General features: G+C 34.5%; 2 protein-coding genes across 2 annotated transcripts in view; both read left to right on the top strand.

Annotated features, from left to right (window-relative positions):
- CLMN (calmin) overlaps positions 1–4,146 on the top strand; it is a 78,191-nt gene extending 74,045 nt beyond the window's left edge. Inside the window, exons 12-13 of the mRNA XM_015819068.1 lie at positions 929–993; positions 3,215–4,146. Of these exons, the coding sequence (XP_015674554.1) occupies positions 929–993; positions 3,215–3,377 (228 nt within the window). The 3' untranslated portion in view covers positions 3,378–4,146. The remainder of the gene's footprint in view (positions 1–928; positions 994–3,214) is intronic.
- A 4,325-nt stretch (positions 4,147–8,471) lies between these two features.
- Positions 8,472–59,954, top strand: DICER1 (dicer 1, ribonuclease III). Its single transcript, XM_015819066.1, has 28 exons — positions 8,472–8,766; positions 16,393–16,497; positions 20,378–20,566; positions 23,609–23,771; positions 24,315–24,445; positions 25,593–25,727; positions 28,184–28,344; positions 28,620–28,788; positions 29,860–30,332; positions 32,134–32,266; positions 34,734–34,976; positions 36,110–36,264; positions 39,232–39,364; positions 40,467–40,542; positions 42,245–42,384; positions 43,909–44,088; positions 45,429–45,642; positions 46,116–46,269; positions 47,268–47,450; positions 48,194–48,299; positions 48,400–48,575; positions 49,385–50,162; positions 51,745–51,900; positions 56,288–57,164; positions 57,296–57,564; positions 58,152–58,314; positions 58,400–58,475; positions 59,783–59,954. The coding sequence occupies exons 3-28, from the start codon at positions 20,423–20,425 to the stop codon at positions 59,946–59,948; spliced, it is 5,754 nt and encodes a 1,917-aa protein (XP_015674552.1). The 5' UTR covers positions 8,472–8,766; positions 16,393–16,497; positions 20,378–20,422; the 3' UTR covers positions 59,949–59,954.
- The last annotated feature ends 7,922 nt before the right edge of the window (positions 59,955–67,876 follow it).

Raw genomic sequence — 67,876 nt, 5'->3', positions numbered from 1 at the left:
AATTATAGATACTTACAATGGAAGACTGGAGATTGAAGTTTCGTACTTTGCTGAAATGGCAAAGATTTCGGCTTACTTGAAGAACTACTTGAATGATAATTTTTATTAATATGGAGAAGATGGATTGTTTATATTTAAAATAAGCATAGAGTGGTGGAATATAATTTAGGTTTTTAGTAAATTTGTTCTTTTTTTTAAATATTTTACCTACTCATGTAGAATAATATACTTTGTGGAGTTAGAGATATTAATACTTGTTTACTTATATTTGAATATTATCCTGGGATTAGGTTTGGGAAGTCCGGGCGGGTGGGGGGTGGGGGGTTTTTTCATATAGCATTGTGTAACACTTGTGATGTTTTTTTTATGATGAAAAATAATAAAAATCTTTAAAAAAAAAAATAGATACCAAGAAAAATCAAAACATTTCCAACACTATTGATATATAAATTTCACTGTTATAAAAAACTATTGTATGGGGAGTGCTTGTTTAGCGACTGCCTTGTTTAATGACTTACAGCAGTGATGAAAAAAGTAACTTTGTGACCAAATCTCACATTTACAACATTTGCAGGTAAGATGAAGCAAGATTATAAGCACAGTGGTGGTTTCACTTAGTGGTCATTTCACTTAATAATCAAGTTGCCAATCCCAATTGGGATTGCTAAACAAGGACTACTTGTATTAAGAGTTGACTTCCAAGACAGTTGGCTTCTTAAGGCCCAGTCTGAAGTGGTATAAACAGACTGATATTAAAGTTATAAATGTACTTGTATTAGCAAATACCCATGCCATTCTCAGATTCATCTAGAAAGGATAAATGATATGATTTGATGCACAAAAAAAGTTTAGTTGCTATTATCACCTATTTTAAAGTTTAGCCTATATAGTTATAATATGGCTACATTTCTGGATTATATATTTTTAGGAAAGTGGCAGGCCTGATGTACAAAAGAGCACAACCACAAGTGAATATGCAAGTCCTGTTATCAGGTAGGTATATTCTTTCATTTTTGTACATTGAGCCTTAAGATAAGAACAAAGATAACATTTGGTGCCTGAAAAGTACCTTTAATCATATTGGCGTTCCTCGCTAAGGTAAACCTCCTTACCAAAATTATAATTGTGGGTAGTCCTTGACTTATGACTGTTCACTTAACAATGGTTAAACGAATGATGTCCTTGGAAAAAGTGACTTATGATGTGTTCTGAAAGTTTTGACCATCACACCACCTCATAGTCATGTGATCATAATTCGGGCATTTGGCAACTGACCTGCATATACAACAGTTGCAACAACTTGCAGCACATGATCACAATTTGCAATCTTTCCAGCTGGCTTCTAACAAGCAAAGTCAACAGGGGAAGCTATATTTGCTTAACAACCACATGATTCATTTAACAACCATGCGATTTGCTTAATAACTATTGTGATTCACTTGAAGCCTGAGATAAAAATGGTCATAAAATCAGATCTGGTCATGTGATGGCTTACTTAATAACCACATCACTTAGCAGCCAAAATTCCAGTCCCAATTATGGCCATTAGTCAAAGACTGCCTGTATGATATATCATATAAAATATAATAAAACTGGGTACTTAGCAATCATAACTTTGAAAACATATCCTTGTTTTTGTTAAATATGAGCTTACCCATAGAAAAAACATAATTGTGATGCTCTTCCAATAATAAAGCTGAAAGTCAGATTTGAAGGATGAGGTGAGGTGAGGCTGATGGATGGCAGAACCAGATTTTTAACACTTTATAAGGTATGTCAGCTAGGCTGAAATCAGATTTGCATTGTGGATGAAGAATCTACTACAATGTTGATTAAATATTAACCAATTATTAATCACTAATCTTTCCCATTTTGCCATACTGAGAAACTTAGTACTGAGGGAAATACAGTTAAGTGATGCAGCAAAATGTAACCTTGTGATTATTTTTGTTTTTCCTGATTTGATACTGCTGGCTCAGAGTAGGCTCAGCAGGACTTTCGATTTTTCCACTCTATTGGCAGTTGGTTTCAGAAATGTGTGGCAGCATCTTTTCCCAGACTTGGCACCCCCCAAATGTACGGACTTCAGCTTCTTGAATTTACAAAACAGCCATGCTGACTGCAGAATTCCTGGAGCTGAAAGTACATTTCTGAAAGGCATCCAAGATTGTAAGGATGATCTATATTCCCTGTTTCTGCACGTGTTCAAAAATTATGCTAAGCCATGGTTTGCTTAACTACAACTCCTCAGTTTTTTAAAAAAAATAATCTAGCTATGCTTGCCTCCATAATCTGAACATTGGGTATAGATTTTAAAATATAAAGTAATTATGTGAAAGTGATATTTACTATTTCAGACATAATGCAGTTACAGTCTCTAAAGAGTCAGTACTTGCAGCCCTTCTTTGGTTATTCAGTGATGTGTAGAATACTCATCATTGTTGAAGACAGGATTTCTTCAGATCCCTCACAAGCTGTAGCAATATTTACCATTTTCCCTCTCCCTCTGTCGTTTCTATAAGTCTCAGTCTAAACTCATCCGAGTGAAAGGGTGGTTTGTGGTCTTTCCTTCCTTTCCTCTTTTGCCTGTCCCCTCATCAGCCTGTTCATTGATAGCATGCTCTATCCAGAAAGCACAACTTATTTGTTCACATTGATGATGTCTATTGTAGAGCATCCTTGAAGGTCTTGTTTTAAAAGTCTTAACAATTTAAAGTGCAACAGAACAGTGGGTGCATAGGTAAAGAGAGGATGAAATAGAGTGTAGAAATAAGTGGTTGCCTTGGATTTTATAATTATTCTTGCCTTTCTTAACTACTGTTATGATTTAAATCTTGAATTAAGTTTTGGGGATCCATGCCCATGGTCTGTGGTCACAAAAGGTATTTAAAAGGGGTCCGTGGTGAAGAAAAGATTGGGAACCACTGCAATATTACAAAAGCAAATCAAGTGGTGTACAGGAATAAATTAAATTGGACCACCAGAATTAACAAATCAAAAAACCAAATTTGGAGTACAAAGTTCTTTGCTTAGAATTTAATGGATAATAGTTGAAGTGCCTGGCAGATTCTTGGGTGAGAAGATGGGGATTAAAAGACCTTATCTTTAATAGTCATCCTTCTAATGTCTGTTAGACAAGGCCATTTGGAAAAGGGCCACCACTGATCATGTAGCTCATGGGCATTTGTAATTTAACTTTCTCTACTCTTTCCAGGAAGAGAAAAGACCTTGAAGAGGAAGACACCCTAGAGAAGGAATTGTTATGTAGGAGCTCTTCACGGACAGACCAGCCTGAGCTGTTTTACTTCATTATTTTCCTTTGGGCAATAGTTTATTGCTTACTACTCCTTCCACAGCTTGTCAGCAGCCCACTTTGATCTCTGTCAATGCATCAGAGTAATAAAAGATAGCTGCTTGAGGTTTATGTTTATGTGCCCATAATCCTTTCTTCAGGATGTAGTAATGCCTGCCAAAATAAACAGGTCAGGATTAGGAAGGAAGGGATTAAAGCCTATTTGGGCTGATTTTGTTCCTGTAAAGACCAACCAGAAGCCCATTAACAAAATAATAAGGCAAAAGCATCTCCTTCCTCATAATATCTTAGCAATGGATACTCACATACATATATATCTCTGTGATAATTTGTAGCCATTTTGATTAGTAGTTACTGGTAACTTTACTCTTTGTGAATTGATCTAATCCTCTTTTAAAACTGTCCAAGTTGGGGCATTACTACATACTGTGGCAGCAAATTTTATAGACCTCTTGAAGGAAATATTTCTGTTTATTCTGTCCTGATCATCTATCATTCAATTGCATTGAAAACCATAGTTTTAGTATGAGAGAAAAGATATTCTGTCTACTTTGTTCATGTTGCATAACTTTAACATTGACATCTCCTTCCTCATCTTTTTCTAAATCAACAAGCTCAGATCTTGTAGTCTTTTCTTATTGGGCTCAGAGCTGGTTCCATGGGTATTCTTATTTTACTGTTGCATTATAAGACTTTTGTGTACATAATATATATTTGTATAGAGAGATCTACACAGAGTGAAGACATTCGGTTAATGAATTAATTCAGGATTTTTGTACATTTATGCCTTGCTTTATAGGATGCAAAATAAAATGAACAATCTTGTAGGGAAATCTGTACTGAGAGTGTTTTGATTTTCAAAATTTGTTCCTTTATTTCTAGCTTATTTGCACAGCCTTGAAATCTGATACATACAGATAGAATCAGTGTAGGATAGTGGCTGAGATAATGGACAAGGATTGGAGGGACCCAGATTTTAATCCTCCCTCAGGCACAGAAATAACTGGGTAACTTTTATTCAGTCATTCTCTCTCAGTCCTAGATTGAGAACTTGAAAAACAATTATCTACCAAAGCACACTGGACAAATGTGATGGATTATGCTCCATAACCTTCAGTGCTGAGGTCTTGGGCTAATATTCATACACACATACCCAAGCATTTTGAATTGGCTCCAAAATTTGTTTCAAAACCATATGTTGTTTAGGATTGGCCTCTCTGTATATTTATATATTAATATATATTTATTCCATGAAGTTGGGGATACATAAATTCCAGCAACTTATTTTTACTGAAACCAATATTGGAATAAAGTTTTTAATTGCTCTTGAGTATTTCACCAATATTGGAGCAAAGGAGCTTGCTGGTGGTTGTTGACATAACAATCCTCTAATCTTTATGACATGACTATATCCAATAAGAACAATGTCATTTACCAGCTCCTTTATTTGGCAGAATACGGATGGGGATGCCAGCATACTTTTTGCCACTTCAAGGAGACAGATAGCACTTTCACTCAGCCATGGGGAAAAGTCTGTGACTCTCATATTAGAAAAAGTTGGGAAGCAGTTGTGCTATTTTTAAGATAATTTATACATTACCACTGCTGAAGCTGGCTGGGGAATTTTGAAAGTTGAAGTCCACATGTTAAAGTTGCCGAGATTGAAAAACACTGGACTAGATACTGGATTATAGATTGTTTATCATATATGCCACTTAGACTTATTATATAAGTTACATTACATTACACAAGCATGTTTCCTGTATTGTAATTTGAGAAACCACTGAAAAATCACATTTATATAATAGAAAAAAAATATGTGGACAGAGTTTACTTAGAGTATAACTTTTATATTCTATCAGTATTCTTGATGCTGGTGCTTGCCTGAAAGAAAATAAAGGTAAGCTTAATTCAGGAAACAACATATAGATAATCCTTGTTTACTGACCACTTGTTCAGTGACCATTTGAAATTACAACAGTGCTGAAAAAGAAGACTTATGAATGGTCCTCAAAGTTGCTGCCTTGCAGCATCCCTGCAATCATGGGATCACAATTCAGGCACTTGGCAAGTGGCACAGTTCAAAGTCAGAAGAGAAAAAGAATAGTTGAGGGAGGGAGAAAGGAGGAGTCCTGAGAATATCAGACTAATATTTAGGAGGCATGTTCCATACAGAACGTAGAGGCTCATACTCCATTAATTCTCCTAAAATTCTCTTTAAAATTTTTTTATAATGAAACAAGAATTTATCCATAATGAAACAAGGTTAGTACACATTGTTATTCACTTGTTTGTACAATGAATTCATTGGTTGATTTAAAAAAATTCTTAAGATGTCATACTGAGTTAATAGTCACCGTGTTATTCAAGGGTATTATCCATACTCCAATAAAAATTGTCCAAGAGTGGTATCTTAGCAAGAGCTACTCTCTTCCATCACATTCTTGCCAATTGCCTGGTCATCATGATTAATACACTCATTGGACTGAGGCCTGTGCTTCCAAATCTCAATTATATTCCCTGATTTTCTAATTCCAGTGTTTCTGGAAACTCCCATCAATATCACACAAATATTGAAGTAGGATCTGTGGATCTTTAACTTCATGTGAAGATTTATCACCTGTGGACTCGCTGTTACTATGCTCTCTGATTTCTTAAGATTCCAACTATGGTTACTGAGTTTGGGAGTAGAATCTGAAACCAAGTTGCACAATAGGCACAATAAGCACAGATGATATTGGTGGGGTTGACAGCTTTATTGATGGAGAAATGCTTCAGATGTAAAAAAAAGCATTTATACAAAGCTTTTAAAATTTGCTTTTCATCCCCCCCCAAAAGCCTACAGACCAATTTTAAAAATATGAAATGAAATAATAATTGAGATTATATTTTTACATAACGTTGCGTGGATATCCATTTTGTTGCTGCAATGTTTGGGCTCATCTGAATAAGAGAAGCTGCGTAAAGACTTTATACAAAATGGATATCCATGCAACTTTATCAACCCAATACAGCACAACCAACACAAATCCTAAAGAGAGTTACGCTACCATACATCAAGAATATCTCAGAAACCACCAACAGATTACAACAACCACATGGAATCAGTGTAGCACACAAACCAACTAAAGCCCTTCAAAACATCCGCAAACCAAAAGTGTATTTTTTACTTTGATATAAAATTAAATTTAATATTTTAAAAAATAGAAATGCAATCACATTCTATCCTTTCTTATTTTTTCCTGCTTCAATGTATGTTTGCAATTACGCTTTAAAACTCAGAGGAAATATTAGATGCACAATTGGAACAGCAAATGGGATATCTGTTTGCAATGCAAAACAATTCATCTGTAGTCATACTTTTAAAAAGAGGATGCAATAATGAACAGCTTAAAATATTTTTGTGTCCCAAGTCTTCAAATAAAAGAGATGGATTTTCTATGCAAAATTGTTTTTATCTGCTTATTTTCTTTTGAATATACAATGTTTAGCTTTATACTAAGGAAAAGAAAAATCACATGAAAGAGACTAGGAACAGTGATAAAGAGATAAATCTGAAGCCAGGAATATATAATGAAAGCTTCCACCCAACAATTACATTCCTTGAATCAATCAGTCAATCAAGCTAGCTGGCTCATCTAGCTAATGTATTCTTTTCTTCTAGCATTTATACTTAGATGCATTGTTATCATTTTTGTAAAACTTTCTGAAACAGGCAACTAGTGTGAACATTCTCTCCATTTAACATTCTACATCTTATTTTCCCCTTGACCATCTACTATTACCTTTCTAGGATAAGCCAGGTATGTACAACAGAATAACTCTGATTTTGAACCACCAGTCTTTTACTTAAATGAAAAACAAATTGTACTACACTGTCCATCTTGATTTAGTCTTGAGCCTTAGAAAACCGTTACTTCAACAGCTGTAAGCTCACTGAGCATGTAGACTGACATGGCTTTAAAAGAAGCAAAACAAATTCAGCTGAATTGGGTTATACTCAGCTATTCTTTATGTCTATATGAATACATAGGATCACAGATTTCTAACTCAATTCGAATTACTGAAAATCTGTTGAGTGGATCAGAGAGTGACACATCACTGGAGAAATGAATTCTCGAGAGATACTTGTTTTCTCTGCCTGTCATGCTGTTGTAAACACAGAACTATGTTGAAATAAAGCTACTGGTGGCAATTTTCAGTTTGACAGTAGCAATGCAAGACCTGTAAAATGGGATGTTGGGAATCTGCTGGATCCCAAAACCTACAAATCCTTCCGATGGACTCCAAAAACTGTACCTTTGAGTCATACCAACATACCTATGTAATGAAAGTGCATTTTCTCCTGTATTCTGGTTTCCTTTTCTATTTTTGGACACAGAAAAATATTAGGATATTCTTTTCCCTAAGAAAAAGGGAGCTTAATTTTGTACATACATCAGTCATTTTTCAACTGAGTAAGCTCTCAAAGCGATTTAACATTGCCTTTCAGAAAAGCACCTTTGCGACCACCATGATCTGGATGACTGATAATCTCCATAGACGCTTAAATTCAAGTATCTTATCTATTTCTTTGGCTTATTTATACTGTTTTTCCATGTTCCGTATGTTGTTGCTTACCCTGAAAGAAGAATGAGTACATAAATACACTGTTAATTTTATTAATTTCTAACAAATAAGGATACCCAAATTTTGCTTCTTAAAATAATGCATGGGCTTTTTTTGTAGCACTCTTTGTGATCACGAGTTACATGTAGAAAGACTGCAGTTTCATACATTTGATGGGCACCACCTCGCCTCCGTCGAGAAGACCCAACTCTACACAGTTGGCGCGAATACAGCCTGAGAATATAAACTTTCTGGCTTCTGCAATAAAGAAGGGCTAGAAAGCACTTTAGGAACTAAACTCCGGCCATACGCGCACGTGAATTTCTCTTGCAAACTCCTCCTCCTTCTCCCGGCAGCTTTCCAAACCGTTGGCCGTCTCCGGCATTCCGATTGGCTAATATCTCCACCTTTGACCTCTAACCCGGCTTTCCTCTCCAATCGCGCCGGTTCTTTTATTTATTGAGCAAACGGTGAGGAGGCGGACTGGGGAGAAAAGGGCACGCGGTGAGAGGGAGAGCGAGGCGCACGCCGCGATGCTAGGTGAGTTCGTCGCGTGGGTGCCGCGAGCTGGGACGCGCTGCTGGACAAGCAAGAGACTCTGACTTTTCAGACTGTTTCGCGCCGACGGCGCGGAATTGGGCCTGCTCGACGAAAGCGGGGGTGGAACCCTTTTTTTCGCGTAGGCAGGGGCGGGGAGGAAGCTTGTCGCAGCCGCCCCCAGGTAAATGGAGGAACCTGACAGTTGAGAGGAGGCGACCAAGGTGAAATGGCGGCGGCAGTATCAATGGCGGCACAATGAGGCGACGCCTGTAACCGGGTAAACTCCGGACTGTCCCACCTGGCAGGTAGGAGGCGCCGTTGGTCCTTCTCTGTTGCTCCCCGCCTCTGCTTTCGCTTCCTTGAGTCGAGTTGGAGCTTTCCAGGTTTTGCTCCCCGGCTGAGGGCCGGGAGCCCAGCACCTGATGCTGGGACTCGCCTTTCTTTCCTCCCGGAGCAGCAGCTGGGCGCCACTTGGGAACGCCGGGTCGAAAAAAACGTGCGGAAGAAGAATCAGCCTTTGTCTTCCACCCAAGCGGTGCGCGCTCGAGGCCTCTCCTCAAGTTACCCGCCGTCCTCTCTTTTTCCGGAGGTGGCGCGGTTTGGGCAGCGCTTCCGTGATTTTCTCCTATTCTCCCGACGACCCCCCCCCTTTTTTTTAACTCTTTTTTTTAAATTAACAAAACAGGTTAATCCAGGTACCTATGTCTTTGTGTATAAAAATTTGGCATCGAGTATTCTTTAAGGAAATTTGGGATAGGAATTTATGAATTTTTCCAATAACGTCTTGCCAGTTTATACCTGCCTTTCGTATCGATCTCGCACAACTGGGTGCGGTGAAATGGGGTTGACAACGCGACAATTACCGCCGTTTTCTTTCAAGTTCGAGGTGGTATTGTTAACTCCTCTTAGTTAGGAGTAAATAGCCTTGTTAGATTTAACCCTGAGTTCTGAAAAAGCTGTATGAGGACCTGTTTGCAATGTAAAGTTATCCTTTTGTAGTGGATTGAGAAGAGGAACACTCGACATCGAATTTAGAGATATCCTTTCATTCAGAGTGATTAGCTACCGTTTTTCAGATTCTTTCCTGCAATATCTGGGCCAGAACATAGGAAAATTCTACATTTATCCCTCTTTCTCCCAGCCATCCTTTCCCCCCCCCCCCCAGTTTTCTCCCCTGGTTATTTTTTGATGCTCTTAGTGTAGTTTCCAAGAAATAAGAATGCCTCAATATAACCTGGGACTACAGAGATTTTATTAAAGCAATCCCCAACCATTTATGTCTAGATAGCTGTGAAATAGATATAGTAAACTCATCTGTTTGTTTTTAAAATCTGTCCAGGTCTAGGACATTGTTGCAAGTATTGTTTTTTCCCCCACCACATTTCTTAAACTAACTTTCCTCTATCCTCTATATCCTTCCCAACTTGCCACTGAACAGAATATGCCTATCTGTGTAACTGTTTTGTTATTTCTGATTTCTAGTTGCTTTTTGTCTGTTTGGCAAATGGGAAACAAGACCCCTTAACACAATGGAAATAATCTGTTGTAGATTTTTTTTTAAATTTCTTTATCTCTTGAAATGCTATATGTAAATATATATTGAATTAATGCTTCAAATTGTGTTTTTAAAATGTGGGAAATCCTAGGAGATTGAATTTGATTGTGATGTTTTTAACGTATAAATCAAGCTTCAAGTAGTGTCAATTCATATATTCTGAATTTGATTTGTAAAGAAAGTTCCATAAATGCTCTGTGATGGTTGTATTTTGTTATAGATGAGCATATTTTTAAAGTTGAATTCAGTTGATTTTCAAGTACTGTAGGAAGAATTCCTTTTAGAGAGGTTGTATTAATGCAAATGCAATGCACAGTTTGTGTTATCTTATCTGCAGTTGCTTTGGGCCTCAGTAGTTTTCTACTGAGTTTTCTCATATTAGACTACAGGTTAAATTGACTTGGCATTGTTGTGACATCTATTAATCTGTACACTATGAGATACAGACCAGCATGACCAGATTACACTTTGCTCTAAGCCAGGAACATATAATATAACTGAATGCAATACTATAAATCCTTGCTTTGTTTTTTCATTACAAAGCCAAGAAATTTAGACATATCAGTGGCTTAGGAAAGCAGGTAGAGAATTGCAAAACAAGATACTGCAGAGCATGTGCTTAGCACAAGCATTTGTGTTCAAGATAAAAACTGGACCTGCTACAGATTTGCAGAGAAATGAATGTGATAGTCCTATTAAACGATGGAGAGGGACAAAACATTGATTAACATCTAATAATATGAATGTACTCTTTGTATGATTAGATCCTTCCCAAACTGAAGGAGGTTCTTAATATTTAATAGTGAAAATGTTTTACAGAATGGAAAAGTCATTAGTAATTCAAAGAGATATAATCAGTGCCACGTAAATATGCTTCTGTTCATTCCTACATTTCTATTCTCTGGAATGGGTTTTGAGAAAAAGAGAAATGTACACTGAATGAAGGCAAATGTACACCATTCAATTAAACCCAAATTCTAAAAATTATCTGCTATAAAACTGCTTAATTGTTGGGGTGCTAAATGAATAATTTCAGATGTAGCAACATAATCAGAAACAGCCATTTTGATTATCACTTAAATAGAAGGTTAGGATGGCATCTTTTTAAATTCTCTATTGTATTGTCTGAGGAGAAAGTAGAGATGATGTGCAGCATAATGACAACTTCTAATATACTTATAGCACAAGATTATTTAAGATGGGTATGAAACATTGTACTACCATCTTTTGCTGTAGTGAAAAGATTAATTCTTGTTTCTGATTAGTCTTACAGACGTTCCTCTGCTTCATCCTATTTTGGATTTTTGAACAGAGAGACTGAAACTACTAAAAGAAGGCTAAAGATTTATTTTGGCTTTTTAATATCAAAGAGAATTCAAACACCACATTTTTCTGCATTTAAATTCTCTTCCTCCTAGTTTTAATAGCTAAACTGTAAAGATTGATATTGCTTTATAGCATAATCTGAATATGGTTTTCTGCTGTTAATTAGGAGTACATTATAATTGGAAGTGCTATAACTTATTTTTGGTGTTAACAATGAAATTTCATGTCAGCATATAAGAGCGGAGATGAAAATTCAAGATAAGGTGGAAAAAATGTGCAAGCTGACTGTATTCTATCAATCCACTCGTTATTTAAAAAATCCTTTTGTAAAGTTGCTAGTACCCTTCACACTGAAGAATCATATGTCCAATACACCAAAAGTTAGTTTTTCACATGTATATAATAATAATAATAAAGTTGGAAGGGACCTTGGAGGTCATCTAGTCCAACCTCTGCTCAGGCAGGAAACCCTATACCATTTCAGACAAATGGCATACAAGTTTCTTCTTAAAAACTTCCAGTGTTGGAGCATTCAACGCTTCTGGAGGCAGGTTGTTCCACTGGTTAATTGTTCTAACTGTCAGGAAGTTTCTCCTTAGTTCTAGGTTGCTTCTCTCCTTGATTAGTTTCCATCCGTTGCTTTCTTGTCCTGCTTTATTTATACAGTATTTCTCTATAGGGCAAAAACTTGAGAATGTAGACATTAATTTTGATCAAATTACCACAAGAAAATTATTAGTGTTCTTAATGCAACACAGGTAATCTCTTAAACAGTTTTATCACATGTAGAACAGCCATTTTTTAATGTGAGAAGTGTGTTCAAAGAATCTGTTACAGCTTTTCAGGGCTGCATAATTTATTGGCAAGTTACGTAACTAGTGCAGTTTTCCAGTATTCACATGATATAACTATTTTTAATTCATACTGAACAATTCAAATATTGTTTAACAGATTTTGTCTAGCAGAACAAACCTGGAGAATTGATACATTTTTGAGCACTGTGTTGAACAGTGGCAAAATTGTAGAAAATATACAGCAGATACAATTTGGAAAACTGTTGAGGGCTCTGTCATTATATCATTTCTATATTATTTGCTTTGAATAAAGTATTGGAAATCTACATTGATCTCAATTGGGTTTTCATAATATGGCAGTCTTATTCATAGCTTAGTGCCAGGTTGGAAAACAGTTTTGCCCCTCAATTTGCATAAAGCAGTCAGGCACTATGTCAGTCTTTCTGTAAATATATAGACATATAAATAGACATTCTTTCTTTCCAGGTTTTGAACACAATTGCAGGGAAGAAGCTTTGTCTCTCTTTGTGATGTTTCTGTGGGTTATTTTTGGAACAATGATCTGCAGAAGATTGGCTGGGAGATGGTGAATGAAATGTGCAATTCCAAAAGTCTGCCAAACATGTTGGAATATGCTTTTTTTCAGTGCTGTAGAGTGCTTTTTCACAGTATCTTTGTCCATTCAGCAGGCTGGGAAAAACTGATAGTTCATCCTTGCAATCTACCATATAAGGTTGCTAAGAAATTTTGAGAATTGCAGTATGTGTTGCAGAGTGCTGTACATTGTTAATATCTACCTTGATGGATGGATGACAAGAGTGATATTTCACTGTTGCTCCGTCCTGCTTGTAATAATTAAGAAATATGATTAAATTATTCTTAATCTAAGATGAGAAGTGAAGAAAAAGTATTGGGATACTTTCTTCATCTAAAATGAACTCTGCCAGTGTAAATATTGCAAGAAAAAATGCTTTTAATTCCCAATTATTGGGATATGAGAGACGGGTGGAAGCCAGAAGGAGGTAATGTGGTAGCCCCACATTATAGAACAGCTTCCCCATGGAAATTTGATTTTATATGTACTTTATTATTGTTGTTTTATGCATACACTGTTGAGTGCTGCACAGTTGTAGCAACATAAAAATCTAATCATTAAATATTTCTTATCAGGATTTAGCAGTGGAGTGTTCTTCAGAATGATCTGCATATACAGTTAACCTTTGTTCTTTATTTTCCATTATCATCATCATGGTCAAATTGTTAAAATACTAAGATTTTTTTAGATCAGCTGATTGAGATTATTAAATTCTTCAAAATACAAGCTTCTACACTTCTCTATCTTTGTGTATACATAAACACACACACACACACACGCACACACTTAAGCTGTCTTGGTTTTGGGTTGTTCTGATGCTGGAAAAGTTTCAATCAGTTGAAAGAGTATTTCTGTAGGAAAAAAACACAAATGCCACAAATTTTTAGTATGCAGAAATAATTTAAATATCAGTGTTAGGATTGATCATCCTTCAATTCAAACAAATATAGACATCTCCTAAATTTCACTGAAGATGTTACCTAGCCTGGAAAACCAACCCACAAGCTTGGAGAATGAACCACCAAACATTACTCTAATAACTACAAATTTTAAGATTTATTTAGATCTGGACTTGACAAATGTACTATCTAATGTATTTAGAAATTGAACATACTGTATGCTTGGATTATACTTGAGATTTTCTATTTTTACTTAGGGCAAAATTAATTGTCAAATTTAAATGAATTTACCAAGGATTTGTTTATATTTTAAAATAACATATTTATCCTGCCTTTATTATTTTTATAAATAAGATGGCAAACACTATACTCCAAATTTATTCACAACCCTACGAGATGGCTTGGGCTGAGAGAGTGCAACTGGCTCAAAGTTGGTCAGTCAGCTTTCATGACTAAGGCTGGACTAGCTTTCTGGCTTCTGGTCTGGTGCCTGAACCACTAGACCAAACTAATTTTCTTAGATACCATATTAAGATAGGCAAAAAAGAAATATCAGTGAGATTTCTATTCAGAAATCAAGAAAAGACAATATTGCAATTATTATTGATCTTTCATGGCCATGGTTGGTTGTTGTTGTTTTCTCTCCATTCAGTGAAATATTAGACAAATAGTAACTATGTGTCTGAAATGCAAGGAAGTGCTTTATACAAATGTCTGTGAAAAGTAGCTGAGTTTCACATTTTTTTTCACTTCATATGACACAAATTATAATGCTGATACTTGTCTGTGGAGATTCTTAATCATCCAGGTCCCAAAGGTGTTTTTTTTCAAAAAGCAACTGGACTTTCTTGGGTTTTTTTTTCTTTGAAAACATTTCAGTTCTTATTCAAGATGCTTCTTCAGTACTAACTCCGAACTCGGTTTTAACAATTAGAATTGAAGAAGCTTCCTAGTTGAGAAGCGAAAGGTTTCCAAAGGGGAAAAAAAAAGAAAATCCAGTTGCCTTTTGGAAAAAAAGTACTTGTGAGATAATGCTGATATTTGTTACAGATACAAAAGTAGAATTTTATGCTTTCTAACTTTATCTCATTTATTGTAGAAGCTATTGGTAGACTTATTTGACAGCCACACACGTTATCTGCTCCCTTTTTTTGTGTGATGGTACATTTTTCAAGATTTTCTGTCTTTCCACAAATTATGTGGTAAAATTAATTCAAAACATCTAAAGTATTCCTTCAACAGCTTCCAGAATGCCAGCAAAGAGGGAGCTAAGCTGATCTCTTCTGGGAGGCTGTTCTATAGCATTATCACTTGAAAATGGGATTTGTAGCAATTCCTCGTTAGATGTTCTATTCAGCCTAGCTAATACTAGCTGGAGTTGGTGACTTTGCAGGAATCCATGCACCGAGCCATAAAGGACATTATAAGTCAAAATCAGTATCTTAAACTGTACCCAGAGATCAATCGGAAACCAGTGCAGTCTTTGCAAAAATAATGTTGTATTGTATCAGAACTAGGAGCCAGAAAGAATGCAGGCAACTGCATTTTTGATCAACTGTGGTTTCTGAATAATTTTTAAGGGCATCCCTAACTGGCATATATTATACTAATGGTAATAATGAGACTGAATTTGTGCAGGCAGGTTCTCTTGCCTCATATATGGTTACAACTGGTACAGTAGCGGAAGCTGTTATAGATCCCTGTGTCCATAGCTTTCATCTTCTATTCAAGAAGGTGGTGTGAATCCAGAAAGACCCTCAAACATGCACAGCAACGATCGTTGTATCCACAGCAGCTCTTGAGTTCTGTTCTCTCCCATTCAGACCTTGACAACCTTTAGATCAGATATGGGCCGCATGCAGCAGTAGACAGTAATGCAGCCCCCCACAAAATAATTTAAAAAAATTAAAAGGAAGCTATTTGTGTATATTAACTATATTATATATTTTATATTTGGCCCAAGAGAATTTATTTTCACTCAGTGTGACCCAGGCAAGCCAAAAGATTGGACAACTATGCTTTAAATACTGGAAAGAATGTTGACAGCATCTCCTTCAGGTCAAGGGCAGTGATGTATAGTTACGTATCAGCAGCATATTGAGATATCAAACTCCAAACTGTCAAATGACCTTTCACAGGGGCTTCCAACCGGGAAGATTGGATTGACTCATGGTACCCCCTCATATCAAGAGCTACAGGCCAAACTTTGTTCCTCTACAAGAAGTGATTTAACATTCCACCTTGAGCAAAGAGTGAAACCACTAGAAAACAATCTCTCCTACCCCAATGCTTATAGGGAGTTCATTGTGCTCAATGATATCATGCTGAATGATATCAAAAATATGAAGAGGCTCAGTAAGACAAATAGGAACACACTACTCCTGTAATTGATCAAGAAAAAGCATATATACATATATAAAACAATCTGCTAAATTAGTTTTCTTGTTTTGAAATTCAGGTTTATTATGTAGAATATATTCCACTTACTTTGTTAATTTACTTCCTCTTTGGGGTTTTGTTAGAACAAAAATACTTGGAAACATTGATTGTATTTGAATGCATTTAAATGTGCTTGTAATCAACTCTTGAGCCTTTATTCCTTTTAAAATCAAATCTTAGTTTTAAATTAATATTTCATACAAATTTACTCTGATTAAATCTTAGTCAAAGAAGAAATCACAATTGCAGTTGAATTTTTTATTTATGTTTTTAAAAAATGTTTAGAGTCTTTTAACAAGAGTTTTCTTCTGTTAAATGAACAGGAGCTTGGCAGTGATGTGATTACCATACACACCATACATGCAGATATAATGGTGTCAGAATGCAGTTCAGAAAACATATACGCAGAGATCTCAGAAATTAATACAGTAAGTTGATAATAGTTAATCTGCACAAAATTAATAATCTATTATTTATTTGGAAAAAATAGATCATAGAGAAAATTATAAGTAATGAATATATAAATTAATTAGTAACTATTTCAAAATTGCCTTCTTAAAGTGAGATATTTTGTGATGCTGAAAGGTTTATTGCTGTCTGTATTGTGTGTTTTGAAATTTTATATGCCATATATCCATATTAAATTGTGTATAATTTATTGTAAAAAAGTGGATTAATCACCTTGAATATTTATAAAAAATTAACATTTTATATTTTAAACTGAAATAACAGTAATATTTTTTCCTATGTGTGCTTCTTTTAAATTAAGTCAAGTACCTGCTTTAAGGAACAGGCTTTTGCAAAGGTGTTAAACAATTTTAAATCAAATCATTTAAAATATTTACAGTAGAAATGCTAGCAGAATTTTAATTCTAGTATCCTCAAGGTTGAAAATGTTTGACCATCCTTATAATGACTGAATTGGCAGGGAAAGCCATAAAGTTCAAGTGATTTTAAGTTTCTATGGTGCCAATGTAACTTAAAATCACAATATGCAAGTATATGAGGTTAATATCCTTATGGAAATTACTCTATCTCTGAAAAGAAGTAATAGCTTATTTTCAATGATAAAATCGTCCTAAAGCCGTTTCTTGATATAATTGTAAGCTTTCCTCTCTCTACTTGCGTCATGGTGTCAACTACGTTTCTATGGGCTGAGCAGTCAGTTCCAAGTCACAATCAACATAACAGGGCATGATTCTGCCTAGACCCTCACACTTAGTTCCCTCGCCTCTTTTTACCTTTGATAAAACTTTGTGTGCCTGGAGCATCACAGTATTGTAAGAAAACTAAAGTGTCTAATTCCAGCTGTTAGCAACTGAATCATACTATTTATTTCTACAACTATTTATTGAAGTATCAATTATAATATAAGTTAGTAATAGTGCAGTCCCATTTATGTCTACCGAGAAGTAAATTCCATTTAGTTTAGTGGGGTCTCTGCTCAGTTATGTATAAGATTGCAAAGTGAAAATATTTTCATGAGGCTTTATTAGATAGTAGAAATAGCTTTTGATTTTCAGTATGCACATAACTGTACAGAATTTTGAAATATTTTTATTCATTCATAGTTTTCTAGCACATACACTGCCCAGTAACCGTGTATGAGTTGGATGGCCATATATTTTGTTTAATAAATAAATGAGGATCATCTTTGTACAAAAATAGGTAAATTCCTTGTGTGTCCAATCACACGCCAATAAAGAATATTCTCTATTCCTAAAAATAGAAACAATATGATTAAGAATTTACAGCATGTTTGCTTTGGACTTTATCCTCATTCGAAAAAATGAAAATGTAACATTTCTATAGGGGTATTTCATAAACATTGAATTGAGCCAAAGAATAGAAAGTTTGTAGCTGTTTGTATAAAATGAATGTTGCTTTTGATAGCAATTAATATGCCTATTGGAAAATGTTTGTATCACTTGTGTATTAATCATGAATAGGAGATCAGATTGAGCTCTGTAATTGCATGTTTTCACAGTATTTGCGCTCTTAAGCATGAATCCCTTACACATTTTTCCCATGTAAGACCTTGACTTAAGCTTTTTTGCCATTTAAATATTATTAGTGCTGCACACTATTTTGTTGTTGTTTTGCCCCTGAATTAAATTAGTATCGAAAGGTTAAATGGAATTTGCATTCTGAAGAGATTGCTTGGAAGATGAAAAGTAATGCAGTACATCACAAGTTCTTATTATCTCCCAATTTCATGAAGAATCTTACTGGTGATATGTATTCATTTACATTCTCCTTTTTCCATTCAAATTAAATTCTCGTTGTTAGAATAATGTTCTGAATATTGTCACTTAGTATTTAAATATTCATTCTTTATAGATTTATTAGAATCTTTTAAGTAGCAGAAAATTAAAGATTCTCTCTTGTCAAGGAATATTTAGAACAAAATCTATTAAGGCTGGAAAGTCAATGTAGCATAGGTGAATGAGCAGTACCGTAGTCATTGCTTTAAACCTCATCCTGGTCACTAGCTTACTAAGGCTGCAATTTTGTTGTTCATTGGAGAGCATCCTATGCATAATACTTTTTCAATCTTTTTCTTGAAAGGCAGATACGACCATGTGGGGCAGAATAGACTTTTGACAGCCTGGAAATATTTGTGTCCAGATTAAAGTTAGTGGTATTTCCTAGCTGTGCCATATAATATACTCCGTATATCTTGAATGCTCCTGGACATTGAGACCTAATAGTGTACTTCTTCTTTCCCCATTATTACTAATCCAAAAGAAAGAGTTCAGTGCAGAGTAAGAATAAAAAGGTGTTCAGTGATATCTTTCTTCTACTCAGCGGAATTTAGTTTTCTAAGAGACAACTATGAATCCCAAAATATAAGATTACAGATAGTAAGTTAGAAAAAAAATTCTAGATATACATCCATTGAATTTGCTTGGATGTACTTTTAAGTTTGTACATAAAATGAAAATCGGTCCTCTATTTTGTAAATGTTTTTAGAGATTTTATCACATACTCTTTACTGAAATAAAAAAAATATTTTTTTTGAAATACGAAATAAACAAGAATTCTCTTGTTTAATTTCAAATTCAATGTGAAGGTGATTCATATTTTTCTTGTCATGTGAAATGTTCAGAAATGTTTAGAATGCTAATATAAGAAAAGTTATAATTTGCCCTGCTGAATGGTAGGGATTTTTCCTTTTCCTGCTGACGATCTGCTCATTTTGCTGCCAAAACTGATTCTCTGGTAGTGCTGCTTCCTGAATTTGAATGGGAGCACTTAGGAATGACCCAAAACAGCTTGTGAACAGCCGTGGACCCATTTGGGAAGGGGAGTCGTGAAGATTGTGCAAGCAGTCGGAAAGTCATAGGGCAAATCCATCTTCCTTTCAGCAATTCGTTTTCTAAGTATGCCTTCATTTTAATTGTTTTCTGTTTTACAATCCACGCTATTTATTTTCCAGTAGTTTTAATATTTCTACATCAGTCAAAATTTGTTTCACCTCTTTATCCTGTAAATCTCAAAATATTCCCTTTTACGTCTGTCATTTCATAACAACTTTTAGAAATAATCTAACCATAGCAGCAGACATTGCTGATATTGTGGCTGATAATTTCTGACCCTGTTCTTCAGCAATCTGGAGTATATGTCATAATATTTTGTGTCATTCTGTAAATTAAACACTAACCAAAATCAAAGGGCAAACTTTCTTTTTCTTTTCTACCTGGAATCTTTAATCCCCTCTAATGTCCAGTTTCTGAAATGAATTTCTGTTATTGCTTAGGATAGACAAAAGAGATTTTTAGAACCAGTCTATCCTGGTTCTGTTTTTGCCATGGTCATCATCTCAACTCATTCAGAGACGTGCTAGTTCACAATTGCTTCCCCTGAAGTCACTGAATTGTTAATTTTAATCTGACAGATAGGAATTTGACTAATTCCAGTATAGTCATAATTATTGTAATATACTGTAATCTAGTTTAAATCAATTCAGGTTTTATTTTTTGTCCGAGGTGTGCCTGTTTCTTTATCCTGCTCCGACATGCTTTTTGAAGTATAGACTTAGTATGCTACTAAAAGCCCTTTTGCTTTTCTTTCCTTTTTTGTTTTTGACCTAAATAAAGGTGGTACCCTTCTTTTTTACTTCCTGGAAGAATGCTACCCAGTTAGGGTGGTATTATAATATTTTCACTATTTGGATTGTTTCTTGGGATTCTATGCTTGTGTCAGTTTCTATTTTAAAATGTTTTTAAACTTTTAAATATTTTTCTGTCTATGTGCATAAATGATTAGTAAATAGTTGTAATGTTGTTGTACTCTCTTCCACAATAGTAAGCTGTGCAGAAAAATGCTATGAACGAAACACTGGATGAATGAATGAAAAGCTCTGCTTTTCAACCCCTCAACATGGCAGGACTACAACTCATGACCCCAGCTTCCTCTCCAATGGGTCCTTTTTTTGGACTACCATGGCAACAAGAAGCAATTCATGATAACATTTACACACCAAGAAAATATCAGGTACTAATTGTAATGCTAATATTGTTTACAATGAAAATATGTTTGTGTCTTAGAGTATATTTCTGTTAGGTTATGTGTTCATTACAGATATTTTTGTCTCTAGTTGCTAACACTAGAAGTAGAAAAGATACAGTCATCTCTGTTACCATTTTGTGTCCAGGAATTTCAAAATTGAAGTACTGTACTATAGTATCTAGAAAGCAATACTATTACATTAACCTATTTGACTTAATCGAAGAACAATGCATAAAATATAATGTTTCTATTGGGCTTTCCCATTTCCCTCTTGATGCACCAGAGAGCCAGAGCCCATTCCTAATAGATTATTATTGTAATGAGAATGGTAGAGAGAGAGAAAAAAAGAAAATCAACAGTTTTTCTTATCCGAGTGTAAAAATGATTCTTTGCCTTTTGTTTGATTTGCATAATTTAGGATACATTGTCTATTTTACTTTTATCATAAATGCTGCTCCATTCTAATTGTCAGAATTGGTAGATTGCTTGTTTGCAGCCTTCGTCAAATCTATGTGCTCCTTTAAGAAGAGATGCTTAACTTGTTTTTCTTATAGAAAATCCAAGGCATTTCTCAACCTTGGCAATTTGCTGGCTAGGGAATTCAGTCCATACATCTTAAAATTGCCAATGCTGAGAAGAACAAAGTATGGGGAATTCCAGTGGATGCTGGAATTCTAGAGCGCAAGAAGTGGATATGGAAACTCTAGATTTGCTTGACAGGGAGACATACCTGTGGAAAATGTATTGAGTTGCTCAGGCAAATTCTGTGAGAGACAGCAGTTGTAAGGGACGATAACTCAAGTACTGTTCTGATATTGGGTCATTCTCTCTGATTAATCATTAGGGGCCAGATAATTCAAGGATGGCAAATTAATCAGAATATCTAATTACTGAAAGAGGCCTTCCAAAACTTTGTTGTAAACTGAGAACTCAGATTATATGATTCACTAACACATAAATACTCTGATATCTAAAACCATGATCTATAACAATGTTTCTTAAAGTATGGTCCTAGGACTCCTGGAGATCCCCAGACCCTCTCAGAGATCTGCAAAATCAAAATTATTTTCCAACCTATGTTGAAAAATAATACAGTGTTAAAATCCTATCAAACAATTGTGACAAGTGGTAGTGGCAGCAAACGTATCAACTGTAATTTTCAATACAATAAATATTGGTTAATACAAACCATATAAACAAAAGTTATTTTGGATTATCAATAATTTTTAAAACTGAGAAGAGGTCTGAGAAAAATGTTTTAAAAAACAGATTTGGAAGTGGCTGGCTGGGAGTGCTGAAAAGTGCTGTGCTTTGTTATAGCAAATAGGTAGAGTCTTGTAGACTGCGGAGAATACCTTGTTGTATCAGTTGCGTGATTATGGCCTTGTTGAGCCTGCTCTTGAATGGTGCTCTTAAGGCTGGCTTGTTCCAGTCGAGATCTGCAAGGAGCTTGAAGATTTCAACCTATGTTCTCATGCAGTTGTTGCTCTGGCGGAGCTGGTAGATGTGTTGTTTGGCAGTTTCCATCTGAATAGGGTTTCCAAAATGGTTTCTGAATCTGGTGAGGAAGTTTGAGAATTATCCAGAATAGGCTCATTGCAGAATCCCTTGTTGAGTCAGAATCTGTACTTGCTATATCAGTTATTGAAGATTTGCTGCAAAATTCCTCATTTTATTTTCTATGCCAGAGGTCCCCAAAATTATGGGCACCAGGGACCTGTTCCATGGAGAGAGGTTTTTCTACGGACCGGAGGGTGTATGGTTTTGTATGCTGCCTGTATCCCGCGGATGGGGCTTTGCTTGTTTGTGTGGACTGGTTGCTGGCATGCCACGGCCCGGTACTGGTCCACAGACCGGGGGCTGGGGACCCCTGTTCTATACCATCTTATAGATAGAACGTATGTCTAGTTCGTCCACTGTTGCGGTATCTCTGGGATCTGAAGCTATAGCTTGGATATTCCAGAGTCTGTGAAAATGTTGCTGAAGAGGAGTAGTTAAGATTAATGTCAAGCACCAGAGAAATCAGGAAATTCAGTCAGGTCAAATGAATATAAAGGTTTATTGCAAGCTTAAGCTCACTACAAGAATCTGAACTACTAATGGTCAAAGCAAGTTGGTGGTAGATAAGAGTAAATGAAATTCAAAGTGAACTGGACTTAGATTACTCGTGGGCGTGAAGGGACTTGACACTAATTATGCGTTTGACCTCTCCCTCAGGCTGTTCCTGGTCATCTCCTATACATGGTCTGGTAACAAACATGACATCTACTCTCATCTTGAACCAATAATAATCTTTGTGAAACAAGTGTTCATTCATAGAGAAAGTCTTGTGGTTCCCTGGTGGCCACATATTGAACCCTGAAATAGGCATCCTGTTGTAGTCTAATCTGACTGCGAGATCTGTCTTTGGCAGAAGTTAACTGACAGCCAATGCAAATCCCACAGGATTGGTACTGCATTAATAAACCAAAATATTCCCATATCTACATGAGCCAGTTTAAATTCCCCAGTGGTTTTTAAGGGCAGCTCTATGTAGAACAAATTGCATTAGTCCCTTTATAAGGTGACAGGCCCATACAGTCTAGAGCAGGGGTAGTCAACCTTGGCTCTGTTATGACTCGTGGACTTCAACTCCCAGAATTCCCGAGCCAGCATAGCTGGCTCAGGAATTCTGGGAGTTGAAGTCCACGAGTCATAAAAGAGCCAAGGTTGACTACCCCTGCTCTAGAGCAAAGCTTCCTATCCCAGAAAGGGCTGGAAATAGAGCACAAGGTGTAATTGTTTTAAAGCTTTCTCAGTCACAGCCTGCAATCGTTTTTCAAGCAGTACTGTGAATCCAAAAAAATCCCCATAATACTGAGCCATTGTATTTCAATGACTTCAAAATGTTCTTTAGAAGCAAGAGACAATGTTTGATTTGGCTCTCTCTGGCCTATTAAGTATTTTTTTTAAAAGATATTTGATTGATTAGTCTGAAATCTAACTTATTCAAGGATTTTTCAAAAAATAAAAGTGTGTTTGTTTTAGGTGGAACTCCTGGAAGCAGCTCTGGATCACAATACTATTGTCTGTTTGAACACTGGCTCAGGGAAGACTTTTATTGCAGTACTACTCATTAAAGAACTCTCTTATCAGATCCGGGAAGACTTCAAAAAAAAAGGAAAAAGAACAGTATTTTTGGTTAATTCCGGTATGGATTTAATGTAATTTAATCAAAAGGATGAGATCATTTTTAATTTTACAATACAATTAGACTGGGTTTTTAAAATAAGAAAATGAAATAATGTTTTGTTAACAGGAAAGATGAAATTGAAATTGTATGGCTGTACATGTTAAAAATTGAATATAATCATTCTGTGAGAAATAAACTTAACTGAGAAGTGTCTACTTTTCGTAGACCTAATATGGATGATTCTAATTTGTGCAACAGAGCCAGTTTGATGTAGTGGTTAAACTATCAGGCTAGAAACCAGGAGACTGGGAATTCTAGTCCCACCTTAGGCACAAAGCCAGCTGGGTGATTTGGGGCCAATCATTTTCTTTCAGCCCTAGGAAGGAAAAAAAAGAAAGAAAGAAAGAAACCTTGGCAAAAAAACCAGCAGGGACTTGTCCAGTTAGTCTCCAAGAATCAGACGATTGAACAGAAGAGAGATAAAAAGTTGCGTGTGTACTTGAGAATACATGTCAAAGTGTTCATTTTACTATCCCTAATTGTCTTTTCTTTCCTATAAAGCAAACCAAGTTGCTCAGCAAGTATCAACTGTTAAGACACATTCAGATCTCAAAGTAGGAGACTATTCAAGTGTGGAAATAACAGAAGCATGGACAAAAGAAAGATGGAACCAGGAATTTGCAAAGTATCAGGTGAGGTATCTTTATATTTTTTAAACTATAAATTTGACATCATGATTAATTTTCTCTGGTAAAGAATTGTGTGTTATTTCAATAAACATAACATAAATGTCATAAATGTTCATTGAATATAGGCAGAATAGAATTAGGAAAGGTGTGAGAACTGGAATATTAAATATAGTCTTACCCATTTATGTGGGATATACAGTCAAAGTGTGTAGCTTACTCTATTACTTGTGTAATGTTATATGAAAAATATTAATATCTAAATAACAATTACTTTGCTAAACTTCCTAGTGGTTCTCTAGATTGCTCTTGCTGTATAAACAGAAGCAAGGGTCTGGATATGAAGGATGATGATAAGAAGCCCTGAAATCTGGTAGAAAGCCAGCGTAATGAAGTCCTTAAGGCACCAGGCTAGAAATCAGGAGACTGTAGTTCTAGTCCCACCTTAGGCTCAAAGTCAGCTGGGTAACCTTGACTGGTCATTGTCTCTCAGCTTAGGCAGAAGCATGACAAACCACTTCCAAAAGTGTTGTCAAGAAAGCTATAGTGACGAATCTAGGCAGTTGTCAGGAGTCGATACAGCACACCCCCCCCCCCCAAATATTTATCTTATTAATCTTTTCTTATCTCAAACCAGAGGTTGGTATACTAATGATGTTCTGAGCTACTTTGCTTCATGTAGATACAGAGATGCAAAATGTTGTGTTTCTTTTAAAGAAGAGGAAAGTTGGCTCATAGGCACAACTTTAAGGGATTTTTACCCTTAATTGGTATTTCTCTGAATCTGTGTCAATTAGATATTACAGTAAAAATGTCTTTAGAGGTTTTTTTTAATCTAATATCTAATTTTCTTCATAACAGAATTTTAAAATTGTAGAATGGCAATCTCTTTGTTTAATAGGAATATTATAGAACAGCACTACAAATATTGTCTAATTTGAAAAAGTAAGATGTTATTCAATTTGAGCAGCCTTTGAATAGGATTCAGATGTGTTCACCCCATGCCTGAAGTTTAAATAAAAGGGCAACTTCTGTGTTACAGACTGTTTTTATGTAAAAATAAACAAGTGTTTATTTTTAATATTGATTAAATTAAGAAACCTTTAGCTTTTTCCATAGCAGTAATGCTATTTTTCTCTTGCGTTTTTTTCAGGTTCTGGTTATGACCTGTCAGATGGCTTTGAATGTTTTAAAAAATGAACATTTAGCCCTCTCAAACATTAATCTCCTTATTTTTGATGAGTGTCATCTTGCAATCCAGGATCATCCTTATAGAGAAATTATGAAGGTATATTACTCAGCGAGGGACTTACTCTTCAATTTTCACTGCACATCAGTTAGGAAAAGTATTTATAAAATGTGCAGCACTACAAAGAAGCTGAAAAGCTCTTTTGAAGCAGGTAGCGAATACAGGTATCCTTGACTCAGTCGCCGTTGGGACCAGATTTCTAGTCATAAGTCGTTACGATCATAAGTCCAAGCACCCACATGAGCAAACCAGATTTTCTGACTTTTTTTTGCAGTGGTTATTAAGAAAATGACTGTAGTTGTTAAGTCAATCCACAGTTGTTAAGCGAACATAAGAGCAAGCCTATTCTTCTGAAAGGTGTATTTTTTTGCCAGAAACCGCACCAAGTGCCTAAAATGCAATCTGACCGGGGGGGGGGCATTTTACAATAGCCAGAAGTACTTTATTAGCTCATTTTAACTTTAAATAGTTGCTTTGTGACTGGTTGTAAGTCAAAGACTACCTTTGGTGGTGTTTCTTTACCTCAAGTATGTTCTCTCCTGGAATCTTGCAGCTATTACATAAGCTTTGAGAAAGTTCCAGTTTCTTTATAGAAGTAATGACATGTGTTGCAAGAATATCTTTGTCTATGCTGAAGGACCTTTTTGACTTCAGGTCTGAAGGATTGTACATTCCTAACTTAGTTATATATAAAAGTTCATATCCTTCCCTTCCATTGTTTATGTACCACTCATGGGATATAAATTTTGGAAGAAGTACCTTTCCAGTGCAGAAATTGCAGGGGCTAGCAAATATGGTTTACTATCATATTACAGGTAGTCCTTGACTTACAACTTTAATGGAGACTGCCTATTATGGTCGCAAGTTGCAAGAGTTGTAAACCAGGTCATCACATGCAGGGCTGTGGAGTCGGAGTCGAGGAGTCGGAGTCGGAGGAAATTTTGGGTACCTGGAGTCGGAGTCGGCAAACAATGCACCGACTCCGACTCCTACTAAATTTAGATTGGAATTAAAAAAAAAAGCAAGTTTAAATGTCCCAATTCACAAAAAGTTATAATTAATGACTTCTCTACTGTAAGAATAAAGACCAATGCATGCAGTGCCTCACATAACTGCAAAACGAACACGTTAAGTGACCGTGAAGAAGCATGCTTTTCATGTGCATGGAATGTATAAAATACATTTGCATATTAATACAGAGGAGTCGGAGTCGGGGAGTCGGAGTCGGAAGTACAAAAAACTGAGGAGTCGGAGTCGGAACATTTATCTACCGACTCCACAGCCCTGATCACATGACCAACCTGATTTTATGATTGTTTTTACAGTGGTCATTAAGCAATTACCATGGTCATTAGGTGAATCTGGTAATTAAATGAATGTTGTGGTCATTAAGGAAACCATTGTTCACTATGGGACATTTTTGCAGAAAACTGGAAGTAAACACCAATTTTAGTCAAAAAGCATAATAAATTGCAGTCACATGACTATAGGATGCTACAAATGGCCATAAATGTAGGCCAATTGTCAAGAGCCCAAAATGTGGTCACATGACCATGAGGGGCATGCCTTCAGAACTGGGTTGTAAGTACCTTTGGTGAGGGTGATTTTAACTTTGAATGGTTGTTGACAACCAGTTATAAGTCATTCTCGATTTACCTTTATATAATTAGATAGTGTTATAGTTAAAATATGTTGTTCATTCTGATAGCAGCTTTTCCGTTGAAGAGATTAACAGTCTGTCCCCTGTTAAGATTCACAAGTGAATAGAGCATATGCATTTACTCAGCAAATTCTGCTGAAGTGAGTGAAAGAAGAATTGGGTCTATCTGAGCTGAATGGCCAGTGGCAAGGTATTTTTTACAAGTATGCAAAGTTATTTTTGTATTAATTCAGAGTAAAAAAAATGCTCAGGAGTATTCTTTACTCTGGGTTTTGAGGGTAGTATAAGATGGAAAGGAGCTTGGCATAAACATTTTTTTGTCAAGGAGATTTATTGATTATACTTAGTAACTGATGTTTGCAAACTGTATTAAAATGATCTGTTTGGAGAATATCTCATTGCCAAATGTTAAATAAAAAGATGTAGGGAATTTACTTAAATAACCAAGTTACTGTCAATCTGTGGAATTTTAAAATTCCAGCACCATAAGAATTGGACTTCCTCCTTTGGGACTATATATGGGAATAAAACAGCTGTATTATAACGAAGGCTGGGGTAAGTTCCCCTTGGAATGGATTCAAAGCCATTGCAAAATTCTAACTTCAGATTTATTGTGTATGGCCAGAGTTACTATGTTCTAATATCAGCACAGTATCAAAAATAAAATATCTATGTGTAAACAGTAAATCAATTTTTTGTTTTTCTCACATTGTTCTGGCATTCTTTTTCCATACTGAAAAAGAGCTATAGAATTTCACAATTTATTATTGAATTCTTTCTTATCCTATCCTTGTATTTGAATGCACCCTTGGATTTCTTTCCAATTTATTTTCAGCTTTGTGAGAGTTGTCCATCCTGTCCTCGAATCTTGGGATTAACCGCTTCCATTTTAAATGGAAAATGTGATCCGGCAGAGTTAGAGGAGAAGATTCAAAAATTGGAGAAAATTTTAAAGAGCAGTGCTGAAACGGCAACTGATTTAGTAGTTCTGGACAGGTATCTTACCACATATGTTACTGAATGTTGAATGTCATTCATGAACATTTATATGGAAAAGGTGATATGATTGTGCCTATCTAGAATGTCAGCATTTTGATTTTGTTTATTTTTAATGGAATTTTAAATCTGTTTTGATAATGTCAGCTTGCATGTTGTATCTTCATAGTCTCATATAGTTTTTAAATACCATGTAATCTCTTAAATTATTAGCGTCTTGCGTTTATGAACTCTCAACAATTATAAGCATTTTTTTTTGTTTTTTCATGGAAAAGATATACTTCTCAGCCATGTGAGATTGTGGTGGATTGCGGACCATATTCTGACAAAAGCGGGCTCTATGAAAGACTGTTAACAGAGCTGGATGATGCGCTTAGCTTTCTGAATGATTGCAACATATCTGTACATTGTAGAGAGAGAGATTCCATCTTAATTTCTAAGCAGGTATAGACAACAATATATGCATCATTGTTATCTTATTAAAATTGCTTTACTATATTTTAAGTCATATAGTTTCACATAAATTTTCACCTTCATAAAGGTTCTGTTTCTTCATTTATTTGCTATGAGTTTTGTATTAATAGCTAATTAGGAAGTTAAGATAAACTCTGTAAGTTCTAAAAGTCAAACCTGAGAATTTTAAAAAATACATAAGAATTTTACTCAAGATTAAGTTAGAGACAAGTTGCAGAATTCTCTCCTAATATTTTACTAGGAATAGCCAAGAAACAACAATATGAAATGTATAATTTTGGTAATAAATAAAAAAAACCTTTGTATTTTCTTGTTTGTTTTTAAAGAGATGTTGTAAAACCTGTTCCTTGTTGGGCTATCTTGTTTTTTAAAGATTAATTTTAGGACCTGCATATGTTATATAGTTATTTATATATTTATCTGGTGGTTAAGGTACCAGATTAGAAACTAGAAGACTGAGTTTTAGTCTCACCTTTGGCAAGAAAGCCAGCTGGGTGAATCTAGCTCAAAACATCAGGCTCAGGTGAAAAGCCAGTCACAATGGATCAACACTCAGTTTATCAAAAAGAAAAAAGAAAAGAAAAAGCAGCCCCTGCACTTTGGGAAAGCACTAAGAAGGAAAAATTATATAAGTGAATTATGGCAATTGAGTTCCCTTAAACCTGCGGGAATCCAAATTAGGAGGACAAAAGAACTTAATCTGGTTATCTGTGAATCACATGTGTATTCCTACATTCCAAATCAATCCATTACCCCAGTATTGTGATTTATTTTCCCTCATTTTTTCTTGCATATTCATTGTTTATTCTGGTATCTATACTAGTTGAAAAATATGTTATAACTCTGATGTGAGTCATATTTGATTTGTATTAATAGTAATTTACTCAATTTCAACCTCATGAGAAATGAATATGCAGATATATTCATTACTGATATCCTTTTGAATTCTTATGAAATTAATTACTGACTAAACTAATAATAGAATATACACAAGTGCATGTGTGTGCTATATTGAATTGATAATTTTTTCTTTGATTGCAGATACTGTCAGACTGTCAGGCAGTGTTGCTTGTTCTGGGACCGTGGTGTGCAGATAAAGTAGCTGGGATGATGGTGAGAGAGCTACAGAAATACATTAAGCATGAGCAAGAAGAGCTGCACAGGAAATTTTTATTGTTTACAGATACTTTCCTAAGGAAAATTCATGCACTCTGTGAAGAGCACTTCTCACCTGCCTCACTTGACCTGAAATTTGTAACCCCAAAAGTAATAAAACTGCTTGAAATTTTGCGCAAATATAAACCCTATGAACGGCAACAATTTGAAAGTGTTGAATGGTATAATAATAGGAATCAAGATAATTATGTATCTTGGAGTGATTCTGAAGATGATGATGAGGATGAAGAAATTGAAGAGAAAGAGAAGACAGAGACTAACTTTCCTTCTCCCTTTACCAATATTCTGTGTGGAATTATTTTTGTGGAACGAAGATACACTGCAGTTGTATTAAACAGGTATATCTCTTCAATAAAATGAAAAGTATTGTATGTAACAAAAGGGCATAATGTTAATTTGGAATAACTATTCAACCATTCAGTGATATACATACTAACCCTTTAGAAAAGGACACATAGATCCACAGAAATGCTCTTTTAAAATCTTAAAATCTCATTTAGTGGTATTTTGATATATTCCTATACTGAAGAAACTAAAATTTTAAATTTTCCTTTACATTTTTTTCCCCCTAAGGCAGGGAACCACTATTCTTCCTTAATAATTTCTTGTCAGCATAGTAATTCTAGTATCCAGCTTTCTATGGCTCATTTTGTCCATTACTAACAAAAAGCAGTATGATCTTAAATTTGAAATGGTCAACAGCTTCAACTGGTTAAGGCACCAGCCTAGGAACCAAGAGGTCTAGTCCCACCATAGACATGAAAGCTGACTGGGTGACCTAAAGCCAGTTACTCTATAAGCCCAACTCACCTCACAGGGTTGTTGTAGGGAAAATAGGAGAAAGGGGCATTAGATAGGTTTGCTGTCTTTAATTATTTAATAATATAATAATATGGAATAAATTAATATATAATTAAAACAAAATTAATATAATTTAATATTTAATAATAGAGGTAGGATAGAAATATCAAAAAATGGTTGTGATGAATCTCTGCTACGTACTACATTCCTACAAAGAATTGTTCTGTTTCATATTCAAGTTCATTATGTTATTTCCTTGGCTGAAAAATCAAATAAATTGCTATAATGAATATTTCTCTTTTCTGCTCTCTTCTGGTAGTTACAAATTCCCCTTATGTAGTCAGCCTTATGGCTCAGCCAATATGCATTTTCTCAAAACCCAAAGAATTAATCAGATAATTGTATGTATTCTGTTTGTTTCACATAAAAGAAACAACTGAACGGTTTGGCAAAACCTGAGAAACTCTAAGAGTACAAGCCTGTTTTGTAATTTTAAAAAAATCCTAAAGGGAACTCCAAAGAGAACCAGTTAAAGACTATTAAGAACGCTAATGGTAGACAAGAAAGCAAAATGAACTGAATATCTGTAGCAGGGTTGCATAGTTCATGCAGAACCCTCATCATCTTGAGAATAATTTTACAACCACAAAAAGGCTTTAACTAACAAATGCCTAATTTATTTTTTGTTTAAATGTTCACTTAATTTTATATTTATTTTTCTGAAGTTTATCTGGCCAAAACAAATTTGTTTTTCCTCGTTCCAACAGATTGAAACCCAGTTATTATGAGTTATATGAAACTATTATTAATATCTGTATTTTAGCAAAAATATAAAAAATAATATTTTAAAGATTCGTTTTGAGTAAAAAAAATCACCTAATTTGGGGAACGTCCTTTTGTTTCTGTGCAAATGTCTATGAGCATCTGTAGGAATGTAGGTGTATTTTTATTGTATGCTGTATGCCACAAATTAGAAAAAAATAAATTCTTGAAAGATGTCAGGTTCATATTTCTGTCATTTTTAATCTAAAAATTTAAAACTTTACTAGATTTTTAGGAAGATTTAAACATACATGAACCATGATTTTTTGTATTAACTTTTTGTTTCACATGTAATTTATATGAAAAACATGTTCCACATATAAATATGAAAGACATGTAAGACGTTCTTTGTCATGGACTTGAGTTTAAATAATTTTAAAAGAATGAATGCAACCTGTGTGTATATCCTGGTAAGAAAATCAATAACTGTATCTCTATTTTCAGTATTGTTTATCCCCAAAATTCTTATATTTTTTCAACTTTATACATCTTCCAAAATATGTGTAATATATTTAGGTTGATAAAAGAAGCTGGCAAACAAGACCCAGAGCTGGCTTACATCAGCAGCAATTTTATAACTGGACATGGCATTGGAAAGAATCAGCCCCGTAGCAAACAGATGGAAATAGAATTCCGAAAACAGGAAGAGGTAACTTTAATGAAAATAATTGTAGATAAATGTGTATTTTCTTGTATCAGAACCCTTCATTAAGAAATTCCCCATCTTGAATGTTGTGAATATCCGTATAAAAAAGGAATGTATTTAAAGCGTCTGAAATAAATTGGATGTGTGTATTTTAAAAAAATCAAAATGTAAGACCAAGCATTCATACCTCTGGTTTTCTTTAATGATTGCATTTGACTTAATATTAAGAATTAAGATAGTTATTGGAAATATTGTAGTGTAAAAACAAGTATTTTAGCAGCAGTAGCTGCTGTTTCTTCTCCTCCCCCTTCTTTCCACACACACACATCTGCTTATAGTACATGTGGCTCTTTTATCTCAATTTTCTTCTAATTCTTGACAGAACCAGATGAAATTTGCAGACAAAATTTTCCCTTGCTAAGATCAAACCTGACAGTTTCACTTATTGAGATGAATTTTTTTAAAAAATAAATTATTTTATACTCTTATGTTTTTAATAGTCAAGATAAAATACAGAATAAAAAGCTGTAAAAAAATTCAGGAGTTTTGACATGTGCGATTAATTTGTTTCCTTTTTCCTTCCTTCTTTCACATCGTAGACTTTTGAGGGGGGGTATAATATACATTTAAAATATTCTATCTTCACGTGTCACTATAAAATTTTAATTTTTCCAATTTGCACCAAAGTCTTAGGATTTGAATGGATTATGGCTGTGGAGCTCTTACAGAGGGATTTGACAATTCAACTTTTTTCTAACAAGGACCTACATTTCATGATCTTATTAATTCCTCCCCCCTCCCCAAACTTTTTCTTATGATTCTGCTGCTGGGAAGGAGAAGAATCAGAATGAATACCAGTGTGTGGTGTATTAGTCGTGGTACCAGAGTTGAACTGGGGAGGACTAAGTGCTGAAATGGTCTGGTGATAGAACACGACATCAATAAAACTGTGATTAACAATAGGAGCTACACTTATAATTCTTCTCCTCGTCTCCTCCAGTGTTTTCATTATTCAGAGAGGTTAGGCTGAAATCTATCCCTTTTTGAACAGTTATCCTAGGTCTTTAGTCCTCCAGTGCTAAACGAAGTACCAGAAATGTTCAGATTCAATTCATTTTAGAGGAGTTCTGTTTCAGTTCATATATTTTCTATTTGTCCAAATAAGTAACTGATTCATTTAACTCCCATTTTGTTCATGTCACATATAATAAAATGTAGCTACCAGACTGACATTTTTAGTCCAGGAAATGTTGATAGCTTTAACAGTACAAGTTAGGCAAATGCATCAATTTGTTTTTATACCTGGATTGTGCTAGACAGTATTAGTGAAACTTGGTTGTTATGCGTTGTCATGTAACTATATGTTCTTTGATTATTTTTTTTTACTTGTAAGCATCAGCTTTAAGAAATTTTAAATCATCAAACTTGAGTGTTAAGTTTGAATGAGACTTACATGTTATGTTATAAAATATGAGTAGATGTTTAGAAAACTAAGCTGGTTTGCTTTTTCATTACTTTAGATATTCTTAGTTGCTAGTTCACTGAACTGAAATTTAAGGATCTCATAACTATATTGGCTGGAACACTTTTTTATTATTATTTTACTCCTTTTGGGAAAATTATTTTTGCTCAGTGGAAAATGGAAATGATTAATACTTTAGTATTAACTAATATGAATAATTTGAAATATTCTATAACCGAACTTTGTTCATATATAATTAAATACAGTTCAGGATTGCCATTACTAAAATGTTATCATTAATGGCAGAAACTTCCAGTACAGTTCTTTAAATGAGCTTGTTTCAATAAACTAGAAATGTATTTTAGTGTTTGGTATATTTTATTTTTCAAATGAAGCAAATGACAGTAAGTAAAAGAACCAATGAGTAATTCTTAGTTCATAGATGAGAATGTAGCACTAGTCTGCTACTTGTTAACACTGCCAGGAAATCTCAAGAAAAAAGACAGCTTGTGCTTGAAACACCTTTTTGGAATTAAATCTGCACTTCGATCAAATTGTAGGAATGCTTTCTCTGTCTTCAGTGACAAGAAATTCTGGAGAGTCCTGGACTTACATTTTAGAATATATTGAATTTTAGAGAAGTGACAAATAAGTGGATTCTACACAAGTATTTTAAAGATAATGCAGCATAAATTGGGTAACAAAACTGATATAAAGATGTGAACTAAATAATTTATAAATTATTTTTCCTAAAATTTAGTATTCCCTAAAATTATAACCTGTTATGTTTATATTTTTATAATGTTTTATTCTTCTTAAAATAATTGTACTGGAATTTTTTATTTTATTGAGGAAGAAAATTAAAATAAGTTTTAAAAACTATAACTTTTATTCCAAACCATTGGATTATAAGTAGAGTTCTGCAAGTATTGGAATATTAAACTTTTGTAAAGATAATGACTTTACAACAGATGGTCTTAGAAATATGTCTTCTTGGTTACTTTGTAGGTACTTAGAAAATTTCGAGCACATGAAACCAACTTGCTAATTGCAACTAGTATTGTAGAAGAGGGTGTTGACATACCAAAATGCAATTTGGTGGTTCGTTTTGATTTGCCCACAGAATATCGTTCCTATGTGCAATCCAAAGGAAGAGCCAGGGCACCAATCTCAAACTATATCATGTTAGCTGATTCAGACAAAATTAAATGTTTTGAAGAAGATCTTAAAACCTACAAAGCGATTGAGAAGGTATGTGACAAAGAAGCCCATGTCATTGAATCATAAAGGAATTTGGGGGGGGGATTTATTTATTTATACAAAAGCTTTAGCCTATTCCACTTCCAAATAACAGAGTGGCTTACAGGATTAATATTGGAAAATTAGAAACAGAAATCAACTGATACAATTAGCACAATCAGCTTGATGCAAGGTAACATGATCTTACTCATCCCCAAATGCTTTAAAAAAGAACTGTTTTTATGGTTCTAAAAATATAAAACAGTGATTTAGTAGTTTAGTTATCAGACAATCAGTTTTTCTTAAAAGTGGAAGAAATGCAAAAAATAATTAATTGAGAAAGATATCTTGATAACTAAAGGAGCAAAAAGAATATGCTTAGAAGATTATATTGCCCAAAGATACTTCCATACTGGAAGATCCACAGAAAGATGTCTGAATACAGTAAGAAAAGAGACATAGGATTTTCAGATGAATTAATAACTAACTAATAGTCATCTCTCAGTAGACTGGCCCACTATTTATATATTTGTATTTTCATAAAGTTAAAAATATTTAAATTTTTATTCACATGCACATGTTTTAAAAGAGGTGTTTTGAAACTAGCAATTTGTGCATGCACCAAGTTGCAAAGGTAGCTGGGAGTAATTTCTGAAGCAGTTATGACAGCCATTTTAAAGACACAAGTGGTTTAACTATTGAAAAATAGTACTTCATATATGTTCCTGCGTGCTCCAAAGCAGTTGTTTTAATCATTTGGAGAACCCAGATATTTATAAAAAATACAGAAATTAATTTATGTGCTAATACTCATAAAATAGTATACAAAGAGACTCTGATGTATCTTTTTTCCGACAGAAGTCAAAGAATCTTAACATTAATTATCTCTGAGTCAATGTTGTTAGTTTCTTTTGTTAATGTTGGTGTGACCTCTTCCATGATAGTGGACTGTGATAATTCTTCCCTTAAAAGGGCTGGGACCTAATATGAAGTTAGTAAAGATATAGCCCACAGATAATCCCATTCTATCTTAATTATTCTTAAATATTCTGTAATAGATATCTTTCACTCTTGCTGTTAATGTAATCTCAAGGCTGAATGTATATAATGTTCTTACCATTCTGTATTAATTTATTTTTTTTAAGATTCTGAGGAACAAATGCTCAAAGTCTGTTGATATTAGTGAAACAGAAAACGAGCCTATTATAGATGATGATGACATCTTCCCACCATATGTGTTGAGGCCAGAAGATGGTGGTCCAAGAGTCACAATAAATACTGCTATTGGGCATATTAATCGGTATGATGACTATTGTTTCCCTATTTAGCTGTATATTTTACATGATATAAAGCAGTCTTTTAATTAAATGCTGGCAACTGTATCTGTTTTAAGCATTTGTCTATTATGGTTACAGTGAGGGAAAAATTATTTGATCCCTTGCTGGTTTTGTACGTTTGCCCACTGATAAAGAAATGATCAGTCTATAATTTTAATGGTAGGTTTATTTTAACAGTGAGAGACAGAATAACAACAAAAATATCCAGAAAAACGCATTTCAAAAAAGTTATAAATTGATTTGCATTTTAATGAGTGAAATAAGTATTTGATCACCTATCAATCAGCAAGATTTCTGGCTCCCAGTTGTCTTTTATAGAGGTAACGAGCTTAAAGAGAGTGCTCCTAATCTCAGCCTGTTACCTGTATAAAAGACACCTGTCCACAGAAGCAATTAATCAGTCAGATTCCAAATCTCCACCATGGCCAAGGAGTTGTCCAAGGATGTCAGGGACAAGATTGTAGACCTACACAAGGCTGGAATGGGCTACAAGACTATCACCAAGCGGCTTGGTGAGAAGATGACAACAGTTGGTGCAATTATTCACAAATGGAAGAAACACAAAATAACTGTCAATCTCCCCTGGTCTGGGGCTCCATGCAAGATCTCACCTCATGGAGTTTCAATGATCATGAGAACAGTGAGGAATCAGCTCAGAACTACATGGAAGGATCTCGTCAATGATCTCAAGGCAGCTGGGACCATAGTCACCAAGAAAACAATTGTTATGCCGTGAAGGACTAAATCCTGCAGCGTCTGCAAGGCCCCCCCTGCTCAAGAAAGCACATGTACAGGCCCGTTTGAAGTTTGCCAATGAACATCTGAATGATTCAGAGGAGAACTGGGTTAAAATGTTGCAGTCAGATGAGACCAAAATCGAGCTCTTTGACACCAACTCAACTCACCGTGTTTGGAGGAGGAGGAATGCTGCCTATGACCCCAAGAACACCATCCGCACCGTCAAACATGGAGGTGGAAACATGTTTTGGGAGTGTTTTTCTGCTAAGGGGACAGAACAATTTCACCGCATCAAAGGGACAATGGACAAGGCCACGTACCATCAAATCTTGGGTGAGAATCTCCTTCCCTCAGCCAGGGCATTGAAAATGGGTCTTGGATGGGTATTCCAGCATGGCAATGACTCAAAACACATGGCCAAGGCAACAAAGGAATGACTCAAGAAGAAGCACGTTAAGGTCCTGGAGTGGCCTAGCCAGTCTCCAGACCTTAATCCTATAGAAAATCTGTGAAGGGAGCTGAAGGTTCGAGCTGCCAAATGTCAGCCTCAAAACCTTAATGACTTGGAGAGGATCTGCAAAGAGGAGTGGGACAAAATCCCTCCTGAGATGTGTGCAAACCTGGTGGTGAACTACAAGAAACGTTTGACCTCTGTAATTGCCAACAAAGGTTTTGCCACCAAGTTATGTTTTGCAAAGGACTCAAATACTTATTTCACTCATTAAAATGCAAATCAATTTATAACTTTTTTGAAATGCGTTTTTCTGGATATTCTTGTTATTCTGTCTCACTGTTAAAATAAATCTACCATTAAAATTATAGACTGATCATTTCTTTGTCAGTGGGCAAACATACAAAAACAGCAGGGGATCAAGTAATTTTTTCCCCTCACTGTACACTTAAGGATTTTATGTCTCACAAGAAATAAGGCAACTAAATCCATTTATTGTTTCATTATTACTTTTTCTGAAATATATTTAATATTGGAGGATAGGGAGGGAATGAAATGGAAGAGAGATATCAATGTAATTTTAATGCAAATAATTCTGCAATATGGGGTCTTTATTTCTTTCTGATCTTGATCGTTTGCTTGTAGGTATTTTATTACATGATTACTGGTAGGTAACATCATCCATGCTGCACTAATGATGTTACCCAGTTGGGTAATGAAATGTCTGCAAGCAAACAACCAAGCTCAGGGAGCACCAAGGACTCCACAGAATTGTCCTTAGCTAAATCTTGGGATAATAGTGGATAGTACAGTAAGAATGCCAGCTATGAAAAAGAAATAGTTCATTTATGACTAATTGAAAAAAATAAAATATAATTAATGCATGTTCATAAATCAAGGACTATCTATAAGAAACATTTTTATTATAAAAGGTAGACTAGTGGATTATTTAGCTGGGAACAATGTTGGGTACATGTTGGGCATTTCATAAAACAATTCATGGCATGGGGAAACTAGACAGATTTTTTTTTCTTCCGTTTCTCAAAATACAAAAAACATTTACTATGGCTGATTGAAAATAATTTTAAGACAATCATTCAGGACAAACATACATAATTATATCATATAGGATATAATTAATTCATACTTTATGTGTTGGCTCTAAACTGGATGGTTTTAAAAGGGGATTAAGTAAGTTCATTGAGATGTGAAGGACTATTGATATTGAATTTGTTGCATCCAGGTTGTGAGGAGCATGCCACCAACTACTATTTCAGAGGGAACAATGTTGGAAGAAGGGTATGCCTGCCTTCTGCTTCCAAGCAACTTAGAGGCAGCTGCTTGACAACTATGAGAAACAGAATATTAGGTTGAGGAGGGTCCTGGGCATATTCAGTAAAACTGACCTTATTGGACACGCCATATTCTTTTCTGGTTGAATATGATATTACTCAATTAACAGATAAAATTTTCCAGTAGGTGTCCATTTCAATCTTAGAAACATTCCAAGATTCTCCTGTTTGTTGTCTTTATTGTCAGTCTGCTTGGGAGAATTGTACAGTATGTTTAAATCAAACTATTTAACTGGATGGAAATCTTAGAAATAATTGCAAACTATTGACATCTATTTACCTGTTGATTTCTGTTAACCTGTGAATATGTTAGCCATAAAATGTCATTTGCTTTTTAAAATGATATGTTTATGTGTGTGTGTGTTTTTTTTAAAAAATGTGTCAAATAGGTATTGTGCTAGATTACCAAGTGATCCATTTACTCATCTGGCTCCTAAGTGTAAAACTAGAGAGCTTCTTGATAACACATTTTATGCAACACTTTATCTACCTATCAATTCTCCTCTTCGAGCATCAATAGTCGTGAGTATTTTGTTTGTTTAAACAAGAGTTCCCCAATCTTTTGGGGTTGACGGCTCGGAGCGGGGGGGGGGGAGAAGGGATGGTTTTGTGGGGCCACAAATGCTCATTGTGACACTCACATGATTTGGGCTGTGTGCGCACACACACGTTCTGGCCAGCCACTCACGCCGCCCAGTGGCCAGTGGGTTGGGGACCCCTGGTTTAGACTAAGTAAATTTTGAGTGTGCAATGTTTTCCCTGTGACATGGCTTGCAACTTAGTGCATAACTTAATATATGAAAGGTTTACTCTGTGCTAAGTAGCTAGTCCATGGATTTTCTATGATGACAATATTCACAGGTGTCTCAACTGGAAGTTGATCAATCAAATGGGGTATAATTGAGGCCATTTGAGGCATTGAAATATATACTGTTGCAAAGAAGGAGGTTTACTCTCTCTATTTGAATTAAACTAACTATTAAAGCTTGATGTATATGGAGATTCTCAGACATCTCCATAGACTCAGTCATTAAAGCTTGAATGACAAAGCACTGTGTGTAAAAGTCATAAGAAACTCTAGGGCTAAGTCTTAATGATTTTTTATTAGCAATATGAAAGCATCTTAGTGTAGAAAAAATAATTTATTTTCCTTTCATATTAAATATTCAGTCTAAATAGTGATGTGTTTTGACATTTGTAATAACCTGAAGTATTGGATATATTTGGAATATATAAATAACATCTGTTCTACGTAGAGCTGTATGGTTTTTAAAATGTTATTTTATGTTCTTAAACCTGTCCCTTGTACAACAGTTACATATTTTTTATGCATGACAGTTCTTCGTTATTAGAGAGCCAGTATAGCATACTAGTTGAGGTGAATATCCAGGTATAAGTCTGCCCCAGCCACGTGCACTTTGAGCCTGTGCACAGAGTTGCTATGGAGTGGGGGAACTTGAAGAAAGAAATGCTGTGTATTTCACCATGAGCTCCAGAGGGAAAGATAGGGTATTAATCTAACAAATAATAACTAAAATATGAAATGAAAAAAACAAAGCAATAAATTTGATTATTACTTATTGATAGGAAATTTTAAAAGACTTGCTTCAAATTTTATTTCCAGGGTCCTCCAATGAGTTGTGCGAGATTAGCAGAAAGAGTTGTCGCTCTTATTTGTTGTGAAAAATTGCATAAAATTGGTAAGTATAACTTTTAGAAGCAATATCATTTATTTAATGAACATTTGATACTGTCTTGACATTCATTGTGGTTTTTTTTAATGGTACAAGGTCCTATAGAGGAAAACAAATAACTGAAAATGACATTTTAGGGTTTATTTGGGGTTTTTTTGGAACTGGCAGTGTTAGTTTTTACTTCTGGTCTTCTTTAAAGTCACTTTTATAGTTTTCTATTAACCATCATTTTCATATCCAACCTTTGCACTTTGTATTTTTCTCTGGTGGAAATCCATGTACATAGTTATATCTAGTATTATGTATGCTGAGTTACTTGAATTCTTAGCACTCTTTCGTCTTAGCATCTTGGTCCTGGCAGTATCAAGAAGATCTAGTATTTTTCTGCACTGACAATATTGGCATTAAGCTTAATTCTGTATTTTCCATATAGATTCACTTTTGACACTCACCAATTGTTTAACTGGCTATATGGCTATGTAACTCCACATTTATTTGTTTATTTTCCCATTATTTGCTTCTTTCTTTTCATCGTATACAATACAAAAATTGTATTAAATATGAGACTGATTGATTTGTCTCCCAGGCCTGACATCACTGGCTGAGAGAGAGTGATTAGTTCAAAAGTCACCCTGCTAGCTTTCATGCCTAAGACAGGACTAGAATTCACAGTCCCCTGGTTTCTTAACCACTAGACCAAACTGGCTGTCAAAAAGACAAAAAGAAAAAAAAATCACTTCCTTCTGTCTTTTCATCCCAGACAATATAAAAATTGTATTGAGTTAAATACTTGAAATAAAGCCTGAAGGTAAACTTCGATGTACAATTATTTTAAAAAGTTGTTCCTTTTTAAAGGACTTCTGTTTCTTCCATCAAAATCACTTTGAAAGATTTCAATCCATTCTCAACCGCTGTAATTCTGAGAGAACAATAGACAGCTTTGCTTCCAGAATGAAAAAAAAAACTTCCCTAGATCCTTAAACTTTCTCCTTTCTGTGGAATTTAGCTAGTCTTTTTTTAAAAAAAAAAAAAAAAATTCCCTGAAACACTTGGTTAAAACATAATGCTGTGATGTCAAGTTCCTGCCCATTTCTCAATTGCCTTCTCCTGCAACTTCTGTTTATGATACTTAATGTTATTAAGATCCCACTGTGGAACTTAGTAATATCTAATTATTTGAGGAGCTCAGGTTTCTTATTAGAATGCTCAGTTTTGCACCCTGATCAGCATTCTCAAATGTTAGAAAGAACATAATCCTATATATGGTTATAGGTGATAAATTGTTCATTGAGTATTTCAATGAGTTGTTTCAGAGTAAATATGAATAAAATCAATCTGAATTGACTACTTTCAGACTCTTAACATTATATACTGATTTGTAAAGAATAATATCTCATTTAATGTTCTAAGAATCATGAAAAAAGATCCTCACTAATTTAAACTCAGGCAGTTTCCTTTAATTGCTGCTGCAGTAACTAATCCTCTCCATTTTAATGAAGAGATTATTATTTTTTATTCTTTTATGTGTCCTTTGAAATTGTACCATGTTTGTGTAAAACAGGTGAGGAAATTTAGATCTTCAATGATACAGTCCCTGATGATTTTATACATGCATTTTATAAAAGACTGGATAAAAGTTATTTTATGGATGAGCATTTTTTTGTAATTATGGAATTACTTGATTTATCATTTGTTCTTTATATTTTAGGTGAGCTGGATGATCACTTGATGCCTGTTGGAAAAGAAACAGTAAAATATGAGGAGGAACTTGATTTGCATGATGAAGAAGAAACCAGTGTTCCAGGAAGGCCAGGTTCTACAAAACGAAGGCAGTGCTACCCTAAAGCTGTGAGTATAGTTGTATGGTTTTGTTTAAGATTTTTCTGACTTGAATAGCAGGAGTATACTGGTTCTTTAGCATTTGTGCTAATCAGAGAATCTTGTAATAATGAAAAAAATATTTCTGTTGAGGACTTCTGCACCACAATAACAAGAGTAGAATAAGATTTCTTATATGTGATAAGTGAGACCAAAAGGAAATGCGTAAACAAGAAATTTGGATGCACAAAAAGATACGTTTTTCCATTTCACACCCACATGATTTTCATTTCATTATTTAATTTCTCATTTATACATAAATTACAGTGGAAACATAATAAAGTGTTTAATTTTTTTCTAGCCTGAGATGAAGCATTATCTTTGGTGTCATATGACTACTGATGAATATGAATACTGTGTGCTATTTTTTGTGTCTTTGGATGAAAAATAGGACACAGAATCAGTGTTTAATCATCCATTGCTATACTGAAGTCCAATATTGCAGCCACATTATAGCCGCAGCTTTGGATATGATGTGGTTAAAGAGAAATTGTAGAATAGCAATTTGTGTTTGAACAAATAGCACTTCTTAGTAGCAATTTAAATCAAATACATTTGTTTTAGGATTAGAAAAAGCTTGGGTGGTCAGCTCCACAAGCCAAGAAGAAAAGACATCATATTTAAAGAGTTGCCAAATAGTGCTATCTGAACATCCTCTTTGAGTCGGAGTTTATGTCCCTTTGAATCTAGATTGCTGCCCATCCCTAGTATGATAAACTATTCAGGGGAAACATTCACATTTTATTCTAGGGTAATGAAAAGAACACAGTGTAATCCAAGAGAGGCACAAAGTAAAGTAAATACGTTTTTTGGATTTTGAAGTGTTGCAAACAAACGGGAAAAGTCAGCTAATGACATTTCTTATTTGTAAAATCTCATTGCCAAATTTGAAGCTACTTTTAATTAGGAGGAAGTTATACCATAACATATTAGATTCTTGGTCTACCCAGCATTGTGACAGCAATAATGCAGATTTCAAGCAAAAGGCCTTTCTTAGCCTTAACTGAAGAAACCAGGACTGAAACTGTCAATTACAAGAATTTTAATTAAAAGTTACCTTTTTGTCCAAAATAGCTTAAATAGAATCCTTGCAAAGATTCACTAAATTACTGAATATTATTATTTTCCAGACTGGAGCCTCTTTTACAAGGTTCTTGCTTCATTCCATTTGACTCTTTAGTTTTATTTATTGTCTTTGTGGTAGAAACTGCTTTCAAATGGTTTCACAATGCAGAAATCATGCATCAACTTTTTAGCTGCTAGTTATATAAATCAATTAATCACTGACAATTTGTAATTTAATCCTGCATTCAATTTTTTTTTTAAATTCTATCTATCTATCATGTGAGATATAGAGATAGATATATCTAGATAGATAGATAGAAATATATATAGATATGCAAGGATAATTTATTTTAAACCTGTATTGTTTCTATGCATCACTAAGGACAATTTTTATTTAAAAAAACATGCTTGTTACACTATTGTCTATAGATTCCAGAATGTTTGAGGGACAGTTATCCCAAACCTGATCAACCCTGTTACCTTTATGTAATTGGTATGGTCTTAACTACTCCTCTACCTGATGAGCTCAACTTTAGAAGACGAAAGCTATATCCTCCCGAAGATACTACAAGATGTTTTGGAATACTGACAGCCAAACCTATACCTCAGGTAGTTAAATGCACACAAGTACATGCATTTCTCTTTTTTTAAAATTTGCTTCAAGGTGTTCAAGCCAGTGTATTACAGTAGAACTCCATATTTATGGAACATGCTTACTTATCTTGTCAGAGTTACCTAATTAACTGTTTTAAAAGGACTGATATTCATTTTTTTCAATGTTTGAAATATTGTAATAATAAAACGATCCAGATCAATAGCTTAGCTGCTTGTTTCTTTTTCATCACTATTTTAGAGTGACGCCATTTATATGGGAATCTTGTGAAATAGAGAATACAGTTATACACATTGCCTCTGGTAAAAGAAGTTGCTCATAGGAAGAAAATGCTTTTATATTATGACAGGCTTTCTAAACCATATGCTTTCTTATTTTTCTATAATTGATACATATTATTAAGCAATGCATATACGTGAATTAAACTAAATCCAGATTAATACTTTGAGCCACACTAACGTATGAGAGCATTATGTTCTTTCTGTTTCCTGCATATTTTCCAAAGCAAGCATATTTCTTAAGTATGGGTATAACTTTGGACACCATCCAGAAACTACAGCTGGTAAAAAAAATAGGGTGACAAGATTGGCGGCGAACATTCTCATTAAACTTTAATAGGGAGTTCTCTTGCCCAGGAGGTTTATGTGACACCAGCATTTCTTTTATTTCGGCAATACTGAAATAATACTAAATACTGAAAAAGCGATACTTTTTTTTAGCATGCTTTCAACCCTTAGTTTATTTGGGCACCTATGATTATAAAATTGATGGCTTCTTTGGTTTTTACATTGTTTTCCTTATATTCCCTCCCAGGATAGATTAGAATTGGAATGGACTATAAATAATACTAATACATATTTATGCTTAGTTACTGTATGTACAAACCACATATTCTCCTTAATCCTGGTTTGCATCAGCAAGTGCCTTTCTAAGATAGCATCTTATAAATAATAACATTGCACAAGAAAAGCAAAAATATAAAGATAGTATTTAAGAAATTGTGATATATATTCTTACAAGAAAACTGTATAAAAACTCACATGAACTTGTATTTGCATAAATATTTGAATTATAATATTAGCTCCTGTGTGGCTACCATTTGTGGTTCTTGGATGAATCTATTACATTTTCCTGACAGTTTTCAGTTTTAACCTGACATTAACATGGGTTTATTTGTGTGTGTGCAATCTAGAATTGAATGCCTAAAAAGATATACACCTTTATGCTAGTTTGAATATTAGATGTAGATTGGTTATTAACAAGGGACACAAATTTTAGCCAATGCTTTCTTGTAATCATCTTATATTTACTTTGGTTTGTTTGTTTGTTTATCTAGATTCCTCATTTTCCTGTATATACCCGCTCAGGAGAAGTGACCATATCTATTGAGTTAAAGAAATCAAGTTTCACTTTGTCGTTACAAATGCTTGAGTTAATCACACGACTTCACCAATATATATTCTCTCACATTCTTCGACTTGAAAAACCTGCACTAGAATTCAGACCCACTGATGCTGATTCAGCCTATTGTGTTCTACCTCTTAATGTTGGTGAGAAGAGTGCTGTTTTATTTATTAATTAAAGTTACATACAGTTGATGGCATATTTAAGTGGCCATTTGTATACACAAATTCTTCCCACGTGTACAGGAATTATTTAATATCCTTCACATTGTTTAACATCCTTCAACAAGCATTTTGCAGAAAATAAAACTGATTTGCAACACAACCATAAAAAATTAACAAATAAAGGGATTGTGTCTTTTAGTTTTTTCAGATTTTGAATATTACTTGTAAAAGCAGACGTTTGAGAAGTAACTATAGTATATAAACATTAGACCTTAGAACAGTATTTCAGGTTGACTTCTGTTCTTTTGAAATATTGATTACCACCAAAAGCCCTGTAATATTATGAAATTGATTTTGACAAAAATTCTTGGAAGTTATCTACCATTTAAAATATGTGCTAAGAATCTGAAAATATTTTTAGTTTTGAAATTTAAATAAAATCTTTTGTTTTTAAGTTGATGGCTCCAGCACTTTGGACATTGATTTTAAATTTATGGAAAATATTGAGAAATCGGAAGCTCGTACTGGCATTCCCAGTACACAATATACAAAAGAAACACCATTCATTTTTAAATTAGAGGATTATCAGGATGCAGTTATCATTCCAAGGTGAGTATTTTTTTGAAAATTAAAACAAACATCTCTATATATTTAAAAGTAGTATTTTTTCAGGTTTTAACAGTTTAATGCAAACATTAGAATATCCTATAGTGATCAAGTCTGACTTAAAGGAGTTGTATTCTAGATTTCTTGAAAAGATTAAATGGCAAAGTAAAAAGAAAAAGCGATCCCAAGTAATACAGTATTAGAACACTTTTGTTCATCCTAGTAGTGTGAAGAAGTGCCCATCAGGAGTGATACGCAAAATGTTTCAAACGAAACTAATTCATGCTTAAAATGGAAATATCTTGTTTCAAACTCAGAAGAGAGTTGTTTTAAGATGAGAACATTTCAAACTTGAGATAATTGAAAATGAAAATACTTTGCATACAGCTACCCATTAAGCTTCCTAATACTGGATGTGGCGTTAATAAAAGGGAAAAGAAATTTGATCACAGATAAATACAAAATATTCTTCAGAATTTTTGACACAGCAATGAAATTTGTTTACAGCTGTGTTAATAATAAATATGAAACTGTAATGGAAACAAATATAATAAAACATGAAATATTTTAAGCATAACTTGTAAAAACTATGGAATTTATGAATTAAAAATGGAATAGTAATAAAATGTATTGTTTTACATTTACCTGCTTAAATCTAGAATGCTTGCTTTTTCCTTGGAAAATTTTCCTCCTCATTTCAGTAAAGGTGCACTAGCCAAGTTCAAAATAACCGTTCAGTTAATTTTGTTCTAAAGAATATATTTACCTATTGAAGGGAAGGGGATTTGTATAGTATTTTGATATCTGGAATATCAACATCTTGTGGAAAATCTTACTGGGATATGTAGCTCATTGTTTTTGATCAGTAATTATTTTGAAAATAGAATTAAATTATATTTTATTTCAGACTGGTTTGTAATTAAATCCAACATCTGGAAATGGTAGAAAATTTATTTGGCACAGTGTTTGATATTGGCATCTAAATATCTGTTTCTATCCAGGTATCGAAATTTTGACCAGCCTCATCGATTCTATGTTGCTGATGTGTACACAGATCTTACACCACTGAGCAAATTTCCTTCACCAGAATATGAAACATTTGCTGAATATTATAAAACAAAGTACAACCTTGACCTGACCAATCTCAACCAGCCATTGCTGGATGTGGACCACACATCTTCAAGGTAAAGTCAGCTATCAGAATTTACATATTTTTTCCTTGTGATTTATAAACATATGGCATCAAGTTTCCATATATATGGTGATTTTAGACACATTTAATGTTACTTTTTTTTTAAAAAAAAAGAATGTGTTCAGGGGACAATCCTGGACCAATGCATTTTCTTGAGGATTTTTCAGATCTGCTCTATAAGTGAAGAGAGAGAAAGAGAGATTCCTTCTCCCAAAGACCTTTTACCTCTACATCATGGAACAATTATAGGTTGTTCTTATATCAAACCTATTCTATCAGAGAAGATGAAAAACAGAAAGTTTATTGGGGAGGGGCTGTTCTCCCCTTCCTTCATAGTTTCTAAACAGAAACATGTTTATACTGTCTTTTTTGGGGAGCACAATAAGCAGAAAATATTAAAATAAAATTAAAGGTGGGTAAAATCAAAGGAGGCTGCAATAAGGTTTCCCTACCTAAATAAGATGGTTCTTCTATTTACTTTTTCTCATCTCCTCGGTAGGATTGATGTGCAAATAAGTGACTCAGAAAAAGAAAGAATTAATCAATTATATGGCTAGATTTTTTTAGCTTATGATAAACATGAACAAATTTCAAAAGAAGCAAAAATGTCTATAAGGGACAAATCACATCCCTACTATTAAATCTTAAAACTTTTTTTTCTTATTTCCATCTTTCAAAACGGAATTTGAATTATTATAGTAAGCCTTTTAGAGATGCCTGTTCATTTTGTTCTAGACTTAATCTTTTGACGCCTCGGCATTTGAATCAGAAGGGGAAAGCTCTTCCATTAAGCAGTGCAGAGAAACGGAAAGCCAAGTGGGAAAGTCTGCAAAATAAGCAGGTAATTAGTATATTTTCTATTTTAGAGGGCTCAGTAGCATCTTGCTACTCTAAAATTTGTAAGATTTTAAAATGAAGTTTTGTCTTGTTTTCTATTAAAGATCCTAGTTCCTGAACTCTGTGCTATACATCCTATTCCAGCATCACTGTGGAGAAAAGCAGTTTGTCTCCCTAGCATCCTTTATCGTCTTCACTGCCTTTTGACAGCCGAGGAACTCAGATCTCAAACAGCTATTGATGCTGGTGTAGGAGTTAAGTCACTTCCTATAGATTTCAGGTATTAAATATATTATACTTTAACTATGTAGGAACACTAGTCTGGACCTAGGCCAGTTTAACATGTTTTCAAATAGTTTCTCAATGGATCCATAAATGCCTCATCAGAACTTTGTGTTTTTCAGCTTACAGAAAAGAGATGTTTACATTTTACTAGTATATTTTCCAAGATCTAAAATGAAATCTAATGATTTACTTGCCCATGTTAAATTGGATGAGAAAATAGGTAACATTTCAGAGTACTAACTTTTAAAATTATATCTATGGAGATTCTCAGTCATCCAGGTCATAGTTATGCCAAAGGTGCTTTTTCACAAGGCAACTGGACTTTCTTGTTTTTCTTTGAACACATTTCACTTCTCATCCAAGAAGCTTCTTCAGCTCTGACTAGATAGTGGGGAGTCAGAGCTGAAGAAGCTTCTTGGATGAGAAGCGAAATGTCTTCAAAGAAAATCCAGTTGCCTCGTGAAAAAGCACCTTTGAGATTTTAAAATTATACTTAAATAAATTTTCCAGAACAATGCTAGAATCTTCCTTGTTTATTACTTTTTGAAATCAGTCAATTTTGTTCTCAAGTTTATAGTTGCTGCTAATATTATAGACAACATCCAGAATTCAGTGAATAGCAGGACTCCCATCTTTTAATTTTATCAAACGGTTGTTAATTGATTTGGATTTTATGAGGTCTAAAAGCAGTTTGCAAAGCAATATAGTTATAGTGTCATTGGAGAGGGATATATTGAAAATCAAGTATCAGCATTATAGACTAAGCCTTCTTGTATCAATTTAATTACATAATTTATTTTTCAGATACCCTAACCTGGACTTTGGATGGAAAAAATCTATTGACAGCAAATCCTTCATCTCTGCTTCTAATTCCTCTCTAGAAGAGAATGAAAATTATTGTAAGCACAGTGCAATTATAGTCCCTGAAAATGCTGCACATCAAGGTGCTATTAAAACCTCCTCCACAGATAAGCATGACCAAATGTCTGTGAACTACAGAGCATTGATAGAGTCACCTAGCAAACTCCAAAAGGATGTCTCAGTAGAACTGGCAACAACTAATGGTGTTTCTTACAATAAAAAACTTGCCAATGGCAATTGTGACATACCTAACAGAGACGTTTGCCAAGAAAATCAGCTAAATTACTGCAGGCAAGAAATACCTGTACAATCAACTACCTCGTATCCTAAACAAAATTTATATAACAATGAGAACCAGCTCAAGTTCAGCAATGAATGTACTCTGAGTAATAAATATCTTGATGGAAATGCTAACAGATCTACCTCAGATGATTGTTCCAAAATGGCAATGACCACCAGTGCTTCAGAAGGTTGCAAGCCTTCAGAAGAAAGCATGGATTCTGTAACAAGCTCTTCCGGTGGTTATTCCTCAAAAACCCTTGGCCCAAACCCTGGTCTCATTCTTCAGGCATTGACTCTTTCAAATGCTAGTGATGGATTTAATCTGGAACGGCTTGAAATGCTTGGTGATTCATTTTTAAAACATGCCATCACTACATACTTGTTTTGCACTTACCCTGATGCTCATGAGGGACGCCTGTCATATATGAGAAGCAAAAAAGTGAGTAGTGTGTCCGTGATTTTCAACTCTTGTGAGTTTGGGTTTGTGTACAAACCAGCAAATCCAGTGACATGTAACAGTGTTGGAGTATGTACTATCAGCTGCCTTGTTCATTGACCACTGAAAGTTACAACAGTGCTGAAAAAATAGACTTAACAACCAGTCCTCGAACTTGTGACCATTACAGTGTTCTTTGATTGCATGATTGTGATTCGGTTGCTTAGTAACCAGCATGCATTGTGCTAGTCACAACATCTTACTGTCATGGGATCGTCATCTGCGATCTTCACAGCTGCTTCTGACAATCAGTGTCAATGGGAAAGCTGGCAGGAAGTTTCAAGTCACAGTCACATGATGTTGCACTTAACAAACTATAGTGGTTTGTTTAATAATCACAGTAGGCATGGTATATAATTCTAGCACAATCATGTGAAGTTTCACTTAATGCCCACATTGCTTAGTGATGGAGTTGCCAATCCCAACTGTGATCAGCATGTGAGGATTACCGATGTTGACTTTTGTCTGTGCGCTGTATGTGCTTGCAGAAGTAATTTGAGGTAACTGAAGAGCAACTTTATTTACCTTTTTGTCACTTTAGAAACAACGGTATTATAATTTACAGGTAGTCCTCACTTGATGATCATTAGTTCAATGACCAAAGTTACAACAAAGCTATGGTGGTGCTAAATAAATGGTAGTTACAACTGATCCATGAAGTTACATCTGTTGCAGTGCCCCCTTGGTCACATGATCAAAATTCGGATGCTTGGCAGCCTGCCAGTATGTACAACTTCAGTGTGCAGTCCAATTCCTCCCACCTACCTATCTCCCCCAGTCTCTGCCCCTTAAATCACCCTGCAGTCTGCCACTCCTGCCGCCTCAGTTGACTCTCGTCCTCTTCTGCCTCCCACTCCTAATGAGGCGCACACAGACTCAGGCAGGTGTCACAGAGGTGTTGTGAGACATTTAAAGAGGCATAAAGCTTTGCAAGACCATGTGAAGGCATTTCGAATGACTAGCACCTGTATCAGCCAGGTATGCCTCATCAGCAGCAGGAGGAAGAAGATGCTGATGGTGAAGATCAGCAGCGTAGGCTGCAGTGGCAGGATTGGCCAAAAGGGCAGAGTTGGGAAGATCGGTGGGTGGGGGGAATTGAAGTAGAGGTAAGCATAGAAGGATGGCAGAGCCTCATATGCTGGAGGGAACTTGCTGGACCCAGTTGGGGAGGAGGAGGCAGCTGGACAAAGCTGGGAGTTTACACAGCAAGAGAAGCACGTGGTCCTTACCTAATGATGGTGTGGTTCTAACAACTGCAATTGAGACTACCAGAACTACTGTTGCTAAGTGTTGAGGTCATGTGATGTTTCATCTAACAATTGCTTCACTTAGCCACAGAAATTCCAGTCCTAATTAGGGCTCCTAAGTGAAGGCTGCCTATACTGAGCTTATCTGATGGATTTCAGCTATGTTTCCAAAAGTTATAAATGTAATAGAGGCAGATTTCACTATCTACCCTGTAAATACAGTACATGTTTTGAATTTTTGAATATTTTGTTTATAATAAACTTTTTTTCCCTTAAAGGTCAGCAATTGTAACCTGTATCGTCTTGGAAAAAAGAAAGGGCTTCCTAGTCGCATGGTAGTGTCTATATTTGATCCTCCTGTGAATTGGCTTCCTCCTGGTTACATAGTAAACCAAGACAAGAGTAATGCAGACAAATGGGGAAAAGATGAAATGGTGAGTCTTTTGAAATATTACATGTCTCGGTTACAAATGTGTCATTGTGAGCGAAACACGAAGGCCTTGACATAATCAGTTTTCCATAAAATATTGCCTATTACTTTTTTATTTCTCTTAAAACAGCCTCTGTAGTAAAAGTAGGATGAAACATTATATTGGAAGACTTCTGAAAAAAAATATATTAAATAATAAAATGGAAATAAGCAAAAATACTTGTGGGGGAAAAAATTCCTTTGCCTTGTTTTGAAAAGATAAGGTTTTTCCTCCCTCTCTACCTGTAAGCGTAAAGGAATGAATAATTCAGTATTAAAGGTGTGTAAACTGCACCTATTTAATTTTTAGTGAAAGTCATAATGCGGTTCTCTTTTTGAAGAAGAGTTGAAATCAGACACAAAATAGCAATTAAGAGCCCCCTCTTCTCAAGACCACTAATTTCTCTGTGACACTATATGAAAATGCAAATATTCTCTTCAGAAATAACTCAACTTGAATGCATATTAGTATTTTCAAATATTTGTTTTATGCAAGAATTATAATAATGTGTTAAAACCTTATTTACCTGAAAGAATATGAATCTTATTCTAAGATAAGGCTCCATTTAGAAAAATCCTGTAAACAAGACAGCGCCTAAGTTCTTCATCTTTTAAACTTGCCAATTATAGCTGAAACCAATCCTGGAACTTTATCTCCTCCCTATCCACCCCATCTTATAGATAAATTATGATAAGTAATGTTTAGTGAATGTATAATCTCAAAAAACATTATAAAAAAATTATTTACATCCCCAGATTTTGTTTATTTCATTCTGTGTTAAATACAAACTTCCTTGAGGACATAAACTGTTTTTAGGGTTGTAAATGAATAAAAGTATATTTCAAAGAAATACTACAGGCTATAGAACAAAATAGTATCCAATATTGCAGAGCTAGTTTAACATGGCACAATATTCACACAATCAAATTTGTTTTATCAGTGCCTGAAGGAAAAACACACATAGGTCTGTCTGAACCATATGCAAATTAAAAGAATCTGAGCAGTTCATTTCAAATAGCTTAAATATCTTCAGCATAGTTTATTTTTTTCCTAACCATTATATTTAATTGTTCATCTATAATGTTTCAAATATATTTACGAGCAGATAACCTAAAGTAATATCTTATCTTCTGAATTATGTCAGACTTCTTAATCATTATTTTATTTTGTGTATGTGTTTTCATTCAGTCATTTCCAAGATGGATTTATACATATAAAAATCATATTCTCGATATCAGTGCACTGCCATATAACAATTTTTGTGTCTATCAGTCTGTCTGTATAAACATGTAAAAAGGAATTTATGACTCCTTATTTTATCTTTCCTGGCTCTTCAGTTTCACTGATAAAGTGTCCCAAGAAACAAGGGTCAGAGTTAGCATAAAAAATACTGTTTGGCTTTTATCACACTAATTTTTAGCTCTTCTCAGTATCTTTTTCTTTTGTTTTGTGACAAAATGCTTTTTCTTAGAGATCTATTTCATTCTGTATTCATGCAAATTTTACATGCAGTATTTCCTTTGTTATGGGACATCCAAATGCATAGCAAGGAAAATTAATAGATTTGATAATATTGGAATCAGATGTCCTTTTAGCCCTAGAGTTCTTCAATATCCAGTCCCAAATTTCCGAGTTTACAGTATTTCAGTGTTATTGTAATAAGGATTCTGTTTTTACTATTTCAGAATAGAACCAGATCTTGACAAAGTTTTCTGATAATTTACTGTTTAACCACAGGTTATTTTATAGAATCTGAATTCCTGAAATCACAACTTTGAACTAATATTTGCCCTGCTTTATCAGAATATTTGTTGCAAAAATAAATGTAATGGAATCTTAAAATGCTTATTTATAGCTCTTCAATGCAGATTATTTTAGACCAAGTTCTGGATTCTTATATTACTATGAATTACTTTACGGTATAGTAAAGAATATTGTTTGCCAAAATGCTTTATTGTCAAACTTCTGGGTGGAATAAAACCAAATGCACTTACTTTTCCCTTGAATTTATATGCAATAATATAACAGAAGTCCACAGTGGTCTTTTAGGTTTATAATTGGTATTNAGATTATTTTAGACCAAGTTCTGGATTCTTATATTACTATGAATTACTTTACGGTATAGTAAAGAATATTGTTTGCCAAAATGCTTTATTGTCAAACTTCTGGGTGGAATAAAACCAAATGCACTTACTTTTCCCTTGAATTTATATGCAATAATATAACAGAAGTCCACAGTGGTCTTTTAGGTTTATAATTGGTATTGGTCCACTTACAAAGAGATGAGATTGATTAGAAAGATTTGTTTTGTCTTTATCCATTTTATGAGATTCATACTTTGACTATAAAACCACCAGAGGGCACAATGAAAATATTACAATGTAATATTATTGTACCATAAAATATTTAAAGTATTGCTTAAATATATACAAAAATGGGAAGTGGTTAAATTTTGAAAGCAGCAGAATACCCCAAAATCTATAATGTGACCATTAAAAAAAAAAAGTAATTAATGTTAAATGAACTTAAAAGACAAAGTTTCTCATGCCTAATTATTTAAGTTGACTAAAAAGTAAAGAAGTCCAGAACTCTTTAAACCGAGTAAGTGCCTTAATATGAACAATGTAAATGTGTGAAATCATGTACTTTTAGGTTTCTGGTTATTTATTGTATTTAGCATATGGCAAGGTTTTTGGTAATAATTTTGGAAGGAGTAGAAAATCACACTCCTGATTCTTCAACATTTCTAGACAATCTCTGTTGTGAATATTCTAGTTACCAGACCACATCATTGATACTGTAGACCTGAAAAAGGTGAATAAAGATAATCAAAAATATTAATCATTTCTTCTGTGAGGTTGTATTCAAGGTTTTTTAGTTAAAATAAAAAGGACTTCATTTGTATTAGTCTGGAGTCCAAAAATTCCAATTAAGTTGAATCATAGAAGATTTGCAGTTGTATAAAATAAATGTTTCCCCAGACTATGCATGGCATTAAAAGAGAATTAGACAAATCAATGATTGCTTTGTCATGATTGTTGTACTTTATTTTAGAGGGATATAAAATCTAAAGTCACAAATTCATAGTGGTAACTAGCTGAAGTTTTTTTAACAGTTGTAAGTTTTCAGCTTTCTCAGAAGTTTTCATTGCATAAAATTGTGGTTGGAAAATGACAGTGGAGTACTGTAGGTACAGAGTTCTATTCATAGATGCATCGATAGAGCCTCCAGCTGAGCAGATAAGGTCTTATCTGGTACAAGGTAGTACTGGATTGCAAGCTAAGTCTTTTCAAAGCTAGTTAGGAAAAGAAAAATGTATGTTATATCCTGTATTTGAATTCCTCCTTTTTTATCTTGGATGATATACAAAGTTACCTTTATTGTGGGGGGAGAGGGAATACAGAAAAGAAACCAACATGGCAGTTGGTTTCTTTTGGAGGTAATTTCAATTTCTGTTAGGCATCAGTCATAGAATGAAAAATATAGCCGAGCAAAAACCTGAAGTGTTAATACCACTTTATAACACCTTGGTAAGGTCACACTTGAATTACTGCATCCAGTTTTGGTCACCACAATCTAAAAAAGATGTTGAGACTCTAGAAAGAGTGCAGAGAAGAGCAACAAAGATGATTAGGGGACTGGAGGCTAAAACATATAAACTCTTGCTCTTTTTGTGTCTGTAGATATTAAAGCATACTGAAACTACTTAACTAACTCTTAAAACATTTGAATTACCAAAATCTGATGAAACGTATTTTTGCATGAGATGATAGAAATCTCAAATAATTTTAACCATTTTTATTTATTTATTTTGTACCCACATCTCCTTCTGGGATCTTGTGATGGTGTCTGAAAGTGTTGCCAGCTTAGAATTTAAGGAGTGTAAATAACTTACAAGTCCAGTTCGATAATTAGACCTTTTGATATATAGTACTTTTTTTCTGAATTAGTCTAGTCTTTATCTTCATCCAGCTAAAGTTGTCATCAGTTTAGAGTTTTTATTTCTTCTCCAAAGTTGGGCATTAGAAATGAGACAAAAATAAGTGTTGTCTATATCCTAATGATTCCCAAATCATAATACCCAGATTATTTTACCAGTAGATTTATTTAGATATTAAAAGCATGGATGAAATTATGGAACTTAACAGTAAACCATGCATCAAAGACTATATGGGAGAAATGTTTGTTCCAAGATCTACCTTCTAGGAGGAATCAGAACCACTGCCCAAGAATATTTCTATTGATTGACAACATTTAATGTGTTTAAATTTTATCTACAGCTATTTTACATGAAGTTACAAAATTATTGCAAAATTTTTAACATGAACTTTTATTTCTTTTCTACTATTAGACAAAAGAGGGCTTACTGTCTAATGGAAAACACGATTATGATGATGATGACGACGATGATTTAATGTGGCGAGTACCCAAGGAAGAAACTGAGTTTGAAGATGACTTTTTGGAATATGATCAGGAGCATATCAAATTTATTGACAATATGTTAATGGGTTCTGGAGCATTTGTGAAGAAAATATCACTGTCTCCATTTTCACCTGCTGATAGCAGTTATGAATGGAAAGCACCCAAAAAATCATCTTTGACTAATGTTCAATTTTCATCAGATTTTGATGATTTTGACTATAGTTCATGGGATGCAATGTGCTACTTAGATCCTAGCAAAGCTGTTGAAGAGGATGATTTTGTTGTAGGTTTCTGGAATCCATCAGAAGAAAACTGTGGTATTGATGCTGGAAAACAATCTATCTCATATGATTTGCATACAGAGCAGTGCATTGCTGACAAAAGCATTGCAGACTGTGTAGAAGCCCTTTTGGGATGTTATCTGACCAGCTGTGGGGAAAGAGCTGCCCAGCTTTTCCTGTGTTCATTGGGTCTGAAAGTGCTTCCAGTTATTAAAAAAACTGAGTGGGACAATGTTCTTTGCTCTTACAGAGACCATTTTAATAACCAACAGAAGCATTCTTCAGTAAACTGCATTTCTGCCACTTTAGCTAATCAAGAAACTTCTCACTATAAAGACTTGGTATATGGCTGTTTAAAGATTCCTCCAAGATGTATGTTTGATCATCCAGATGCTGAGACAACCTTAAATCACCTTATATCAGGCTTTGAAAACTTTGAGAAAAAGATTAACTACAGTTTTAAGAACAAGGCTTATCTACTTCAGGCATTTACTCATGCCTCGTATCATTACAACACCATTACTGGTGAGTCACATAAAATATTTCCTTTTCTCTAAGCTTGTGTACTAGATGGAATGTAAATCATTTGGAAGAGATCTTAACTGTATTGTATCATTTTATATTTCTCTCCAATCTCTCAATCCTTATTTATCAAGATTGTTACCAGCGGTTAGAATTTCTGGGAGATGCAATTTTGGACTACCTCATAACTAAGCACCTTTACGAAGACCCACGACAGCACTCACCAGGGGTCCTAACAGACCTGAGATCAGCTCTCGTTAACAACACCATTTTTGCCTCACTGGCTGTAAAATACGACTACCACAAATATTTCAAAGCTGTTTCTCCTGAGCTGTTTCATGTTATTGATGATTTTGTACAGTTCCAAATGGAAAAGAATGAAATGCAAGGAATGGATTCTGAGGTTAGTAGCAAAAACGCTAGTAATTTTTATGTTGAGTATCATTTAAAATATATGGATTCATGCATAGGACATGAAAAATAGCAAAAATGGAGTAGGCAGCCTTCTGTAGTTCAAAGGTGTCATTTGTAATATATATTTACAAATTACATGAATATGTATTCAAATAAATCATACATACACAAACCCACAAATCAGAAAAACAGGTAATCTCTCAGATGTATGCATATGCATACAAATAACCCTTCCCTTGTAAAAAAAAAAAAAAAAAAAAGTAGGAATTTCACTTTCCTAGGCAGCAGAAAATTGAGATGCTCTTTCATTATAAGGAGAAGAACAACTCTGATTGGATTCTACCCATGGGAAGAAGGCAAATTTGCTAAAAAATTTGCTTCCCTTCCCCACTGCTGTGCTTCCTATCTGTTGTATCCCACCTAGCAACTTCTTAGTGATTATGCTAATAGTGCCACTGCCAAAACTCTTCTTCCCACAGAACTCACAATTAAACAAACTAGGATACAATACGGTTGTATTTTTAACATAAACTTTGCAATGGTTTTTATTGGGGAACTCTTTTTGATGACTTTTAGCTCCGAAGATCTGAAGAAGATGAAGAAAAAGAAGAAGATATAGAAGTACCAAAGGCTATGGGAGATATATTTGAATCCCTTGCTGGTGCAATTTACATGGATAGTGAAATGTCTCTGGAAATGGTTTGGCAAGTGTACTATCCAATGATGAGGCCATTAATAGGTAATATAATTGTTTTCAGAAAAAAAGGTTCCGTGTATTGTTTCGATTAGGAGGATTACAAATTTCTATATATTTTTAATCATAGAAAAATTCTCTGCAAATGTGCCCCGTTCACCAGTAAGAGAGCTGTTGGAAATGGAGCCAGAGACAGCCAAATTTAGGTAAGAATTCATATCTTACATATCTATATAAACCCATATAATAATTTTATTCTGACTTTGTAATAATTTTAATGGCACAAATGTCAAAGGGTACAGTTCATAAGATAATATGGAAAAAAATGTAAGTGATGAAAAAGGTACCCTCATCAAATTTCAGATGACACAAAGTTGGGGAAGGGGGTTATTAACAGAAGATAGGCTGAAGGTTCAGAAAGATCTTAACAGACTTGAACATTGGGACCTAGCCAACAAAATACAGTTTAGTGGTGAGAAATGTAAGGTTCTACCCTTAGACAGGAAAAGCTACATGCTTTAGTACAACATAAGGTTTTTTTTAGTTCAGCAGTACTTGTGAGAAAGATCTGGGTCTGCTATAAACTGCAGATTAAAGATGGGCCAGCAGTATGCTGCAGCTGCTAAAACAGCCAATGCGATCTTTGGTTGTATCAACAGAAGTATAATGTCAAGATCACAGGAAATGATAATTCTACTATATGCTGTATTAGCCAGCCTGGACCTGGAATACTCTTGTCTAGTTTTGGTTGCCACAATAAAAGAAAGATGCTAAAGACCTGAAAGGTGCAGAAAATAGAAACACAGATGGTGAAGGATTTGGAGGCTAAATCTTGTGAACAATAGTTAAATGAACTGGTTATGTTTAGCCTAAAGTTAATTTAAAGTTAAAGGGAGACATATAGCAGTAAAATTTTGATAGCTATTTATTTGGCATGATCTGAGGATTCCTGCCCTGGACAGGATTTAGACTCTTTGACCTCCAAGAACCCTTCCAACTCTCTAGTTCTATCTTTCTAAGTATAAATTGATTTCATTCAAAAGTAGGTAAACATGAGTTCTTTTTTCCTGTTTCAAATACTAGTTTATTTGTATAACTATGTACAATTACATATAACGTCCATGATTATACTTGGTTATTGTCATGTGCAAGTAACCAGGAACAAAAGTTGAGTTCAAAGCACTAAAATTTATTACATGTCACCTATACACAAGGCTCTGATCTACTAATGGTCAAGGCAAATTGGTGCTAGATAAGAGAACAGAATTCACGGGCGGGGGGGGCATAGACTTTGGTGTCTTGTGGAAGTATAGCAACTCCAAACCAATGTCACATTATTATCAAGAAGACTGCATGAATATGTCTGTATTTACCAGGAGTTGAGCTCAATTCAAGGGAATATTTAATGATACTGAAGGGTTACTATTGCTTTTCTTTGGAATTAATTTTATGTTTACTATTTTCATTGTAATTTGATTTTTTGTTTTTGTTCTAATTTTTTATATTCATGTAGTCCTGCCGAAAGAACTTATGATGGAAAGGTTAGAGTAACAGTGGAAGTTGTAGGAAAGGGAAAATTCAAAGGTGTTGGAAGAAGCTATCGGATTGCCAAATCAGCAGCAGCAAGAAGAGCTCTACGAAGCCTCAAAGCAAATCAACCTCAGGTTCCGAATAGCTGAGACATCTTAAAAAACAAATATACCATAAAGAGAAATTTTAAAATATATATGTGTTGAGAGAAAAAAACTGAAGACAGCAATTAAAGTTTGGTAATAAAATAGTTAACAACATTAACATGTATACATAATTTTGGAACTAATTGTAGTTATAGGGTTTTTTTTGCGCAAACACAATCTTGTCTTCTTTCCTCACTTCTGCTTTGTTTAATCACAAGAGTGCTTTAATATTTAGCAAGTGTTCAAAACAATTGTCAGGTCCTTTGGTTTACTTTTCCACTACAGTACAGGTTTGCTTTGCTTAGCTTAAAGGCCAGGGAGCCATCTCTCTTGTGAGATAAATATCTGTATCCCTACTTCTATCTAGAAATACGGATATATCTTGAAATTCCTTTAATCTGTGCACTAGTGCCAGTCACAAAGCAGTTATAAACTGTGCTGGATAATATGGTGTAAAAATAAGTGTGCCAGTATTGTCCTTGTTCTTTCCATGTCATCTTTGCATTAAGATGGCATTCCCAATCATTATTGCACTTATTTGTTAGGGACAGGTTTTTAATTGAAATGTCTTGCATTCAGTAGAATTTTAAAATGATGCCACATAGTCTTGCATTAAAGGTTCTTGCCTTAAAAATACGTACACCCTCAAAATTAGAAAACTTTTCTGTTTTTTTTATCTCTTTGGAACAAACTGTATTATACTCCCTACACTTTTAGGATGCATTTTGCAATGATAAGTCTCTGTATTTACAGTACTTGTTAGTTTAGCTGTGACTTAACTTATTACGCAAGTAATAGAATTGTATTCATATATAACGTAGTGAGGTTATTTTTAACATTTCAAAGGAAATTATTAGTACAGAGTTTATTTGATATTGCAAAGGAAATGTTTCTTCTTAATTTACATGGTTAAGAAACCAAGAGTTTAGACTGAGCAGTGTCCATTACTCTTGTAGAACTTCCTTTCATTTCAAGGGGCTTGTGCAGGAGATTTTCTTGGTGGATTACTGCCATGGTTTACTGGAACTTAGTAATGATAATAGCACAGTGAGAACTGTTGCTTTTTTAAAAAAAGAAAAAAAAGAACCTTTGACATATCGCACCTAAAATATGCTGCAGTTTTTTTATTGGATACCTATTTAACAAATAGAGCACCTTTACACCTTTAAAAGCAATTTCCACATAATTCTTACTGTACTTTTCAGAGTTGCATGCATATTTCATCTACCAAAGTTGTGCTGTTAAAATGCCATGGAAGTTGTTGTGTGAGAGAAACTGCCATACTTTTGATACATCTGTGACTTAGGTTCCTTAATGTAGAGTAACTAGCTTATTATTGTTGTTTAAGTTGATATCAAATTGTAAATTGTTAGGCTATGCCTCAATTTCTTTATACATTTGTAGGCACCCTTCACTTAAATACCTCAGTTCTTTGTTCTTTTTATGTCTTTTTTCTCCTTTTTTGCATGCATCGTTTTTTGTTTGTTTTTGGTGCTATGTGTATGTATTATGCTTGAAATTTTAATTTTTGCACTGTAACTATAATACCTCTTAATTTACCTTTATAAAAAGCTGTGGGTCATCTTGCACTCCCACCAATATCAATAGAGGTTTGCTGCAATTTTGCCCCTGTTAATTATGCTTGAAGTTTGAGAGAACTGAGCAAAATCTTTAATGTTTTCCAGCATGGTGGTTTACTCTTGACGCTATTTTAAATGCTAAATTACAGATAATCCTATTCTCCACTTTTAAAGACATCCCCCTTTCCACACAAGCATATTCATTCAAACTGTAAAGAGGAAAAACATCTGGCTTATCTTTGCGAAGAATAGAATCATAACTTAGAAAAAAAAATAAGTTAAATTTTAGGATTTAATTTTGAGTGACTTGTTTAAATTCATAATAATGAATCAAAGTAATATTTGTGGGTGGCTAAATTCAGTGAGAGAATAAAATGCATGGAAGTGTACATGCAGTTCAAGTTTTTGTATGTGTACAGCACAAACATTTCAGACGGATGAAGAAGCAGTTTTTCTTTTCAGCTTTAAACTAGTCTGTTCTTCATTTCAGCATGAATGGTTACCGTTGATTTTTTTTCAAAAATAATTAAAAACCTGCCAAATACATAGTGCTCTCTCCATTTACATAGAGAGAGAGTGAGAGAAAGAGACTGTATTTTGGATTATGGATATATGCTATGGCGTTGAAACAAGACTTAATTCCCCCTCAGTCACTGACTCTTTAGTTGGTTGTATCCATATTCATGGTTGTATCCATATTCATACATCATATTTCTCCTTTCAGTGAAGGGGGACATATAAGACCTCTTTATGGAACAGTAAAGCTGATTTTAAAATCAATATTATTAAATTCACTGTAGTGGCTCAGTGAATATAACACTAGTAAATAATTGTTACTAAAATGATTTTTTTCTTCATGATGATAACCAGATTAGCCTTTAAAAATATTCATACAGTTTTTTAAAAAGAACATGTATTATCCCAATCACATATATAAACTTTTGTGGTTTTATAAAATGCCATACCCAAAATATAATCCAAATATATTCAATAAACACATTTCATACTTCAATAATTTCAAAGAATAGGACATTATATGATGGCAATTTAAGAGTCTGATAATTAGATTCCCTAATCTAAAGTTTTCAGTGCCTCCACAATGCAACATAGCCATGTAATTGAAAATACTGAGTAGAGACCAATTATAAATCTGGGTCCTGCTGCTACTGTGCGTGTCTGTGTATAGTACCACAATGTCTCTGTTCTATCATTTAGTTCAATTATTAGAATGCACAAACATAACACAAGACCCACACATTAAATTTTGATTTTGTACAACTGTTTTTCCTTTTCTAGAAAATACAATTGGGTATTTTGGGGTATTTTTGAAACTTTAAATTTGAAAATTAGGACCGATATTTTTTTATGCACCACAAGCATGAGATGAAAGGGACTGTTGCAAACCTGTCTTCAAATTGTATAACACAGATTCGTCATGTAGACATCCGAGGGGTTAATGGCATAAATGTATTTTCAATGTTTGCCTATATGTTAAACTGTCTTGCTTACAGTCCTCCTAACTATGCTGCATTTTTATTTTTTATTATGGCTTTGTTTTGTGCTATCCTGTTCATGTAGCACAAGTAATCATTGCACTTGGTACCATGCTTTACCTCATTTCAAGGAGAAATACCCTTAAAACAGAAATTATGGTTTGGGGCTTGCTGCTGTTTTGGTTTACTGAATTTGAATAAGACCACTAGAGTGTTTGCAGTATGTCAGTTAACTTGCACAAATGAAAAAGGCCATTTACTGTTGGTTTCCTATGGCATGTTACTATATTTGTTTCATTTAAATGACTGACTAGTGAAAAATTTCCATGGTATGATTAGAAGATACTGCCTCAAGTGTGTGCTCCTGCATTTTATAAGATTTCTTTCAGTTGCAGCTGGTGATGCTTTATGCCATAGTTTTTGGAAGTTTCTCAATTCCATAGGCGTATATATTTTGGTGGATACAGGAGGCTGCAACAGAAACAAGTTGAGAGGAGTATACCTTTGCACGAACAGAATCTTGCTAAATGCTTCCCTCTGTCTTATGACTTATTTTTTATTTCTTATACCACATTTTTATTTTTGATAAAACGGTTAAATGTTAAATTTAACTTTGATTTACTCCCCTTGATGTAAATTCTCTTGTCTACATGATGGTCACTTAATTTCTCCTTCATTTTGGATGTGAAAGGATCTGGTAACTTTTTATAAAAGTTCTTCTCAGTGTAACTATAGGTTCTGTTCTGCTCTAAATAGATCCACATCTATAAGTGGTATAGATTAATAGTAAGGGCCTTTTCAAATTGGAAGTTATTTGATCATACTGAAGCCATGCACTATTCTTCTATATTCTTCAATGTAGAATTAGTTGTATGTGACTAATGAACACAATGTTGAATCAAAGTTGAATCAATCATATTGATGGCAAATTTCATGTTCAGTAAAGAAGGATTTGATAATATTTATATATTTTTTATTCAAACATGTATAATTTACATCTATAAAACAACTGAAACCTAACAGCATCACCAGCAGAAGTCTGATAACAGATCTCCAGGGGGTCAGTGTAGAATACAAAACAGTAGCCACAATGTCTTTGAAGAATAATTCTACATATATCTGTTTGTCTCCAAGTCTGCTTACAGGTTCCCTCTACTTTTTTGTGTTTTTTAATTTGGATAACTATAGACTGTTTAAACTGATGTCATTCATGTAACTGATTTACTACAAAAGGAAGTTATATGGAAACAGAAGTTGGAAAAAAGTTGAAAATTGCAGGCTTTTAAATTGTTAACAGTTTGACTTTAAAACGGTTAAAATTGAGTAGAATGAATAACATAATTTTATGGACAGTAAAAGATTCCCATCACATGCTGCAGCTGTCTTAAGGGACATAAAATGTAATTCATTCATACTGTAATCATGCTGCAGGAATTTGCAGTCTGCACCTTATGGATCACAGTTACCTTTAATACTTTTTTTTTGTAAAATTGTAGCTGAATCTATCCCCAATAAAGTTATGTTCTGTTCATTCTTGTGTTTTTTCTGTATTTAACAGCAATGACATATGTTGCATGAGTATTTCAAATTGGATTATTGTTCATTAAACACACTGCCTTTACTTCAAGAGCCTAGCATACAAAAATAAGTTTGATTTCACACATACATTTGAACAATAAATAGTATATGAATTTTTTGTCTATCCAGGCACTAAGTCTTCTTCCTAAATCATAATGAGAACATAGGACAGATAGTTCACTTACAAAGATAGTCTTCTCCATGAGATACTTTCATCTACCTTATCAGGAACTGAAATTTTAGGAATAGAATTATAAAGATAAAGATAAACTAACTTGCAGTCCTGGAATAGATAAGTCTTTGGCCTGACCTAGCAAAGTTCTAAGCCTAATTTTACCCTAGACTTTTTCTGCTAATAAATAGTTTGATTTGGAAGCAGGGTAATCAAGCTGATAATTCTTCGTAAATCTTCTGTTTAAGTAGCAGTGAAACACTGATCTTTAAAAATTATCACTTTTGGCTAAAAGATTAAAAAAGTGATAAATGAGCTGTCTTTCACTACAATGAAAATTGTATACTTAATCAGTATACTAAGTACCCCTTTTCCACAGTAGCAGTAGTTAGTCCTCAATTTAACTCAAGCATCTTTGTAAAAAATACTTTCTATAGTAATCACAACTCCCCATTTAGGAATGACAATGCAAAGTTTTGGAGCCATTTTTGGATCTGTCTTCCCTATATTTCTCATTAGCAGTCGCTGAAGTTCTTAGCTATGGCAGAGCTTTTGTATGCAGTTAAACTACTGCCAATTATGGGTTCATTTCAGTATCAGTAGTTCTTGCTTGAATTCTCCCGAACTCCCGGTGACTTGAAACAGGACATAAAACTATTTGAGTAACTTTTATGCAAGAGAAAAGGAGTACATGTTTTATAGAAAGATGCACAGACATTGAAATGCAGTTCCATTCATCATAGCTAATGAATACTCTGGGCATTCTAAATATAATTATGAGTGATGAAATACCACAGCTTAGTTAATGACACATGTTTATGACTTGATTTTGTGATTCCTTTTTACACAAAATGCAGCCTTTCAACTGCTTACAGGAAGAAGTGATGCTGAATTCATACAATGTTTTTATTGGTATTTTCTTAGTGGTATATAATTATCCTTAATATGATGAATTAGAAGGCTGAAGAAGATGCCAGGCTTTATTACCTGCCCTTTTACATACAAATGCATATGTGTATCATCAGTGGCTACTGTTATTATCACTATTGTAAAACAATATACTGAGATCTATGGAGAAAAGCTAAAGTTTTTACTACCACATCTTGTAAATTGGATGCATTTCTAGGTATAAACAGAATCATACAGGTAATTCTCACAGATCATTCAGCGCCCATTTAAAATTAAAGTGGCACTGAACAAATAACAGCTGCAATCAGTCCTCAAAGGTACACCTGTTGCAATGCCCCCTATGGCCATGTGATTAAAATTTGGGTGTTAGGCAATCAACCCACATTTTCAACTGTAGCATGCACTTCAACATCCCCCAGCCACCTATCTTGGCCACCATCTCTGCTCTTTTGGTTGTCCTGATTGAGAGTGTGGTCCTGGGATGCTCACAGCAGAGCAACAGCTTCTGCCCAAGAGTCTGGCCAGGGATGAGGCAGTGGGGTGGGGCTGGCAGAACAGGCAGCGGTATGGGCAGGGGTTCCCTGGGCAAGGTGACAGCTGTCAACTCTGTGCAAGGCCTTCACCAGGGAAACTACCACCCACATCACCACCCTGCTTCTGCTAGTTCTGCTGCTGCCTTCTCCCTTGCCAGGCCCAATGAGCTCCCTGGCCAGGTCCAGGAGCTCACTTTGGCAGACAAGGCTCTGCTGCCCCCAGTTGTGTATGTCCCAGGTTTTATCCTTACCCACTACCTGGAGACCAGGCCAACAGCAGAATGGCAAAAATCAGCTGATGGCAGCCAGAAGAGGAGGCTGGAGAGAGATGGGGCCTAAGAAGCATTTCTGTATTAGTTACTCTTTGGGATGAGCTCCCAACCACCTCAAATGTTTGGTTGATCCCATCCCTGTTGGTCTTTAGAAAATCTTCAAAGACTTGACTATTCTCCAAGCACTGGGGCCAGGATGAATGAAGTCCTATTGGGAGAGATTGAACCAGGTCCCCTATTGTTGTTTTATCTTGAATTACTTTTTATTGCAAGATTCTCAGAATCACCCTAATTAAGTTGAACAGCCATATAAACTCTTTAAATAAAAATGATATTTTTTCCTCTGACAGGAACTGCCAAGAAATAAAAGATTTATTTAAGATGTATTCCAGGAAGCAGGGAAAGAAGGGCAAAGCAGGGGCATGAGGGTCAGGTATTTAAAAATAGGATTTTTCCTGGTAAATAAAATTCCACCAGCTGAATGTCCCATTTATTGAGTCATATTCAGCTTCTTTATGGACTGCCCAGGTCTATAAAAAAAACATTTTCCTTAATCTCCTATCCTGGACATCAAGATACTCCTTTTGAATCGTTGATAATCTGTTAATTATTACATTTATGAAAGAGAGATCCAACCTAGAACTAAGGAGAAATTTTCTAACAGTGAGAACAATTAATCACTGGAATGGCTTGCCTCCAGAATTTGTAGATGCTCCATCACTGGAGGTTTTAAGAAGACATTGGACAACCATTTGTCTGAAATCGTATAGAGTCTCCTGCTTGAGCAAAGGGCTGAACTAGAAGACCTCTAAGGTCCTTCCATCTCTGTTAGCCTCTTATTATAAGTTTTCTTTATCCTAAAGTTAGAAAACTTGCAGTCCTCCAGATGTTGATTAACAATTCCCAGCAACCTCAGCCAACCAAGATGAGGGATGTTGTTAGGTGTAATTCAACAGTTTCTGGAGAACCACAGGCCTCTGCATCTTTGACCTTAAAAAAAAACAGCTTTTAAATAAATGGCAGAAAGATAATTGCATAATAAATCACCTGACAAAAGTGGTCAAAATAAAACCTTCATCATAGGTTTGTACATGGGGATGGTAGAGAGTTAGCTAACAATTCTTGTTATGAAAATAAAAGCATTGTGTCAAGCAAGAACATCCGATGTTAGCAGCCTTTCCAAGATGAGACATTGCCAGTATGTGTCTATTTTCATCTCCAAAATATAGAACATTAGTGGTAGAAAAGCAGGTCAAAGAGACTAGCTCTTAAGAATCACAGGAAGGAAGCCTCTAGAAGCATAAGATGTCTAAATAATGTGCTCTATAAGTTGTCAGGAAACTTATAGAACACTCAATAAACTATGAATTCTGCCCTGGCTTGATCACGAAAAG

The sequence above is a fragment of the Protobothrops mucrosquamatus genome, unplaced genomic scaffold (assembly GCF_001527695.2).
Source record: "Protobothrops mucrosquamatus isolate PMUCROS unplaced genomic scaffold, P.Mucros_1.0 scaffold856, whole genome shotgun sequence".
Taxonomy (NCBI): Eukaryota; Metazoa; Chordata; class Lepidosauria; order Squamata; family Viperidae; genus Protobothrops; species Protobothrops mucrosquamatus.
This window is presented reverse-complemented; position numbering and strand designations above follow the sequence as displayed.

What these genes read in the sequence shown, in the direction of transcription:
- DICER1 (XM_015819066.1), top strand. Translation starts at nt 20,423, where the DNA reads ATGAAAAGCTCTGCTTTTCAACCCCTCAACATGGCAGGACTACAACTC. An exon ending in GATTTAGTAGTTCTGGACAG is followed by an intron (nt 28,345 to 28,619) that starts GTATCTTACCAC and finishes TTCATGGAAAAG; the next exon opens with ATATACTTCTCAGCCATGTG. An exon ending in GCTATTGGGCATATTAATCG is followed by an intron (nt 36,265 to 39,231) that starts GTATGATGACTA and finishes TGTGTCAAATAG; the next exon opens with GTATTGTGCTAGATTACCAA.